This window comes from Barbus barbus, assembly GCF_936440315.1.
Source record: "Barbus barbus genome assembly, chromosome: 40".
NCBI classification, from domain to species: domain Eukaryota; kingdom Metazoa; phylum Chordata; class Actinopteri; order Cypriniformes; family Cyprinidae; genus Barbus; species Barbus barbus.
The window spans coordinates 22334387-22406475 of record NC_136718.1 but is presented as its reverse complement, the minus strand read 5'-3'; the positions used below and the strand labels follow the sequence as shown (position 1 = coordinate 22406475).

The 72089-nt window shown below is 37.5% G+C and overlaps 3 protein-coding genes across 4 annotated transcripts; all 3 read left to right on the top strand.

Annotated features, from left to right (window-relative positions):
- The first annotated feature begins 38144 nt into the window (after positions 1–38144).
- Positions 38145–48380, top strand: LOC306859299 (very long chain fatty acid elongase 4-like). Its single transcript, XM_079400272.1, has 7 exons — positions 38145–38399; positions 41377–41467; positions 41559–41746; positions 42735–42815; positions 43566–43737; positions 45178–45305; positions 46366–48380. The coding sequence occupies exons 2-7, from the start codon at positions 41401–41403 to the stop codon at positions 46630–46632; spliced, it is 903 nt and encodes a 300-aa protein (XP_079256398.1). The 5' UTR covers positions 38145–38399; positions 41377–41400; the 3' UTR covers positions 46633–48380.
- A 3878-nt stretch (positions 48381–52258) lies between these two features.
- LOC306859293 (microtubule cross-linking factor 3-like) lies at positions 52259–58622 on the top strand (the record flags this gene model as incomplete). Its single annotated transcript, XM_079400260.1, has 6 exons — positions 52259–52927; positions 54018–54242; positions 54506–54664; positions 54760–54825; positions 56252–57484; positions 58512–58622. 6 exons carry the CDS (start codon positions 52259–52261, stop codon positions 58620–58622), a joined length of 2463 nt encoding a protein of 820 aa, XP_079256386.1.
- LOC306859296 (uncharacterized protein) lies at positions 58094–65995 on the top strand. 2 transcript variants are annotated; one of them, XM_079400268.1, is made up of 6 exons: positions 58094–59119; positions 61910–62145; positions 62869–63279; positions 63370–63434; positions 63559–64426; positions 64896–65995. In XM_079400268.1, exons 2-6 carry the CDS (start codon positions 62002–62004, stop codon positions 65097–65099), a joined length of 1692 nt encoding a protein of 563 aa, XP_079256394.1. In that variant the 5' UTR covers positions 58094–59119; positions 61910–62001; the 3' UTR covers positions 65100–65995. The 2 variants fall into 2 exon arrangements, with proteins under 2 accessions (XP_079256394.1, XP_079256395.1); XM_079400269.1 differs by lacking the exon at positions 58094–59119 and adding an exon at positions 60316–60779.
- The last annotated feature ends 6094 nt before the right edge of the window (positions 65996–72089 follow it).

The window sequence follows — 72089 nt, the reverse complement described above, 5'->3', positions numbered from 1 at the left end:
ATTACTTTTATTTTGATCAAATACAGTCTTGATGAGCAGAAAATACTTATAAAAAAAAAAAAAAGTGAATATATAAAAATACAGGGTTTCCATGTAAGTATTTCCAGTACATTTCTACATCATTAAACATGTACTTATTAGAGTATTCTATTGCACATTACTGATTACACCCCCTCCCAGATTTTCTAATTTTATATTTTTCAACAGGTTTAAAATAAAATAAATGTAACAATAATTAAATAAAAAATTAAATAGAAAAAGAATACTTGACAAGTAGGTATAGGCACATAAAAAGGTTATTTTTCAATGGCAAATTTTCAGTTTTGTGGCATGTATGTTTATGCAAGGATGATGAATGCTATGGCCCATGGTTAGCACATTTGTTCAAGACACCATGAGTTGTATCTCTCATGTGCGTTTGAGTTCAGTCCCTCTTGGATGCCTTTGCTCATCCTTTATCTGCGGAGCCTGTAACTCATCAAGGTGATTCACAGTTTGTCCTTTCATCACGGACCAACAGTCTGTCATGCTGTAATGTCTTTTTTGAGCCAAATAGCATTGTACTTTGTTTTATTGTTTAGGTTTCCCAATAGGTTATATAATCATGATTCATTTGTGAGGAAATCTGGTTTAATATAATTAAAGTTGAGAATGTCAGTCTGTGGAGTGTTAATGAACAAAATTTGAACATCCATAAACCAAAATATGTCGTTTATGTATACTTTTTAGATGATAGTATGCCGCACACTTTTGTAAGATATTCGAGGGAAAAATCACATAGGAATTTGTTGTTTCAGGTCAAAAACACTGAAATGGTTTGAAACTCTGCCCATCTGTTTTTTTTTTAAAGAATTTACACAGTGCTGACAGATGTTTCAAGAGCATGTGTCGTCATAGCAACTTTTGCACTGTAAAAGTGGTTTTTAATGACCCAGCTAGCCTGGACAGTAACATCATAAACAGTCCTTTGTGAACCTTTATTCCAGAGATATACCATCTTCATATGAACTGCTATTACATTTCCCCAATGATATAAGAGCTCACACAGGAAGTGTTGCACAGACCTCAGATATGTCCTGTTTTCCACATAAAATACGTGCAAAAGTTGGAACGAGAGGGAGGGGATTCACAAAGAGCAGAGTGCATCATTTATTTTCACATGTTATCTGTGTTGTTTTAGCACAAACATCCTGTTTAAATCAGCCAAATTCTTCTGCGAAATCAACCTGCGAATGGTTGAAATCAAGTTGTTGCTTACACATTAAGCTGGCGTAAGAGAAAGTACTCTAAGATCACATTTTAATACTTATTGTGCACTGCTGAGTTCCCATCATGCTTTGTGGTTGGGGGTCAAATCATGGGGCAACCTAATCCCCCCCACCCCCATCAAACATTTTTACATTTATAATAGACTTTTGACCACAGTTTCATGTCATATAAAGTCTTTATTCGTAGCTATGGTAGCTAACATTTTTTTATGTTAGCATATTTATCAGAAAATTACGGGGCTCCTAAAGGGACATTAGCAAAAATAAAAAATACACAGACTATTGCATGCTCATGAGAAACTTTTCACATGCGCACACATTACACTTTCTGATTTAGGTCTATGTAAACTATAATCTATTTCCTTTGTCCGTCACTGCAGTTTATACAGTGAAGAAAAGGAGAGTATGGATGCTTGTGACTTAAAGGGATAGTTCACCCAAAAATGAAAATTCTGTCATTAATTACTCACCCTCATGTTGTTCAAAACTCATAAGACCTCCGTTCGTCTTCAGAACACAAATTAAGATATTTTTGATGGAATCTGAGAGCTCTCAGACTCTCCATAAACAGCAAGTGTCCTTACATGATCAAGGTCCAGAAACGTAGCTAGGAGATTGGTAAAATAATCCATGTGACATCATGGGTTCAATCATAATTTTACGAAGCTATGAGAATACTTTTTGTGCACAAATGAAAAAAAAAACAACAAAAAATGACTTTATTCAAATGTGTCTCCTCCACGTCACCCTAGTGGCATTTTGGAGAATATGAACGCAAACAGCGTATACTCTTCTGTGTCAGCTGCGCCACATGGATACGTTGTTTTAGCTCAAATCGAAATGTACAGAAAACATATCCGTGTATTCATTTGTCATTTACTGAAGCGCCTTTATGTAATGAGACACTTTGTGCATATGTAAAGCTGCTCGCAATAAGCGCTGTTAGAACTCAATGAAGAAACTTAGCATTTCTCCGCAATCTGCAAAGTGATTTAATAAAGGGTATTTTAATCTTGTGAAGTAAGAAATTTTAACACATTTACCGTACGTGCAGTATAGTCAAGTCCGGAAATATTCGGACACTGACTGAGTTTTTGTGCCTTTGTCTTTATACACCACTAATGGATTTGAAATAAAACAGTCAATATGTGATTGAAGTGCAGACTTTTAGCTTTATTTTAAGTATGACATTTACCATTTAGGCCATTCTAAGCAAAGTACCTCCATTTTCAGGCGTTCTGTAGTATTTGGACAGTTGAATGTGGTTAATTGACCAGGTGCTGTCCATTCCCTCGTTACTTCAAGACAAATTCAGCAGATAAAAGATTTGAAATATAAAATAAAGTAAACCACGCACCATGTTTACAATAGTCAAACCATGGTAACCACAAATTAACCATGGTTTTTGATACAATAACTATAGATTAAACATAGTATTTGTAGAAAACTGTGGTGATACAAATGGTAATCAATACGCCAAAAAACATGGTTTATACACTTAATAAAAAATCGTGCTTAATTTTCACAAGGCATCTGTGTATATTTTATTTCTTTATTTAGTTTTTAGAACCATCCTGCCTCAATGTTTTGATGTTTTGCGCTGTTTAATTAAAAAAAAAAAAGATTTGCGATACACGCTCCAAAGTCCCAATCTGAATCAAATGATTTGCGCTACAAGCTCTGAAGTTCCGATCTAAATCAAATGATTCACGATATGCTCTCCGAAAGTCCCGATCTGAAAAATGATTCATGAACCTGCTCCAAACTTCTGATCTAAATCAAGTGATTCGCGAACTCACTCCAAAGCCCCAATTTGAATCAAATGATTCGTGATATGCACTTCGAAGTCAAGATCTGGATAATGATTCACAAACCCGCTCCGAAGTTCCGATCTAGGTTCCGATCTAGCTCAAATGACTCATGATCCTCGATCTGAAGTCCCAATTTGAATCAAATGATTCACAAATCCACTCTGAAATCCCAATCTAGCCCAATGATTTGCAATACGCGCTCTGAAGTCCCAATCTGAATCTACTGATTCACGAACCCGCTCCAAAGTTCCGATCTAAATCAAATAATTTGTGATTCGTGATTCATGACCCGCAGTCCAAAGTCCCAATCTGAATAATTATTCATGAACCAACATTTCAGATCAGCAAAAATTCATTTATTTCTTGGCAAAAACATGTTTGCATGTAAAGAGCATGAATCTTTCAAAGTGACAAAACTACAATTTTTTGTAGCACGTGCTTATTATATTATAAGACCAGGCAGATAGAGGAGTAAAAATCAATATAAAATAACATATAAAATAATATAAGTATTAGTATAATACTAATATTAGTAATAAAAAAATACTAAAATGGTAGTATTAATAAAAAATACATTATTGAAAATGTTTTTTAGTATAATGCACTATATATAGCACTTTCTAAGCATGATTCCTTATAAAAAAAGGTTATATTAGCACCAAAAAGGGTTTTGTTATTGTTACAATAAAAAATAAAAATTAATTTGGTACAGTTTAGAACCCTTTTCTTAAGAGTGTAGGATGCTTAGCAGCAAATTCACAATATAGTTTGCATAATTTTGCATGCTTCAGGGTAAAGTCTGCATTGCATTTAGTGACCTGGATTCTAAAACAAAACAGACTGAATCTGCAATAAATGTCTTTTTCATTAATCTGATATACTATATAAAAACAGAACTAGATGTGTGAGGGAATGAGAAAGAAAACCAGCCAATTATGCTCTGCTGGACCAGGTTTTGGACCAACTCTCAAAGCACCAGAGATGAGGACTGGAGATTGTTTGTCATCCAACGGACTCCTGTTTCTTGATGATGTGGGAAGGGAGAGAGCAAAAGCCGTTGTTCTGCAGTCTAAAATGAGTGTGACGTTCAGCAAGGACTGTAATGAGCTCTTTGGGCTGTTCGTCATCCCCTGAGCCAGATTCGGTTCTGTCTGCAGGGTGAGGTAGACGGGAACATCAGAACCAGATGTGAGATCCAACTTGCTCTGGCTAGGACAGCATCAGGAACCACACTCTGCTGTTAGCTGATGACTCACCAGCTGCTATTGGAGAGTGGCCACCATCGACCAGCCAAAGCCTGAAGAAACAAGCCAACCAGGAGACTTCAAATGGGTTAGTTATAAATATAATACTAAAGGAAAGAGGCCATTGTCAACAGGCGCCTGCAGCTCATGTAAACATGCTTATGTTTGTCAAGCTTTAGCAGATCAGCGCTGTAACCTAAGAGCTTGTTTGTTTTGTTTAAGTTGCAGCTTTTGTTCGGAAAAACTGAAACTTTGGAGGGGAACAAAATCTTGTTTAATTAATACTAGAAAAGCTTTCCCTCATCCATTTTAAATGGTCTCATACGAGTTATAATCAGGTTAAATTGCCCTGAAAAGACCATTACGGTTGATCACCAGCATATGTTGTGTTTTGGATGCTGATGTGCTCACATTCCCTTTTTAACTAGCTTAACTATCGAGACACCAGCTGTTCACTACCAGCAAAAAAAAAGAAAAATAAATAAACAAAAAATACTTTTCCAGTACAAATATCTTATGTATGTATATATAGCATTTTTAAATCAAGATACAAAATCAAGATTATTTTTCTTACCCTATTGGCTGATTTGTTTTTTTCTTGATTTAAGCCCTAAACTCGCTTCAGAATTCAAATTTGTTTTCAGGAAAAAAGTATGAATATATATCATTTTGATTCTAAAGTAAATGTTTCTTGATTCATGAATGTTTAGATATTTGTGCTGAATAAAATCAAGACAAAAATCTTTTTTTTTTTTTTTTTGCTGTTAATAGTTTTTGCTCTTTTTTTGCAGTCTATCAGTTTTCCCATATTGCCATTTTTAAATGTTCCCTTAATCTTTATAATATGTACATTAAAGCCACAGACACGCATGTGCAGATGTGAGATTTCACATGTATTTCTTGTAATCTTGTCACTTGTCACAATTGCTTGTAGAACAATCTTTACTGCTCCACTAATCTGGGTGGTCAAATAAAAAACTGACCAAAAAAAAGTATTTGGCATGCTATGCATTTCATTTTGTAAACTTGGATACTTTATTTCACTATCCAAATGAGTATCAATGTCTGCAGCGAATACAAACAATTCAGTGACAAGTTTACAAAAAATGCATGTGAAATCTCACGTGCATGTGCATTTCTGAACAATTAGTTCAACAATTTTTATAAATAATTAGTATAAAAGATTTTAGTCAAAAAAGTGCATCAACAAATTATAGCTTCCAGCATGCAGAACTTCTTTCTTCCCACAGAATAAAACAGGCTGAATGACAATGTTTTGGGGTAAATCGCTTCAATATTCCTCAAGTAAACATCTAAATTAAATAAATACATAATATTCATCTCTTTTAGTTTGCATGCCAATTTTTGCCAACCTGCCATACAGTCATACTGAGAGTTATCAACCGTGAGCACAAAATTTATTTTTCTCACAGAATATGCAAAAAAAAGCAAGCTCTCTGAAACAGTGCCAAAACCCAAATATGAATTTTCTAAAATGAAATTTGAGGGCAAAAACAGAAGAGACAGAAACTTTACTGAATTTTGAACCTTAATTTGTGTGGGTTGGCAATAATAGCATAATAACCAACATAAAACTTACGTAATACTTCATGCTTGCCTTGACTTATATACTGTTGAAAAGTTTGGGGTCAGTAAGATTTTTTTTAAAATGAAATAAATACTTTTATTCAGCAAGGATGCTTTAAATTGATCAAAAATGACAATAAAGACATTTACAATTTTACAGAAGATTTCAAATAAATGCTGTTCTTTTGAACTTCTGTTCATCAAAGAATAAAAAAAGAAAAAAGTATTATAGTTTCCACAAAAAATAAGCTGTTTTCACATTTACATTACATTTTACATATAGTTATTTAGCAGACACTTTTATCCAAAGTGACTTACAAATGAGGACAATGGAAGCAATCAACTAGCTTAATGCAGTACATGTAGCAAGGTGTTTTTTTATTTTTTATTATATAATAAATAAAATGAAAACAGATAGAATAGAAAAAGAATAGAGCAAGCTAGTGTTAGAGGCCTTTTTTTTGTTAATTGTATAATAAATAAAAGAAACAGATAGAATACAAAAGGATTAGAAAATCTAGTGTTATTTTTTTTTTTTAAGAGAACAAGCAGTAAATTAATAAACACACACACACACACACACACACACACACACACACACACACACACACAAATATTCATTGGATGAACTCAATTTAATTGAGGGCAGGAGTTCCATCCAATAAATATGTGTAGCCCCAACTCATAAAAAAACTAATTCATGCGATTAAATGTAATTGAGTTGAGCCAACTCAGTTTGATCAAAACATAGTTTAAATGACATTGATACATTGATGAAGTGATTTTTTTTGCTTGTTGAACTCAAACTATAACATTTAACTGGAAACTAAATTATTAGACATCCTTCTATACTCAAATAAAATATATGCTGGATATACATATCTTTAGGCATCAGCTGATTTGTTAAGCATAGCTTAAGATGGTGTTGTTACATCCATGGTATGCTAATAGTTGTTTAAAATTATTAAAATAATTTTGCTTCATGTTAGCATATCCTCAACCCAAGCATATACTCTACACTTTACCACAATGGTAACCCCCCAAAACACTAACATACCAGAAACTCTTTTAAATACAAACATAAAAGAGCATTAAACATTAACAAGTCTCCCAATTTTATCATCTAGAAATAATATTTTATTTCAAGATTTACTGTCCTTATCCAGCCCTGTGCAAAGCATGATGGGAAGAGGAAATCAACTTCCTAGTTACACAAATAAAATAATTTGTTCTTTCAAAATGAAAATATTGAGTTGAGCCAAAAACGCAACTGTTTCAAGTCAGTTTAACACAATGCAATTGTATAAATGAGAAACCTAGCATAATGGTGTTAAATTTTATTTTTTATTTTTTTTTAAATAAACTGTGTTGGAGAATCATTTTTTTGAGTGTAGAGTGCAAGTCTAAAAGGGACAAGTTTTCTTTTTTTAAGAATAGAATTAGAATAGATAGTGCTAGAGTTAAAGGGTCAAATAAAGATGGAAGAGGTGTGTTTTTAGCCGATTCTTACACTATTTCATCTAATAGTAATCATGAATATTTCTTAAGCAGCAAATCAGGATATGAGAATGATTTCTGAAAGATCATGTGACACCGAAGCCTGGAGTAATGATGCTGAAAATTCAGCTTTGATCACAGGAATAAAAGGAATACATTTTATATATATTCAAATAGAAAAAAAGTATGAATATTTCACAATATTATTGTTTTGATTGCCAAGTAAATGCAACCATAATCAGACCTCTTAGAAAAACACTGACCCCAAACCATTAAATGTTAATGTATACTGATTTATTCAGTGCCTTTGGCACTAAAAGTCAGAAAAACAGTCATAAACGTGACTGCAGGTGAAACGAGGTTAACCGTTGTTGTTTTGGGTGCATGCTGGGGTGTATCAAAACCTCTGACACCAGTAAACATCTAACTATTGCCTCATCATCCAGCTGTCCCAACACACGTGATTCATTTACTGCACAAAACTGTGTGTTTGTGTGTGCAGGGTGGCCGCAGGGGGTCACTGGAGTTTATCGAAGCAACTGATTACATATTTCCAGCTGTGCAGATGTGAATGGGACATGTATAGGGCCGGAAAAGGAGACAGGTTATGTTATGGTTTTGATTAGTGGCTAAAACATCAATGAAGACCTGCAGTTGTGAATGTGTCCTTGGGTGCCCCATAAAAGTGGACGGATGGGGTGACCTGTATTTGCCTCTTTACGACAGCTGTTATTTAGCCCAGTCTTGTTATGCAGAACGATGCAGATCTCCTGCTTTCATCCTAATGTTACTGTAGGACACTCTAAATGCAGCTGTGGTGGTGCTGTCACAGTGACCACACTGCACTTGCTGTCATAAGTTTCATTCAGGCCGACTCCTGGTTCTGGTTTAGTGTTGCTGGACTTTTAAACTCAATACACTCAGCACTGAACACAAATTGACTTTTAATGCAACAAAGAGGTTTTTATTTTTCTTGGGCAAGCCACAAATAACAGACAGCAACACATCCCTGCTAAGAAGTCAAAAATGATGGATGGCTTGGATGCTAGTTTTGATTTATTTTGGCCTGTAGTTATAACAATCCGATATTGATTAACACAGGTTATAGAGGCTTCTATATGAGGATGTTCTTATTTTTACTCACAAAGGATAGCTGGACTTCCCATTTAGATCATCAATGCTGTCAGTTTTGTTAGCGTCTCTATGCCGCTACGCCAAGAATAATGGCTGTTATGGCAAACAGAAATGGTCTTATACCTCTTTTTTTGACAATTCCAGTAGGTAAAGATAACTTCTACAATTAATCTTTATATTTGACAGCTCAAAGACTTATTTTAAAAATCATGTTTGTTTGTTTTTTGACCATAATGAGAAACAGGCTGAGTTTTATTCACAAGTCTGATATTTTATCTTGTCTATATTCAGTTTGAACGTGTTTGCTTCAGTAATCTCTATTGATTTAATAGACTTTGCATGGATTTTGCATGTTGCTAAGCTAATGATGCTTGACGATGCACTAAGCATAATAGAGCTACTTGCATTGATGCATTGTTGTTTGTATTGATGCTGCTTTCACTGAAAATGTTATAATTTTACACTAAAAATATCTAAAAACAAAACCCTTAAAACAAGACAAATTTACTTGAGAACCACCAATGCATGAGAGATATTAAAACTTGAGAAATATGCATTTTGTCTTATTGCACATACAGTAGTCTTTTTCGTTCCCCTGAGAAACTTTGCATGAGCTCAAAACACATTTGAGACAGAAATAATATGAGTTGTAAGGACAAGCTATAAAGCTATATTTCAGTGCTTTTGTGTGTGAAGTTTGTGTTCTGTAGTTTCAGAAGAGAGCACATATGTATTGCAAGAGAATGCATAGCTTGTTGGGGGAACAACAGACAATGTGAGAGAAAGTAAATATTTTGTGAGACAATGCAAAGTTTGTAAGGCGAATGCAATAATTTGATTTTAATGCAATATTTGCAATATTGTGTGCAATAACGCCAATAAAACCCCAAAAATCTCATATGCATGGTTCAAGATCTGATCTGTGGCAGATATTGGTGAAAGAATAGTGATTTTTTGCCAGTGGAGATGCAGTCATAGACTTGAGACATGCCAGAGTCCCTCTTGCTTCATACAACAACACTTTGTTTTCTAAAACTATCAATCTCAATCCAATCATTACATAAACACTGAATGATGAACTACATTTATGACATCTGAAGTGTGTTTGTTAGTGACTGCGTCCATGTGTTTGTATGTTCATCAGTGTTTGTGTGATCGTGTTTATTTGTGTTTCTCTTATTAGAGTAAGTGAAAGTGCTGATTAAAGACAAAATCAGCTCTTTGTTCAGCTAGGGTTATCTGGTTGTTTTCATCCAGAGTTCACATCATACCATCACACCCGGATGTGTTTGGCGGTTTTGGATTCAAAGGATTTGCAAGATGGTTCACACTGAAAAGACAAAACAACAGAGCAGAACAGATCCAGAAGATGTTGATCGAATCGGACTGAGTGCGAGTGAAGATAAAATTCAGCTTGTGGGAAAATGCTCTGCCGAACTTGAAGTGCTTTAAAATCAAATTGGGAATAAAACAAAACTTTAGAACCAGGGCTATTATTAACTATAAATAATAATAATAATAAACAAGCATAATGGAAAGGCGCAGTTTTTTTGAAAAACAACAGTAAAATACCCTGAATATAAGAAAAAAGACACATGCCTGACACCTGGAAGAGTAGGATTCAAGATTCTTATTTGTCACATACACAAATATACAGAATATAACCAGCAGTGAAATGTAAGTAAATGTAAGGAGTCGTGCATCCTTTTAACGCCAGCAAAAAAAAAACTGAGCAATAGAATGTTTTACAATTCAATTTCATGGTGAGAAACGAATGGAACATTTTTAGGAGATTTTCACTGACTAATAGAACAAATTGGAGGCCTGATACAAGCACTACCAAGTCCAAATCCCAAAGCATGAATATAATGCAACACAACTTTTATAAACTTCAGTGTTTTGTTGCTGTGCATTAGTTTGCTGACAAAGGTTTCTGACTATCAATGGGGACTTGTTAAGAGTGGAAAATCTGGTACAAATCAAAAACACAAGTTCTTGTTGTCATAACCTCTCTCTTAAATCACAGAGACAGCAAAGGACAGGTCATTTTGGTCTTAATTGAATCAAGCTCAGATTTTCCCCATAATTGCTTCCCATAGCAGCTGCCAGTGAACTTCAGTCCAAGGAGCATCAAAACATCGAGGCCATCTGAAACTAAATCCAACATGCAGTCAGTGAGAAGCAGTTTACTTCACTCAGTTTAAAGCATTGTTGTCTTAAATATTTTATTCTCTTAGGGACAACTGACAGTAAGACATACGTAGGTTGGTTTCCTGGAAGAGTGTAAACACTGCAGCACTGTGGCACTCTCAGCATTGCTCTGTTTGTTTGGGTGGTGCAACCAAGGAGGTCTATAATGCCTGTCATTCCCATTCATCAGTAGCTGTTGCTCATCTGGGTGGCAGACACAGAAAACTGCATTTCATTCTGTTCACTGGTCTACTGTAATATAATGAAGTATTAGCGATCTATCCATCGATCGATTGATCCATCCATCTGTTTCATCCATCCACCCACCTGTCCATCCATTTGTCCATAAACAATCGACCATCCATCCATACACCCACCCACCCACCCATCTGTCCATCCACTCATCCATCCATCCATCCATCCCTCCCTTCTAATCCATTCATCCATCTGTCTATCTGATTATCAACTGGCATCCTAAACTCAAAAAAGCTGGAAACAATGACTTGAATTGGCTTTTATGACGGGAGCATAACCTTCGGTTTAGTTGAGTGCTTTGTATGAGTCTGATGTGAGGAGAAGAGATAAATTAGGAGCAGAATATATTTTTATGAAATCTCTAGTGAATCTCATTTTGCAGGCACATGCCAGCTGCTAGTGACCACAATCTGGCCTCAAAGAACTACAGACGGGGAGGAACAAAATGTGAACACATCGACCAAGAAACAAAAAAAGGAGAATGAAATGAGAGAAGAAGTGGGAAAATACACATTCTAATTGTGCTATTAATAATCATAAATGAGATATTTAATATTGTAGCTGTTTCTCAAAGCAAATTCACAGAGCTTTCCTGAGGAACATTTCCTGTATTCCCGCATGGGTCTAGAGTTTCAAAGTAAATCTGAACTTTCTCAAACTGTGCTCAGATTTGCCAAGATCCTGAAGTCTGCGATCAAAAGTCATAGATTTCACTTGAACTCAAACATTTCTCCTCAGATTCATCCAAGAGCATATGATCTGAGCTGTTATGCACATTAATTTTTTACTGTATGTCAACAATTGTCTCCATTTGTGTCCTAAGGGCTCCTTTTAAGAGAAACATCTGAGACATATTTGATGCTACATGTCTAAGAAGCCCATCACGTCTTAAAGAGGAACGTCTGAGCCATAAAATTGTTACACAGGTATATTCAGAGCTGCAGAGACCAAGACTCCATTAGACATATGGTCTTCATTGAAGTTTGACTGACTGCTCTAATTCTTCTGTTCCTGGTTCTTCCTTCAGTTATTCTTGGCCCTATGAAACAACACATTAAAAATATTCCAATAAAAGTACAAATAAAAAGTGTCCAGCTTTTTGATACCTTCAGAAAATCAGCGCCCGTCCATCAAACCTGCAGACTGTCCCTCACAGACTGCGCCAGTGCCGACCAGTGTATTAATGTTGGGTAACCGAAAAGTAGCTTCATTCACAGCTGTGCCATATTTAAGCATGGCAACTTCGTGCATACTGCGCATTTTGAGCTCTAACCACAACCTTGGCCTTCAAAAGCTCAGACACAAGTTTAGCTGCTTAGATGGCATTACTAACATGGGAATTTCGACCTTTAAACACTTTGCATTCATCTGATCTTTGTTTATTCCGTTCATGCACTGAGGATATGCTATAAAGGGGTAGACAGAATGTTTTTGATTTTACTGGATTTAATGGCTTGTCCCATAATTCGTAGGTTTCTCGTACGATGCAGGATGTGTTGAGTGTTTTACCAAAGCAGATCCATATGCAGTGATGAAAAGTCCATGAATGTCCACATGAATGAGAATCCAGACGTTTCTAAAAGAGATGAAACAAGAATGTGATCTCATGGATGTTATGCTACAAGTGCAGGCTGTTTAAAGTCAAACAAGGACAGAGGAATCATGCACTTCATGTTTTTGTAGTGGGTAACAAGTGAGACAGAATTGCCACTGGTGCTACAGAAAATATAAACCTACATACTGTATAAAATATTTCTTTTTTTTAATGTCTAATCCACTTGGCTCAGGAGGCTGAAGGGCATGTGCAGGCAAGCGGTGGACAATGGGCTGTAGCTGTTGTACTGTAGGAAGGAATCTTTCTCTGCTGTGGGAAACACATTAAAGGATTCACATTAAGGAGTATGTTCAACAAAAGATTAAGATTAACAATCGCCTGCTTTGTTTCATACAAAAAAAAGACTTTCATCAAAGCTTATGAGATGTTACAGTGTTGAATCCATTACCACAGAGCCAACGGGCAAATTACATCCAAATTAAACAATCTGGACACAGACAACGATCGCTGCAGTGAGGAGAACAATGGGAGGATGAGAAGTGAAGTGAAGTGACATACTGCCAAGTATGATGACCCATACTCGGAATTCGTGCTCTGCATTTAACCCATCCATAGTGCACACACACAGCAGTGAACACACACACCGTGAACACACACCCGGAGCAGTGGGCAGCCATTTATGCTGCGGCGCCCGGGGAGCAGTTGGGGGTTCGGTGCCTTGCTCAAGGGCACCTCAGTCGTGGTATTGAGGGTGGAGAGAGCGCTGGACATTCACTCCCCCCACCTACAATCCCTGACGGCCCGAGACTCGAATCCGCAACCTTTGGATTACGAGTCCGACTCTCTAACCATTAGGCCACGACTTCCCCACGGAGAGATTGAAAAGAGAGAGATTGAGGGAAGGATAAGAAACAGGAAAGAGAAAGGAAAATATGGGAGATTTTTGTCAGAGACAGACAAAACAAAATCCATGTTCCCTGCTGCCATCATTGTCTTTTAACCGAGAAAAGGTATTTATAAAGTTGAAGGGTCTGATCAAATCAAGCCAAAATAGTTCCCAAGATTCACATAGAGCTGGCACAGTCCTGGGAATTCAGCCAAGATAAGAACAACAGTTTTTCATTGAGCAACTATACTGTTTTTTTTTCTCTTCTCTCTAAGCAGTAACTAAAGATTACTGTAGTATGTTTTACAGGAAAATACTATTTCAGTTTTTTTACTTCACAATTTCATGTTCAATTCACTGTTTCCTTATAGTTATTTGTGAAATTTACTAGCAATTTCTGAGTGAAAATTGTTTCTATGTCAAATTTATCTCAGTGGAGCATGCAAAATGTGTGCAAACAGATGCAAATAATGTGTAGTTGATTTCAAACTGTTTTAATTCTATCTAACTGTCCTAGCTTTAAGCACAAGTGGACCGCGAAGCAAAGGCTTTAGGATTATGAGCTGGATTGACTGGAACCACGATGACTTAAATATTTACATATCAGAAAATACTCACATTTAAATGATGAAGCATCAAATGAAAGTAAATGGGTCCCCTTCTCCAGAGGACCCATTTACTGGAGCCATGTCATTTAAGAATGTCAGAAGTCTGAATATAATCCATCTGGTAAATTTGCTCTTTGGCAACAACAGGGCTGGACTGCTGTTTTGTAAAACCAAGTTTGAACCGACTGAAAGGTTATTGAAATAAAACAGCCAGGCTTAATATAATGAGTTTTTGAGTCATATTGAGCCATCTGTAGCTGTAAACTGTATGATTTGTTATATCCAGTCTTGAACAGATTCAATATGTAGTTAATTTGAGCACCAGCATCTCTGGTCTTATGTAGCCTGACTTATTTACTACTGACATAACATAAGGCCCACATTGCATCTTATTCTTTCAACCAGTGTTGCTCACTAAAACTGAAATAATTCAAATAAAGCTGAAATAAAATAAAATAAAAATATTAAATGAAAAACAAAAGTGAGAAATGTAGCCTTAAAAATTTGTTTAAACACTGAAATGATTACAACTAAAACTGATTCAACAACAACTATAAAGAAAATAATAAAAAAATATATATAATATTTTAAATATATAAATATATAAAAAAGACATACAAAATTACTACAAAGTAACTACAAGTAAAATTAACACTATAAATATAAAAAAAGCTAATCCAAAATAAAGATTAAAATATAATAATATATAAAAAATTCTAAATAACACCAAAAGGAACAGAAATTCAAAATAGTAATTTTACATTTATTATCTCTTTTTTTCAAGCAACAGATAAATACAACATAAATATAACATATTTCATTATATTAGATGTTTTGCCACTGATGTATTTTGACAATTTTCCTGCACCTACAGAGTTATTATCATATGACATTTATGTCTCAGATGACTGCCTCAAAAGTTCAACTGCTCAGATCTGATCTTCCATAAGCAAAGACGTCGGATTTCAGTAATTACATAAAAACTGATAACTTTACTTATTTTAGTATCACTAAGATATTAGTTAAGTAAATTTTAAATAAAAGTTTTACAATTTTCCAATTTATTTAGTTAAAGGTTTCGTAATTTTATTGTGTGTTATTTTATTGTAATTTGGTACTGTTTTCTCTCAATATATTTGTATAGTGTTTATTATTTTGTTCAGTTTTAGTTGAGTTATTTTAGTGCATCATGTTAAATTAAATGAAAATGAGAAATGTGGCCCATCGCTGAAATAAAACAAGGTTATACTTAAAAAAATAAAATTACTTATATACTTTACTTTAGTTAATGTGTATTTTATTTCAAGTAACGAAAATGTTTATTATGGTTTTAGCTTTATTTTAATAACCCTGAATATTCTTTCTTTTTTGCAGAATTTAGAGATGAGTAAATCCAATATTATATTCAATATCTTCTAAATGTGTATTGCTTGTGTGCTTCTATTGTATTTTTTTTTTTTATTAAAATCATCTGCTAAATGCATAAATTCACATTTTAACAAGTGTTTAAAACCAAACCTTTAAAGGGACAATCCACCCCAAAAATGAATATCTTGTGTTTGGTGTTTAGCACAAGAAATAAATTCATGCAGATATTCAACGACATGATGGTGGGAAATTACAGAATTTTCATTTTTGAGTGGAGCAGCCTTTTAAACATCATCCAAAGATTCCATTACAATTACAAAAACCTCCAGTGACTAAGTCCTTCCTCGAAAGTGATGAAAACAGTCTGGGAATTAGAAAACACGGCTTTGTTTACCAGTGAACCAACAAAAATCTGTGCATCGTAAATCCAAAAATTGCACTATGGACCTTAAATGATCGGAGACCATGCAGACAATGTCAGGAACAAAACACCCGAGACGTGTGCTTACAGCAAATACACAGACATAAGCCTTTACTGGTTTCTCAAAGCAAAATCTCCATTCCAAAGCATCTCAGAAGTCTGCATAAAAGATCAAACTAGTCTCTGTTCATCAGCGAGACACGCTTACACCAAAGAGTGAAGCGGAGTGAAAGAGTTGAGTGCTGATGCACCACATGAGAGAAGCTAGTGACTCATGGTGGAGGCGATGGGGACGGCACACAGGGGCCTTGTTAGTGGCTGGAGTGACTGAGCAAGAGACACCTTTATGTCCTTGAACATATTTTAGGGGCCCATTAGCAGAACCTCCAGTGGTCGCTCCACCGTGTCTCAGTCCTTCTTATTTTGCAAAGAAATAATTTTCATACTTACCCATTTTCCTATTACCAGATTAGATTAGACTAGCAATTCTAGCAAATATATATATATATATATATATATATATATATATATATATATATATATATATATATATATATATATATATATATAATATTACAAATGACATGAGCACATACAATTACTAAAACTTAAACTAGAATTAAAACAGAAAAAAAATATATATACAGTATATATAGATATATTTTTATTTTTATTTTTTATTTTATTTATTTATTCAGGATTTTATCCGACAGGAATTGTTAGATTATCAGAAGATAGTTTGAAAATATAAAATATAAGAAAAACACTTTGGCTAGCACAATTATTAATGACCTTTTAACATTTTAACCAGAGCGTAAGCACAAACAATAATAAGCCACATTGTCTTCCAGCTGGTCTTATAACATCAAAGAAAAACATCAGATCTGTGCAGGTTTTTCAACATCCAGGTCATACTTAAACATCTAGTAGAGCTTAATCAGTGGCTCCTCTTCAGGAACTCAAGCTTTGTCCATTAAGACGCTTTGGGGAACATCTCCAGCGTGAGCGGCTCTGAATATCATGTGTAATCAGTCCAAATGATGGGCAAGACATCAAGGGCGGGGTGACTTAATGACCAGCTGGTATAAAAGCACGTGCGATGCAGCCGGCATCAGCTTTTTGTCAGTCAGCAAAGGTGCTCTGTATGTGTTGTCCATACTTTCTGTTTTGTGAGTCTTATTTATGCTTTTCCACTGCGTCTTATGACTCAGCTCGGTTCAGCACGGCACGGCTCAGTTCGGCTCGGTTTGCGTTTCCACTGCAGTTTAGTACCGCTTTTAGAGTGGGCGGGATTATTGACGTGTCGTTAGTTGCACCGCCTCTACTGCCGTGACTCCTGAAAAACTTTTTAATTCCGCGTCGCTCCATCAAGCTCTAGCTGGATCCGCTCCTCGGCTATCAAAGAGAGGGACGTCTGTACTTCCTCAACAGACAACGACATTGTTAAAAAAGGTGTGCCCATTCAAAACAGTTGCGTTTGAACCTTCGCTGGCTGTGCTGATTTAAATCTAGCGGGTCTGTTGTGTCTCGTGCCGCAAGTTCGATGACAGAGACGATTCTCTCCGGCCAATCAGTGATCAGCAGAGTTTACACGTAACGTTTTGGTAACAATACGGCTCGCTTGGAACCTCGGCTGAGGTGGTACTAAAAAAAGTACCAGGTACCAGGTACTGTAACCAGTGGAAAACCCCCCCAAAAGTGTGCTGTACTGGGCGGCGTCGGCACTCGTGGGGATCACAATTGGATCTGATGGAAGGAATGGAAACGGGCGAGTCCCTATCGCCTTCCCCACCCATCAGATTCGGTGGCTGTTCTCCGCGATCGGAAGCCGCTTGGTGGTTACTTCTCCCCGAGGAACGGACTCTGCGCATCTCTTATCTTCCTCTGAGGAGGTTGATGTAGAGAGTGCCGAGGGTCCGCCCCCTCAGTCACCCCAGTATGAGGAGTTGTTGGAGATGATGACTCGTGCTAAGGTCCCAAATTAAAGATCGACTGGCCGGCCGAGGAGCAAGCTGAGCCGCAGACAAGCAGACTGGATGAACACTTTCTTCGAGTGAAGCGATCACCTCCAACACGGAGCCTGCCGTTCTTCCCCGATCTCCACACCGAGGTGTCGAAGTCGTGGGCAAGACCTGCATTTTCATCCACTCTTCAGATTACTATGGTAATGTGGGGGGATTGAATGATTGCAGTTATAGAGCGATGCCTCGGGTGGAACAGACGCTTGCGAGCTATTTGTCCCCTGACGTTGTGTCATCTCTAAAGGCTCCATCCTTGCCTTCCAAGCCGTTGCGAACAACCTCAACGCTGGCAAGCACACTATGTCAGTGTTGCAGGCATATCAGGCTGACCTGCTGAAAGAAATGGATGAGCGTGAGGCCATGAGCTCCAATGACATCACGGAGCTCTGGAGAACTGCTGATTTGGTTCTCCGCGCCACCAAGGAGACCTCCCGTGCTATTGGGCGGTCTATGGCAGCCATGGTGGCTGCAGAGATGCATCTCTGGTTGACCCTGTCTGACATTAAAGATAAAGACAGGGTCTTCCTATTGGACGCCCCGTTTGCGCCTCTGGGTCTGTTCGGCGATGCCGTCGAGTCTGTCATCGACAGACACCGGGAGGCTCGTAGACAAGCGGGGGCATTCTAGCGGTTCTTGCCTCATGGCTCTCCATCTCAGGCAGCTGCTGAACGGGAGCAGCCCCGACCACATGCCAGCTCCTCGTACAAGGAGGCACAGAGACAGACCGTCACCACTCAAGGTCAAGGTGGCAAGCGGCGCTCTGCCCTGGGGCCTTCTAAGCCAAAGACAGACCTGCGGGCCGTGCTTCAGGCTAAGAAGGTTTCGAAGAAGCCCTGACGCCCATGGCCCAGGACGTATGAGGGTAGCCCCCACTGTAGGAGAAAGGTTAACAATGCGGTTCCCGGTGCCTGTTCCTCGCCAGTGCCCTCTGGAAGTCGGTCTGCCAACCCTGATGCTCCAGGGCGCAGCGATCTCCAGCGAGCATACATCTCAGTTTCTTCCGCCCGGAAGCGCGGGACTGAGATGCTCGCCACCCATTCAGGGGTCTCTAGAGCAGCCAGTTCAATTACATTGACGCAGCCAGTTCAATTACATCGACGATTGGTTGATTCTCGCTCAATCAGAGCAGATGGCGGTTCAACATCGAGTTGTCTTTCTCGCTCATATGGAAGTGCTGGGGATAAGACTGAATGCCGAGAGTGCACCGGGCGAGGTCAATCTACTTCCGGTAGCACCGTTCTGGCCGGGCCGCGTATGGCTCTCAGACATGATTTCTCTCCTCAATGGCTCTCCATGGGAGATTCCCGTCAGGAGGGATCTCCTCTCACAGGCAGGGGTCTTTCATCCCCGCCCGGAGTTATGGAAGCTGTGGGTGTGGCCTCTGAGGGGGCGCAGCTCATAGTTTCCGGTCTCTCAACCGAGATTGTTGAGACCATACTCCAATCCAGAGCTCCCTCAACGAGGAAACTGTACTCCCTGAAGTGGAAACTTTTCACTTCATGGTGCGGAGACCGCCAGCTCGCCCCAGTCAATTGCCCGATTGGTACAGTTCTGGAGTTCAAACTCATTGCAAGTTATCGCAAACGCTTGATTGCAGTTGTTGCTGCTAAGGGTGGCCCAACCAGTTATTAGGTGTAGGGGGCAAGCACTTTTTCACACAGGGCCATGTGGGTTTGGATTTTGTTTTCCCTTCATAATAAAAAACTTAATTCAAAAACTGCATGTTGTGTTTACGTGTGTTATCTTTGATTAATTTTTAAATTTGTTTGATGATCTAAAATATTAAAGTGTGTCAAACATGCAAAAAAATAAAAAATCAGGAAGGGGGCCAACACTGTTTCACACCACTGTATATGTCCTGCTGCATTAATTCTTCAGATATTAAAAGCAGGGAATGTGTCATATGAATTATATCCATTACTTCTGCATTCTGAATGTTGCATTCGATGATGACACACACAAACCAGGATGAAAATGAGGGAGCTGACTTTGAGAGAAAAGCAAGCAATTTGGATGCTAAAAGAAAAGGAAGCCAATTAGAGCTATAGCAAAAACAAAGGGCATGGAGAAATCAAGAGTTTGGAAACCAGCAGCAACCAACAACAACCTGATCGACTGAGAAAACAACAGTAGTTGATGACAGACAAATCATAAAAGCTGTGAAAATGCACCCTAAAAAAGCGTGTCTGTAAAATCACCAACAACATCCAGAAAGCTGGGGTGATGCTCTGACAATCTACTGTCCTTAGGAGACTTTGACACAGAATTAAAGATGCTACACAGCAAGATGCAAACCTCTGACCAGCACCAAAAATAGAAAGGCAAGATTAGAGTTTGCAAAAAAGCAGGTGAGCCAGAAGAGTTTTGGAACTGTGTTTATGGACCAATGAGACAAAGATGAACCTTTATCTAAGTGATGGGAAATCAAAACTGGGAAAGGGAACTGCAATGATCCCAAGCATACAGCTCATCATGCTCATCTGTAAAGCATGGTGGAGGTGGTGTCATGGCATGGGCATGTATGGCTGCCTCTGGAACAGGCCCTCTTGACTTTACTGATGACTTAATGTATGATGACAGTAGAAGAATGAATTTGGAAGGGTACAAAACCATCTTGCCTCCCAATATTCAAGAAAATGCCACCAGATTCATTGGGAAGTGCTTCATATTGCATCAGGACAATGGCCCAAAACACCCTGCAAGTTCAGTCAAGGAATTTATAAGGGCAAAGAAATGGGAAGTCTTAAATTGCCCAAGCCAATCTCCAGATTTAAATCCGATTGAACATGAATTTCACCAGCTGGAGAGGAGAGAAAAGGAAGAAACTCCCCAAAACAAACAACAATTGTAATTGGCTGCATTAAAGGCTGGGAAAAGTATTTCAAATGATGAGACCAAGAGTCTGGTGATGTCTATGGGTCACAAACTCACTGCTGTGATTGTGCGCAAGGGATCTGCAACTAAATAATAGCTTTTACTCTTTTATATCTGCCTTATGTGCAACTGTCCCAATTCTTATGCTCACATCAATGAGTGGGATGAACTCTAAAAGTGCTGTTCTTTTTATTTGGTAAAACATGTATGTGTTGAAACGGCTAATAATAAAATGTGACATTCTGTAGTTTTGTCTCATATTCATCTTTTAATCATATTTGCAAATGTCTTGACTCCACAGCCAACAGAGCAGTTTTGTCTTAACTGTTCCAATACTTATGGAGGGCACTGTATGTATATATGTATGTATGTATGTATGTATATATATACACATACATATACATTTTTATAAATTCAATATATATATGTATATATATAATTTCGTTTCCATTTAGTTTGTTGAAGTATTAAAATAACTCAAATTAAATAAAACTAAAACTTAAAAGACCTATACAGACATAATTTAACTAAAATGAAAATAAATAACAAATGCAAATCAAATGACAGTAGTTTATCAGTAATCTTTAAAAATAACACTGCCAAACACACATGCTAATAAACTTAATTACACATGGTTATAAAAAACTGAAGTGAAACAAGTAGTAGGAAAGAGGAGAAATAAAATGCGATACTATATCCTTTGCCGGTGTCCCTGCCCGGTGGAGTCGCACGGTATAGTCGATGGTCTTTGTCTTTTAAGTATTTGTCTCTTAAGCTCACCAAGGCTGCATTTATTTGATTAAAATAAAATAAACAGGAATATGGTCAAATATTATTACAATTTAAAATAAAAACAAAGCTGAATTTTCAGCAGCCATTACTCCAGTCTTCAGCATAAAATGAATAACGTTCAGTTTTTGCTGCTTAATATTTCTGTGGCTAAATTAAGTCAATTTAATGTTTGCTTGGCTGCTGAATAACAGTGGGGGAAAAAAAAAAATCAAAAAAAAAAAATCAAAGAACAGGTAAAACACCTGTTAAAAATCATTATGGAAAACTCCATTTTAATACAGTACAGTACTTCATGGCCTATTTTCATGGATTTATTTAGAGTGTATATTTCATATGTTAAATTCTGGTAAATAATATAATATTATATTTTAAAAAAACTTACATTATATGTAAACAGGGACACCTGTACATATCCTAGCATGTAACGTTATGGGATTCTGCAGGTGCCGACATCCTCAACCACTGCAGTGGAAACAGAAAATAGAAGGAAATGTCAAAGGGAATTGAGTGGAGCTCAATGTCTGTATTAAATTCACTGTATTTTCTTAATCACTTTAGAAACGGAGGCATGAAACTTTCTTTGGGCCAACAGTGTAACATTAAACCAGCCTTCAATGGGCCTTCAGAGGACTCAAACACACGATACACCTCTGAAACCAGTAGAAAACAAAGTGAACTTGCACCAAGACACGCACTGTGGTCTCTTAGCAGTAATGGAGCTGGCTGTTGCAATGACATACTGACAGCTTCTGCAGGGAGGTAGTGATTGCTTAATGTGATTCTGAAACCACATGGTTCAAAAATGGTTCAATGATTTAGTCTTTTAAATGTCTTCGGTCACAGCTCCCATACTTGCAGTATAAAAGCACACAGATGCATTTGAGTCACATATCAGATTGCACTGGGTGTTTTCCTCCCTGTATTTGATTGTAAGTATAAGTGACTGCTGCAAACCTGAAATCAGGAAAACTAAAGAACACAATGATCCCTCACAACAGCTGTAAATCAAAAACCATAATCAAAACTGCTGAGTGCAAACGGACAGCAGCGCTCCCTCCCACTGACCCCAGCCCCGTCCCAAACAACCACAAGGAATTGTGTGTTTATAAAGTGGGACACAACTGCTCTGCAGACCAAAGGCGTTACTCACGTACAGGATGGGCAGAAGGAGCAGATTACAGAGAGGAAAAGAGCTGGAGAGCAGAGTGGGAATCATTGGCTCCGGTCTGGAAAAGCCCAGGAGAAAAAGGCTTAAGCTCAGAGCAGGTGGTCAAGGTTTGGCTGGTTAGCTGCAGAAGTTAGCCTCTGCTGGCAGATACTGTAACTACATCACTATGTTGGTAAAAACGACATTTTGGCAAAAATTATGTTTGTTCTTTGATAACCATTTCGCATTAATTTAAAAAAAATTATATTGCTTCATAAGTGCCTGATTTGTTTCTTTTCCTATTTTTTATACAAATTGTACAAAACAAGCCATATGGTGGTCAAACTTTTACATACACTTTGCATTATCTGCAAAATGTTGATTATTTTACCAAAATAAGAGGGATCATACAAATTGTGTGTTACTTGTTATCAGTACTAACCTGAATAAGATACATAACATGAATAACATACAGTCCACAAGAGAAAATAATAGCTGAATTTATAAAAATGACCCCGTTCAAAAGTTTACATACGCTTGATTTTTAATACTGTGTTTCTACCTGGATGATACACAGATGTTTTGTTGTTGTTGTTGTTTTGTTTAGTGATAGTTGTTCATGAGTCCCTTGTTTGTCCTGAACAGCTAAACTGCCTGCTCTTCTTCAGAAAAATCCTTCAGTTCCCACAAATTATTTCATTTTCAAGCATCTTTTGTGTATTTGAAACCTTTCCAACAATGACCATATGATTTTGAGATCCATCTGTTCACACTGAGGACAACTGAGGGACTCATACGCAGCTATTACAAAAGGTTCAAATGACGATGCTCCAGATGGAAAAACCATGCATTCATTTTTATTTTTATTTAGTACTGCCCTTCAGAAGCCACAGAAGATACTTACATGTTTCCCAGAAGAGAAAATAAGTTCAATTTACCCTGATCTTCAAATTCAAAGTTTTCACCTCCAGCTTCACAAAGGAATAGTTCACCTCATGTTGTTCTAAACCTGTATGAGTTTCTTTCTTATGTTGAACATAAAATAAAGAATATATACACTCACCTAAAGGATTATTAGGAACACCTGTTCAATTTCTAATTAATGCAATTATCTAATCAACCAATCACATGGCAGTTGCTTCAATGCATTTAGGGGTGTGGTCCTGGTCAAGACAATCTCCTGAACTCCAAACTGAATGTCAGAATGGGAAAGAAAGGTGATTTAAGCAATTTTGAGCGTGGCATGGTTGTTGGTGCCAGACGGGCCGGTCTGAGCATTTCACAATCTGCTCAGTTACTGGGATTTTCACGCACAACCATTTCTAGGGTTTACAAAGAATGGTGTGAAAAGGGAAAAACATCCAGTATGCGGCAGTCCTGTGGGCGAAAATGCCTTGTTGATGCTAGAGGTCAGAGGAGAATGGGCCGACTGATTCAAGCTGATAGAAGAGCAACTTTGACTGAAATAACCACTCGTTACAACCGAGGTATGCAGCAAAGCATTTGTGAAGCCACAACACGCACAACCTTGAGACAGATGGGCTACAACAGCAGAAGACCCCACCGGGTACCACTCATCTCCACTACAAATAGGAAAAAGCGGCTACAATTTGCACGAGCTGAAGACTGGAAAAATGTGGCCTGGTCTGATGAGTCTCGATTTCTGTTGAGACATTCAGATGGTAGAGTCAGAATTTGGCGTAAACAGAAAGAGAACATGGATCCATCATGCCTTGTTACCACTGTGCAGGCTGGTGGTGGTGGTGTAATGGTGTGGGGGATGTTTTCTTGGCACACTTTAGGCCCCTTAGTGCCAATTGGGCATCGTTTAAATGCCACGACCTACCAAAGCATTGTTTCTGACCATGTCCATCCCTTTATGACCACCATGTACCCATCCTCTGATGGCTACTTCCAGCAGGATAATGCACCATGTCACAAAGCTCGAATCATTTCAAATTGGTTTCTTGAACATGACAATGAGTTCACTGTACTAAAATGGCCCCCACAGTCACCAGATCTCAACCCAATAGAGCATCTTTGGGATGTGGTGGAACGGGAGCTTCGTGCCCCGGATGTGCATCCCACAAATCTCCATCAACTGCAAGATGCTATCCTATCAATATGGGCCAACATTTCTAAAGAATGCTTTCAGCACCTTGTTGAATCAATGCCACGTAGAATTAAGGCAGTTCTGAAGGCGAAAGGGGGTCAAACACAGTATTAGTATGGTGTTCCTAATAATCCTTTAGGTGAGTGTATATATATGTGTGTGTGTGTGTGTGCGCGCGCACAGTGTACATATATATAATACACTGTGGGCTTGTTAAGCTAATTAAAGCAAAGGCTGTAGAAAATATAAAGATAAAACAATCTAGAATTATTTTGACCCATGCTCTAGGCCAGGGGGGCCCAACCCTGTTCCTGGCAATCGACTGTCCTGCAAAGTTTAGCTCCAACTCTAATAAAACACACCTGCCTTTAATTTTCACGTGATCCTGAAGACCTTAATTAGTTGCTTCAGGTGTGTGTGTTTGATTAGAGTTGGAGCTAAACTTTGCAGGACAGTCGATCGCCAGGGACAGGGTTGGGCCTCACTTTCCTGTCTACACTCTACAGTCCTATAAAAATGGCTACAAAATAAAAAAACAAATAAATAAATACTGGGCCAATTAACATCACTGTCAGTCCATCTTTATTTTATAAAGTTTATTTTGTCAAACTGGATTGTGTCAAGAGTAGAACTCCGTCCAGACAAAACCATGGAAATGTAGAAGGATGAGTCAAAACCATTCTATTTACCGTCAATCTGTCCGTGCTGTAGAGTGTGTTTGTGCTTCAAAGAATGATTGGTGCTCTGTTTTCATGCAGACATGTGAGTTACTGAGTCATAATTTATGAGAGGAATCTATTACAGGTTCTGGCCTTGACTGTTCATCGAGTCTCACCAAACTGAACTTCAGTGAAGGAAATTATGGATGTAACCTGCTACAATAGATATACTATTAAACAATATCACATTAAATACAAACTGTAACTGAAAATACAGAGCGTGAACTCAAAGCCCTTCCTGTTAGGCAGGTCAGATGAATTACACGCTGAATAAAATGATACAGCGAGACCTGAAAACTCAAATCCAGCCAAAGTGGATGTTATGCAAGTGTGTACAAGTGTTTATTTTGAATTAAATGCATACTTTTATCATTTTTTTTAATGAATTTTAATTTAAACTGATCAAAAGTGACTGGAAAGACATTTGTAATGTTACAAAAGATTTCGATTTCAAATAAATGCTGTTGTTTTGAACTAGTTATTCATCAAAGAATCCTAAAAATAAAACTACCACAGTGTCCACAAAAATATTAAGCACCCCACCGATATTGTTTTTAACATATCATGTCATGTTATTGATATTGTTTTATTACATAACATGTAATAATAATGTTTTTTGAGCAGCAAATCAACATATTAGAATCATGTGACACTGAAGTCTGGAGTACTGATGCAGAAAAATCAGCTTGGCATCACAGGAATAATATACATTTTAAAATATATTCATATAGAAAAAAGTTATTTTAAATTGTAATAATATTTTATCATTTTAATGTTCTTACCGTATTTTTGCTCAAATAAATGCAGCCTTGGTGAGCATAAAAGACTTATTTAAAAAAAAAATTAAAAATAAAAGACACCAAACTTTTTAAATGTAGCATTTATTAAACATCTAACCATGTGATAGTGTCTGAAGATAATCAATGCTTTACTCCTTAATAAAGCCAAATAAAGCCACAGAGAGACATTTTGGTGGTGCATGTGGAAAACACTGAAAAAGCTATATTTCCATCTGTGTTTCATATATATACTTGCATGCACAAACACACTCAAAATCCTGTCTGGTGTCACATTATTTGTGCTTTCATGCTTTACTATATTTTATTCAGCGTGTAATTTAGTTGGCCAGTCTAACAAGAAGTGTTCATGTGTTTGCATTTGCAGCGAGTGTATTGTGTAAACCCAGAATCAAATCATGTTCACCTAATTGCAGAAACCAAGAATATGACGTGATATGATTTAGAAGGATGTGTGTTTTAAGTTTGATGAGTCTGAGTTTGTTGGGATACCACATTGAACAGAAAAATCCAGATTCCTCTCATAAAATATGACTCACTAACTTGCATGCTCACATTCAAATACATGTAAATATACCGACCAGCAATTGTTATCAAACTTCTAATTGTTTCTAACCAGAGCAAAGAGACAGAATGGTGTCAAAATCCACAAAAGAGTCAAGCCAAGTACCTGTTTCTGTGTGCTGCACACAATCTGTCGATACACACAGGAGATAATCATTATATTAGGAACTAGTTACTAAAAAATACTGACATGCATATTTAGTCTCGGTGCGTAAAGCAAAATAAAGACCTACGAGAGATGGAAAAGTGCTCCACCATCATTACTTAATGCTTCATGATTTGGTAGTTTTACAGAAACTTCAGATGTTGATATGACAATTATATAATTTTGACTGGTGATTACTGTACTTCCCAAGCAAATAATTAACCATTTACACACCTCGTCACTTCAAGTTCAATACATTAAAATCCACACGTCTTGAACTTTAGACTGTAATTTAGAGTCCAGTTCAACTTTTGGTTGACTTTGTGACATCTTTGTGTCAAATAAGCTTTATATTTACTGTAATATTCTTCTACGGGTTTGTGTGCCGCTCCACATCTCTGCATCAGAAGAATCTCCTTCTTTAACTGTGTGTACAATTCAGCTCGCATGACAGTCCATTTTCAGCATCAAGACCAAACAGTCCTCACAAAATGAGTTTTGCTGTTTTATTTCCAGTTTAGTGTCGGAATATTGAGGCCATATATATTGTTTAGCGTGGCTTTTTACTCTGTGGCTGTAAGAAATATATTTTCTTTTCCCTTCCGTACAACTGTTTTGGCTGAAGCGCTGCTTGCACAGGCTTTGAATTTGTGGAAAATGTGCTACAAATCACAAAAAGGGCAGAAACCTTTAATTCCAGGAGCTTCTACTACAATCAGTGTAAGGAATGGAATAATTGTGAAGCATTTTAATGAAGATGTAATTAGTCTTTATGCTTACTGTGTAAGTTGTATGACAGAAAGTAAAGAGCAATTAACAGCTATTAATTAATTTTCTTAAATGCTGCTCGGTTATTATATCCGAATTAATTTAAGCGAGTTTATAAACAAATTTGTGAGTGATTCAATTTGACATAAACATCCGCTGCCATAATGGATTTGTTGGCTTGTGTCAGAGAGACAAACCATCTCTCAGAACGGTTTATCTTTGCAATGCACAGACACATTTTCTTGTGTTATTTGACAAAGTCGAGAGTTATTTTTTTTGCCTTTCTTTGCTTGTTACCATGGCAATAAAAACCCTCCCGCATTGCCCCATCATTAGAAGCACCTGTTGGCACTGCCATGGCGATGAGTGGGCGCTAATGTGATCCGCACTGACGTGGACATTGACCCTGGATGTGAGGGGAGCTATGGGCGAGTGCACAGGGTTACTGGCGCATGGCTTGGTGAGGCTTACCTCTAACACAGAATGCCGGAGTTCAGTGGATTACAGCCGCTAGAATACTAGATGAACCGATCAGCTGGCCCGTCTGTCAGCCAATATGTCATAATACATGACTCCGCCCCCTACGAAACTATGACTATCTATCTATCTATCTATGACTGTTTTAGACTTTACGTGTTTGCAAAATATACTTTTACCAGTATGTTTTTACCACATTTTTTCTTTCTCTTTTCAACTGAGGAAGAGTTTGAACTTCTAAACTTGTACTAACCAAAAAAAAAAAAAAAACCTCAGTGGAAATATTGAGTCCCAGCAGTCTTTGAGGTTTGCAGGTGGAAATATCAGTATTCCTCATTAAGCCTTTGAGGATACAGACTTTATGCCCAAAGACACTAAAGAGCAGAGGAGTATTGTTGGAGTTTTCGGGGTCATTTGTGCAGAAGTAAGAAAACGCACCATTCCAGTACAACCACCTCAGGTGAAATACACCAAAATTACTTGGCAGCTAGTTTGTTTGTGTAAAACTAAGGCAGTTTTTTGAACTTCAGGCTGGTTTCAGGTTGGGTTTTTGTTGTCATCACTCTCTTTAAATCATCTGGACTCAATGTACCATTGTTTTTGCTTTTTGTAACCATACACAGAAGAGAAACTCACCAAATTTCCAAAAGAGACCCTCCAGCTGCGACAGTCCACAAGGCTTGAGTAGCAGGAAACTTTCCCAGCACAATATTAGTCTCTGGGCGAAGGATGCTGGCATGTCTGATTGGCTCCAGTTTTACCCTGGAAGTCCGCTAGCCGTTGGAGTACATTATGGGAAAAAGGACACACCATCTGAGCGCTTGAGAGAAAAGCACCTAACTTCTTCCAGAGTTTTTTACACACAATGCAGAATTAATTTTACTGTTCGATCTGGCTTGACAAAACTCAGTTTGAGAGCATCTACCACATACACAAAACATTATGTCCAGAACAGAACAATAAATTTATTACAAGCAACCATAAACAGATTTTACAAGGTGCCCTTTACATAAAGCTCTTTTCAGCTCTGTTTTTACCATGCAGGCCACCATTACATTAGGATTTATTTTTCTGCGTCAAGATAAAAAATAGGTCAATATAACTGATGCCAAAAAGGCATTGCTTCCCGTATGTGTATTATAAGATTGCACTGCACCATTTTTTAATGCACGATGCAACCTAGTAGTAAGCTTAAGAAAAGACAAGATTATCAGCGAATAATACCATCATTTTTTTCCATTTTTGTATTTTTTTAATTGCATCTATGGTTCTCCCACCCCCTCCTACTCAGACTCAATTGTCACACAGGGTTGCGAGATGCAAGGAACGAGGGCAACCGAGGGCAAAGAGTCTTGATTAGCTGATTTATCTGCATTTTAATATTCATCTAACCATAGAGCTTTTTAAATGGATGCCGAGGCTTTTTAGGTCAGCTTGAATCTACAATCTCAGACCCAGATTGTTTGCTGGCTTCCATGGCTGCAATATGCTGTGTTTGCGCCAACTGGCAATCTGAGGTGTCAAAATAGGCCTACTATTGGGTAAACTGTATCAAATATTAAATATTTAGCTACCGTTAAACAACTGAAGCATCGCACTGGAATTTACAGTCGGTTTCTGTGCACAGCAAAGCCCCGCCTTCTTTGATTTGATTGGCCACCTCAATCATTTTGACTTTGATGAGCGCAGTTAGTCTGGTTATGGCTCTGACTAAAAAAAAAAAAAAACAATACAATCAAGTACATCGTGGCAAATCCTAGAGGAACAACTGACCAAGCGCATTGCGTTTTAAAAGACCGTTTGCTTATTTTGACAGAAGCGGATTCACGGAAGGATCAGGAGGCTGCGGTATGATTTACCGGTCCATACGGTGTCGGGACGGACGGTTCGTGTCTGTTTGTTCCATAACAACATGAGTCTGACTCTCCCTCAGGACGCATTAAACTGATTGACCAGACGTTTAATAAACTGGGCCATGATCGAAAGATAACTCAATACACGCTGGATGGCAGTGCTTATTCCATGCTGGATCACTTTACACGAAACAAAAAGGTCAACACGCCTCTTCTAGATTATGCAGCCTCGCCTGTCGACACTAACGACCTTTACAGCTAGGTCTTATTTTCATGAATACAATAATTAGTTTCTGAGAATGAGTTACAAAGATGAGGGCGAAGTTGAGTTGTCTGCCAGGCAACATCTGACCACCACAGACTGGAATACAGGAAGAACAACATATTTAGAACAAAATCAAATAATAGAGAGAAAGAGACGCTTCAATTCAATGAGAAGGATTATGTTAAAATGAATTATTACTTTCTTAGTGTATTAGATTATTTTATATTGCATCATCTTTTTTTTTTTTTTGGCTAATACTACTTGTTTACTGATTTGTAGCCTATTATTTTATTTTATTAGTTTACTCCATTTGCACATTGCTATTTAATTTGATGTGTTATTTCATTTATTTGAATTTATTTAACTTCTGTTCCTTTCCTTATATTCAAATGTATATTTTTTTCATTTTTACTGCATTTAGACTTTTTCTTATTTTAACATATTTATGAATTTACTTCACCCATTTACACCATTGTTATTTTTTATTTTTTTTCTGTTTAATTTCTTATGGTAAAATTGTTTTTAAGAAATGTATTTTTAATATTGCTGTACTTGTTTGCTGCATTTGGACTATTGCTTATTTTAATATGTGAGTATTTTTTATTATTTAATGATGACTTTCTTAGTGCATTAGCTTATTTTAATTTGTATATTTTTTATGTTCACTGCATTTCTACTTTGCATAAACTCATTTGTACATCTATTTACTTAAATTGTTACATTTCTCTTGCTGAATTGTAATATATATATATATTTTTATACTATAATAATGTATATGTAATGCATTTGGACTTGTTTTAATACACTTATGATTGTTTTTAATGATTACGTTCTTAGTGTATTAGGTTATTTTATTTTATTTTATTTTGTTTGCTTATATTACTGGGTTATTGCATTTGTACTGTTTTTATTTCACTTTGTTTTCAAATTTTATACTTGTTATTTCACTTTATTCAACCTTTTCTGTTTATTTCTGTTTCATTCTTTTTCAATATATTTATGTTTTAATGTAACTGTACATGCTTGCTGTGTTTGGACTAGTACTTTTTTTAACTATTTATTTTCATTTTTATTTTGCACCATTTCTCATTGTACACAGCTAAGCTGTAAACACTCTTTGGCAACACAAATGCTTTTTTTTTTCTCATGCTAATAAAGCAACTGCAATAGTAACTGAGTTTAGTGATAGAAAGAAAACGAGAAAAGAAAACGAGAGAGACACAGACTGGATAAACAGAGTGTCTCTCGTCCACATGTTCCAGCCTGTGTCTGAGGGTGTGTCCTTTTCTGAGTTCATTTAAGGACTCGAGCGGTTTTGCTGCATATGTGCGACACCGGTTGCACCCTTCTTCTGACCCATGTTTAGCACATTAGCTCTCTTACACACACTAATGTGCTTTTACAGCCGATAAAAACCTCTGGAAAAAAAGCTCTCGTTCCAGCTGAAATAACAATGTGCTGTAAGCCACAATGTCTTTGTCCAGTCAGAACGCTGCTCTGGACATAAACACACATGCATGCATTCACACTAACATTCACTTGCAAATTTTTGATCTAGGTACATTGGTTAAAAATACACAATGCGCAGTAGAAACTATATTGGCCAAGTACCTTTTTATCAAAACTTCATGTTAATGTGAAATCTCTCTCTCTTTCTCTCTCTCTCTCTCTCTCAAGACACTCACAGTTTCACACTTAACCAGTTAAAACAAAGCATGAGATAACCAGTGATACATGCTGTCACGTGTGAGCGTCTCTTAGCGTGCTGTGCTTTCCTAACAGTGTGAAAATGAGAACCATTCACATCTTGACTGAGTTAAACTTCACATGGACACATGGCTTCGTCACTTTTGTAGGCACAACAAACATTCAATCCAAACCTCACTGCACAGATTTAGTCACACACACACACACACACACACACACACACACATCTGGGATTACTATTATGTAGTACATTTTCATGTCTTCATACTGTATATTTAATAAAAAAAAAAATTAGATTGTTCACCCAGAAATGAAAATGACTCACCCTCAGGTCATCCAAGATGTAGATGAGTTTGTTTGTTCATGGGAATAGATTTGGAGAAATGTATCATTGCATCACTTGCAAAAAAACCCAGACAGCTGATAAAAACATCAAAATATTACGCGAGTAATCCACATGAATCCAGTCCATCAATTAATGTCTTGTGAATTGAAAAGTTGTTTTTAAAATAAGAAATTAATGCATTAAGACATTTTGAAGTTCATATGAGTTCATAATCCATAACTTTGCTTTCTCCAGTCAAAAAGCTGTCTCTTCTGAATCAGGAGAGAAATATGCACAGGTCAAGTATTGTTAACAAACAAAAACAGTAAAAATAAAAAATATGTTGGTGGATTTTGATGTCAGAGGACAAAAAAAGGATGGACGTTTTTTACTTGAGGAAGCGTTACTATGCATTATTTATTATGATTATCTTGCCAATCTGTAAAAAAAAAAAAAAAGGCCTAATTAATAGGTTAAATAGGATAGATGATGCATTTATATAGCGCTTTATTGTGTATTGCTGTACACCCAAAGTGCTTTACAATTATGTGGGGGGGGGGGGGGGGGGGGGTCTCTCCTCAACCACCACCAGTGTGCAGCATCCACTTGGATGATGCGACGGCAGCCACACTACAACGGCGCCAGTGCGCTCACCACACACCAGCTACAGGTGGAGAGGAGAGAGAGTCATAGAGCCAATCAAGTGTATGGGGATTATTAGGAGGCCATGATAGACAAGGGCCAGCAGAGAGAATTTGGCCAGGACACCAGGGTTACACCCCTACTCTTTACGAGAAGTGCCATGGGATTTTTTAATGACCAGAGAGAGTCAGGACCTCGGTTTAAAATACATCAACTTGGTCATTTTGTAATTTAAGGAAGTATTTTTTTACATATATACACATGTTTTTGGGTCGACCTGAAACAGAGCCAGGGTCTACTGCGCTACATCACCAGACTGTTCTCTCATACAATGAAACTCACATTATCGCTCACTCTGTGTTCCTTCTCCTCCCTTGTGCTATCCAGGGGTTCTTTCCATTTCCATGTGTCAGTCGTGACCCACAGCCCTTGAGGGTTTGATTCTGGAGCAGGACACAAACAGAACACTTTTTAATGGAGTGCACATACTAAACAAATCAACATTGCTTTCAGGAGACTCAGGAGACTGGATGAAGTTACAAAATAGGAATTTTTCAAATGTAATAGTCACTTCAAAATAACTTGCACGTGTGTGTTTTTGTATGCATGTGTATCCAGGTCATTCTGAGGAAATTATTTGTAATGGCTGCTAAAAAAATTCAGCTTTGCAATCACAGGAATAAATTACATTTTAAACTTATTCAAACATGAAAACAATTTTAAATTCTCAAAATATTAAAAAATGTTACTATTTTTGCAAAAAAAAAAAATATATATATATATGTGTATATATACTCAGAAAGCACAGATGTTGAATTTGTGCTAGAAATCTCAACACAGACATGAAGTGAGAAACAGCTTCATTGACATAACTGAACTAATCTGAGAAAGAAAGAAAGAAAGAAAGAAAGAAAGAAAGAAAGAAAGAAAGAAAGAAAGAAAGAAAGAAAGAAAGAAAGGAGGATGTTTTATAAATGTATTTATGCTAACCAAGGTTGCATTTATTTGATCAAAAATACAGTAAAAACAGCAATATTGTGAAGTATTATTACAACTTCAAATAACTGTTTTCTAGTTAAAATATATTTAAAAATGTAACTTAGTAATGCTTTTACGATCACCGGCTGGAGTGCCCATGAGCTCCTCCAGAGGGTACTCCACCTTACACTGTTGTCAATCCCTCAAAACTACTTTCCCCATAATCCTTTGCCTGGACTCTTGATCATTGAATCCATTCACCTGTGTCTTGTTACCTCATCAGTCTCACCCTATTTAAAGTCTGTTTTTTTTTTTTTTTTTGGGGGGGGGGTTCTTTTAATGGCATATTTAGTCATATTTGCGTTGTTTTAGTTTTGTAAAATCGATTATTTTCTCATCCAATTTTGAGGAGAGGAGACACTGCCTCCTCGGAGGAAACGCCCCTGGTCAATCTATTTGAAATATAGGCCTAATGAATTGAGCTACAAACTCGATCATAATGCACAATGATTCCATCTAACATGTATTCTGAGTCATGTTAATGGAGTGTTTCACTAGTTAACAGTAAACCGGTTACCTTTTTCGCTTATTTCAGTTAATGTCATAAAACTAGCGAGCTAAGCCAGTAGTAGCCTACTACTGCCGGTGGGGAAGTCGTGACCTAATGGTTAGAGAGTCGGACTCGTAATCGAAAGGTTGCGAGTTCGAGCCCCCGGCCGGCAGGAATTGTAGGTGGGGGGAGGGAATGTCCAGCGCTCTCTCCACCCTCAATACCACGACTGAGGTGCCCTTGAGCAAGGCACCGAACCCCCAACTGCTCCCCGGGCGCCGCAGCATGGCTGCCCACTGCTCCGGGTGTGTGTTCACGGTGTGTGTGTGTGTGTGTGTGTGTGTGTGTGCATTTGTTCACTACTCACTGCTGTGTGTGTGCACTTGGATGGGTTAAACGCAGAGCACCAATTTCGAGTATGGGTCACCATACTTGACAACACGTCACGACTTTGATAAAGGCAAAAATCGGAAAAACAGACAAACCAAGTGAGTCAAATGATTTACTGTTTCAAAACGCTCAAATCGGATCTCATATCGCCTATCCAATCTGAAATGATAGTTTGTGAATTCAGATCGAGACTTCGGAGCGTGTATCGCAAATCTTTTGAATCAGATCTAAACTTCTGAGCATGTCGCAAATCATTTGATTTAGATTGAAACTTTGGAGCGCATATCTCGAATCATCATTTGATTTGGAACTATTTTGTAATTATTGTCTAATGACTATACTAACATAAAACTCCTCATAATTTGTATGTTAGCTAGCAGATAAATAATTTTTTTTTGGGGGGGGGGGGTCTTAGACCAATGTCTAAATCAAACCTACACCCTAACTTTGTCATATTTAATCAATTGAATGCATCCTTGCAGAATAAAAGTATTAATATCTTTCAAAAAGACCCCAGATGTCGGACCAATATTGTAATTAAAATGTACAAAAATATAAAAGCGTGAAAGCAAGAAAAATGTGGAGAATTGAAAATTTACTGTGGAAAAATGAAGGACAAATGTACTGTGCATGAAAGAAAGCAAACCTGTGGAGTGTTTTGTACAGTACAGTGTGGTGTTGTTGCACTGCTGTTGTTCAGCTGTCAGCGTGACAGACAGGTGAGATGATGTGTGAGATGATGTGTGTCCTTCATCACCTCCTGCTGCTCCTGCTTCTCTCAAGCACTGCACATCTGCTCTGCAGCCCGCTGTGAATGATAACAGACCAACCGCTGCTAACCGAACACCTGTGAGCTGCTAAAACACACAATCACAGAGCTGAGCCGTCATGCAATTAGCCCTTGCCCTGCTGGCTCCTCACCTCAACGTCTGCACATACAGATTTTCATTTCACAACTCGGTCGTAACTGTGCCTTTAAAAGGCGTCATGAATTGAGAAATCAAAATACTCTTGATCTTTTTATAAATAAGCGGTCTTTGTGCTATAAAAAACATTCTTTAAGTTTCAGACCTCAAAACTTTCTTGTTAGTCTAAAAACAGCTTATATTGAAGCCAATCTGCCAAAACGACAGCTTGTGGAATGTCCCACTTTATGATGGAATAGTGTGGCTAAATACCACCTCTGCAGAAGAAGATCAACGCCTGCTTCTATATCGCTGCCTATTTAACCCTGCCCACCAATTCGTATAAACACATAGCAAAATGATGAGAGACAAACGCAGGTCTGCAGAAATCAAACGATTAATTTTATTTGATTAACTTTATCCAGACTGCGTCAGTAAGAACTTGGTCCAATGTTCACTTCATTTTACCACAGATTCTTTTACAAACAAGGCACAATTCGATTCAGAATTTTCAGAAAGATTGAAACTGAAGGATGATGATTTGACAGTAATATCGCACCACACAAGTGTGAGTAACTATTTTTATTATGTTATCACTATTGCTTTGTCTGTTATTACAGATCGTTTGATATGAACTGAGTATTAATGTGTTTTTTGGGGCACTAGTGAGATCTAAAAGGATGCTCACCTTGTCGCTCACGAGGAATTTCTTGACCCATTATTTGATTGGACAGTAAAAATAGGCTCATAAGTGAAAAAGAACCTTTTAATTTCTGAGATAATTGGACTCTACAGCTGAAATAAACATGCAACATGATGAGGTCATGTGACTACAAAAAATAAAAAAAGAACATAGCCTATATGAAACCTATACTGTTGCATAATGCACAGTATTTAACAGTTCTTGTTTTTGATGTTTTCATACAATAATGATTCACGTGTCTGCATAAAAACATATATTTTGATGTTTTTGATTGATGTTAAGATTAGTTACACTGTAAAATAAGGTCAATAAAAAATATTATTGGAGTAGGCTATGTTTTACAAGAAAATACTATTTCAGTCTACTGAAAACCTACACCTTTTTTCCCCATCTGTGAAATTGTTTTCTAGGGTTTGTTGCCACCTTGTGTCTGCATTGTGTTCTTGCAGTGGGATAAAATATTCTCAGCAACAGGTTATCCCAGTATGTATGGATTTGGAGATTTAATTGAGAGAGCCTATCAGTGCAAAAAAATACAGTTACATTACATTATACAATATAACATTAATGCAAATCATTGTATGCCAATGTGTGATGTATACAATATTATGTAGAGCATGATATAGTACTATAATGTAAATGTATTAATTATATATGACGTATTAAATATGGAAACAATTACATTTATAACAACTGAATACAGAATATTCCTGTCAGAGAAAAAAAAATCATTGCATTAAATTATATAACAATAAAATGACTACTTGCCTATATAAAATATGATGCAGAACTAAATAATATTATATTATATTTTATCATATTATAATTATTAGATATTAAAATATTAAATATAAAAATTGGTTACAAATATAACGTAATGATTAAACCTGGATAAAACATGTTTTTTTTTTCTAAACTTTGCACTACAATGATGTCGAAAAATATGTATTCAAAATAATAATTAGATAATAATATATTATAGCTCAATATAAAGATTAGATAATAAATTATTCAATATTATCCAACTAAAGTAAAAAATTATAAATCAAACCTGGATGAAACATGTATTTTATTAAAAGAAAAAATAACAGAAAGGTACAATGATGTTAAAAATATGTATAAAATAATATATAATAATATCATACTTATTAGATATTAAATTATTAAATAGGAAAATAATTATGTTTATACAAACTGAGTACAAATAATATAACAATGATGTGAATAAAACATGTAATTTATTAAAATGTTGCATTAAACGTTACACTATAATGATGTTGAAAAATATGATAGGCTATCCGTTTATATCGACAATAATAATAATAATAATAAATTAAATTATGCTAATAAAATGTTTGAAAAAAATAGAATAGGCTACAAAAATAATATAGTGATCAAACAAAAATATGTATTCGATTAAAACGTGTGTGTTTCTATTGGAAATATTTTTGCCGAGTCCCCAAACGGATAAAACGTTTGCTAAGATAAGTGCTGCTCACGCGTCTGTTGACACCCGCCGGATATGATTTGGGTTTTAACGCCTAAACAAAGGAGTTATCCGAGCGCACCGGCGCCCAAGCCCCACATGGCGCGACTGCGCATGCTCAGTGCCGGACAGACCGGTGTCCAGTCAGTGTCAGACACTCTGATCAGATGCGCTTTCCTCATATGCTCCAGCCCCGTTAGTTACATTCAGTTTGCCTTCGCGTTATTATTGCCAAACCGGCGGGGTTGATGTGTTTAAACGCACACTGTAGATTTAAATCCAGGCATTTATTCACTCTCATATTTTACCTGGGTTGCACCGCATCTGATGTCGGCATAGGCACGCGCTCGCAAGGTAAGACTGTGTGTGTCAAGAGTGTGTTTTTCTGCATCGGTACCAGACTTCAATCTACACCTATTTGGCTCGGAAATGTGCGTGCATTTCAATGCAAATGACAGTTTACTGCAAAATGTCAGATCCAGTTAAATCGCTTTAATGGAGATTAGTCATGTTCCCTACTGGAATAATTCAGTAGCACTTGTTGAACGCGTTTAAGTTTGTCTGCAGGTTTAAAATAAAGGTCTTTTTAAAAAGATGCACAAATAGCTTTTTATTAGTTCTTTAGTAAACCATCTTGTACTAATGTTTTAAAGAACCCAGAACCCAATGTAGCTACTGATCTGAGGAACCTGTAAAGAAACAATCTCAAAAGTAACATGGAAACTCATTGTTGGCAGAAATAGTTGGTTTAACCTAATGCATTCAGATTGATAAACAATATATAATTTATTAATAATATAAATTATAAACGGTAGAGCACAAAAATCATGGATAATAACTGATTAAATGTTAATGTGTTGCATAAATGCAAATAAAAAAATGACTTATTTATTTGACAGTGACCAGTTGATTTTCCATAGTAGGTTATTTGGTGAATTCAAGATACTGTAAAGAACCATTAAAGAACCTTGATTTGATTCTGTGCGTATTCCTTTTATTCTTGCTCATGTTTGTTTCATTTCATACATGCTTAGTTTGTTTGCATCTTATGGTTTTCTTAGTTTCATGGAAATATTTAGACCTCAGTCGCTTGTAGTTGGAGCATCTGGTGGTGATAACCTTCATGGCGATCATCCCTCTGAGAGCTGCGGCCTCAGATGTGGGTCGATGGGCATTTGTACTTACACTTTAAGCTCGTAGATCAAAAGGAATTACAGCCTGACTGACAAATGCTGGTGAAACCTGCTGACACACGCGCACGGAGGCTTTTGTCTTCAGCGGGGATGCACAGGAACTTTGCACTGCACTCCGACATGTTTATTTTAACAGCTACATCTGTTCCGTTTTATAGTGAAGAAGCATTTATGCCATCCTTGCATGTTAAGTGGCCTCAAAATATAGTTGGAGACTTGATTTAAACTTCAAATTATCTGAATGTCATTGCTTTAGATACAAAATATCAAACTAAGTTAGGTATTAATATTAAAGAAAACAAGTAGTACGTATTAACAAAGTAGTTTGTTAGGGTTTAAATAAAAGCAGCATACCCTCTTACCTTGCAAAAGCGGTCACCGGGACAGAAAGGTACAAATATGTACTGTTAAGGTACCTTTAAGGGCAAATAAGGTACAAATGTGTACCTTTTAAAAGGTGACAGCTTTTGTACCTTTTTTCTGAAAGTGCATTGAGTAAACCAGGGCTAGAGATATTTTTCTATGTTAGGTTTATTTTTGTCAAATTCTGTATTCACAGACCTTAGTCTTAGGATAAAAAATAAATCTATTCATCATTTCCAATGTTACTGTCCAGAAAAACAATACACAATAGTGGGGCATGTTGTCACACTATATGGGGTACAAACCGCCATTAAACAGCCAATTATTAATCTTTTAGCTGTGAAACAAGTAGGAAATGCAAAAACGTGAATATACCAAACCAACGTTTTGGTCAACAGAAATTGCAATTAATAAATTGTATAAAAAACAACAGCAGCAACATAAAACACGTGACAACTTGCCTCAATGTAAATGTGCTGACCTGAATCAACCTGAAATATACTCTTGTCCTGAGAACACAGTTCAATCTTCAGTTAAAATCTGCCTTCATTATAGTGAACTCTTATCGGAATGCATTTTAGTGCTTTTTTATTATGTACACCTATGATTTAACAAAATGATGATGTTGGAATTTTCGTTTGGAAGACAGACTCATTTACAAAAAAATGAGTTTTTCTCAAAACTCAAACACTGAGTGGACTCAAAAGCTTATAGTTATTGAGACAAAAACTTTGTGACAACTAGCGCCGGTCTCCCTTATACTGAAAATGAAGACATAAGTATCGTGTGACTGTGTTTGTTTGTGTTTAGTGCCTCCTATAGTCCATTTGTGATGAACACATAACATCTGTGGTTACTCTGCTAGGACACAAGTCTGAATTTGAGGAAAACTGACCTTAAAGATCCACTTAAAAATCACCAAAATACCAGTAGATTCCAAGATATTGAGCAAAAATGATGGAAAAACCTGAAGAGCATTCCAGCACAGACAAAGACGCTTGATTTGATATGTTTTATCTAATGCAATGATATACTGAGACATTTTGAAGTGTGCAAATATTTGTTTTTTGAACACTACATACATGCATAAGCATACTTTGCTTCATTTGGATGATTATTTTCTTCCACACAGCCCTTAAAGATTTCAATCAAGTTTAACCTGATGTAACCCCAAGTATTTTTAGTAAAGCTTATTCTCTCCCAGCTTTGCTTGTGAATTTTACACTTTTGCTTGTGTGTTAAATTTGCGACTGTATACAACTGTCCTGTTTTCCTTCCATTTGTCTCAGTGCAAAACGATAGGCTCACTAAATAATGCACGGGCGTCAGCAGGTCTGTGGAAGACGAGCTGATTATGTAATGACACTGGTGGACTGTGACTTATATTAATTCTGCTTACCTGGCACTCAGGTGTGGAAGTGGTTTAGTTGCTGATTTAAAATAGTTACACTCAGTAATACAAGTACACATCTGTCACAGTGTTTCTGGGTTCGTCTTTTGGCGCAATAAATCTGGAAAACAACACGAAATGACTCATGTTTTGCATGTTGTTACCTATATCCTACATTTTAGCTCAGTTATTGTGTAACAGAATCTCATTACAGCACATTTATGTGGCACAATGTGATGAGCAATCAAAATCTAATACTTGCAGTCTTGTGAAATAATCATTGTATTGTCAGACCGACTGTCCTAAAGGAATTGTTTTCATATTGTGCAAGGGAAAGACTATAGACGAGCACTTTAAAAATGCTTCTATTCTGTTTCCTTCACAGGATAATCATCTTAGAACTAGAGCCATGGAGACAGTCGTTCACTTTATGAATGACTCTGTAGAGTTTTATAAATGGAGCCTTACCATAGCAGGTGAGAATCTTTTTGCATTTTTATATTTTTAAGAAAATCAAAAAAGCTAAATATTCTGAATGAAATTGGGTTTTGTGTGTTTAAATCTCAGATAAGCGCGTAGAGGAATGGCCGATGATGTCATCTCCGCTCCCCACCCTGGGGATCAGCGTTCTCTACCTGCTCTTCCTCTGGGTCGGACCCCTTTACATGCAGACCCGGGAGCCTTTTCAGCTCAGGAAAACCCTCATTGTGTACAACTTCAGCATGGTGCTGCTTAACTTCTACATCTGCAAAGAGGTCTGCTGATCTCCTTGTCAATCCATTTGAATCTAGTAGGACCAATCGCATTTATAGTGGCCTCAACAAGAGTTGTTGCATGGAAGTTTCATGGTACATGTGTATGTATGTGTAAATATATACTGCAAAAAAAAAAAATCCCAAATTGTTTTGCTATTGGCAAATTGTTGTCTTGTTTTAAGAATAAGATTTTTAGATTTCAGTTTAAAAATGGCAATAATATATAGTGATATATATATATATATATATATATATATATATATATATAATTGACAAATATTTCAAATTATTTGTGTTAAAAATGAATTATAAAATACTGCTCAAAATATAACAATATAAAATAATAAATATAAAAATATAACAGTATAAGATTTTGCATGAAAAATGTATGTATATATATATATATATATATATACACACACACACTCAAATATTTAAAATAATATTTATTGGATAAAAAAATAGTGTTCAAAATATAATATAAAATAATAATAATTAACTGGAGGACTTATCAACTTATGCAGCAATCCTGCCTGATATTCATATTATGCTATATTATTTTAGCAGTATCAGGTTTTTATTTACTCATGCTTGAAGTGCTCACTGTGTGAAAAAAAAATATGTAAAATAGCAGTGATTTCAGCCCAATATGTGCAATATTTTACTACAGACAGACCAAAGACAGGTCACAGACGTTTGGCACAAGATCACTGGTTCAATTAAAAATTGTGACATATTTGACTTCTTACACAGACGTCTTACACAATGTTACTTTGTGTTTTTTTCTTACACAAAAAAACTTGCTTGTTTTGCAAGTCGAACTCTTGCATGCATAAAAAAAAATGCTACGAAGGGACATAAATGTGCAGATTATGTTTTCCCAAAGCTTAAGGAATAAACTGTGGCATATTAACCTTTTGTGACCATTAACCTTTCAGTGAGCACTTAATCATAATAATAATAATGAACAATGTGTTTTTGCCTTTAGCTGCTCCTGGGCTCCAGAGCGGCCGGATACAGCTACCTCTGCCAGCCCGTAAACTACTCCAATGATGTTAATGAAGTCAGGGTAAGAAATACACCATTGTCCCTTAAACATGTTTACTTAAAAGACATACCATAGACTGCTATTGGTTTTATGTAAAGCGAATTATACACAGACTAACCCAATCAAAAACTCCAGACTGAAGCCATGATCTTGTAGCACTCAGAGGGTATTTTACAGCTGTAAGGAACAGGGAGAAAGTTGAGAGCTCTGTGAGAGCGAGGCTTAACTGTAATCAGGAGGCCAGATTCGCTTTCACTGACGTCGGTTAGAGTTTCCTCATGCTGTTGTCTTGGCATGCATCATCACCTTCATTGCCAAGCTTGGTTTCCCTGGTGACGTGAGGACAGAGATGAAGTCAGGAGTCTCCCCACCAGTAGGCCACGCCTCCATTCTGATGGCTCTTGCTGCAAATATACCTAAATGGCACATTAACTGCAATGAATAATTGTATGGCTTTATCTAAAGTGACTTCAGCAAAGCTTAGATTATCAAGGCTTCAGTGGTTATGGGAGTTGACAGATCACAGTTATTTTTTATACTTACAACAATTTGGTTACAATCCAGCACTGTGAGAGAAAGAGAGAAAGAAACAAACAGGACAGCCAAAACGACAGAAACAATATATAAAACTACAAGAACAAACAATAGATCGAATTGGATGGATGAATGGAATGAAAGAAAAACAGAGAGACAAAACAAAATAAATAATAGATAAAATGACAGAACAAATAGAAATGTGTATCGTCACTGATACCGGTGGTGTTTCTGCAGATAGCGTCAGCGCTATGGTGGTACTACATCTCTAAGGGGGTGGAGTTTCTGGACACAGTGTTCTTCATCATGAGGAAGAAGTTTAATCAGGTCAGCTTCCTGCATGTCTATCACCACTGCACAATGTTCATCTTGTGGTGGATCGGCATCAAGTGGGTTCCTGGTGGACAGTGTGAGTACACACACACACACACACACACACACACACCATTTATCATTTGGACGTCATGTTTTCATGCTTTTATCCAAAGCTATTTAAAGGGGTAATTCACCCAAAAATGACAATTCTGTCATCATTTGAAAGTGGGTTTCTGGTCCCTTTACATGTTTTGTCAAGTCAATGGGAACCAGCAACTGTTTGGTTACCAACATTTTTCAAAATATCTTCTTTTGTGTTTAACAGAAGAAAGAAACGCGTACAGGTTTGGAACAATTTAAGTGTGAGAAAATTATGACAGTTTTCATGTCATTTGCAATCAAGGTATACATTTGTGACCCTGGACCACAAAACCAGTCATAAGGGTCAATTTTTCAAAATTGAGATTCATACATAATCTGAAACTGAATAAATAATCTTTCCATTGATGTATGGTTTGTTAGGATGGGGCAATATTTGGCTGAGATACAACTATTTGAAAATCTCTAATCTGAGGGTGCAAAAAAATCTAAATACTGAGAAAATCGCCTTTAAAGCAGCCAAATGAAGTTCTTAGCAATGCTTATTACTAATCGAAAGTTATGTAAGTTTTAGTATTTATACATGAGAGGAAATTTACAAAATATCTTCATGGAACATGATCTTTACTTAATGTCCTAATGATTTTTGGCATGAAAGAAAAATTGATAATTTTGACCCATACAATGTAATTTTGGCTATTGCTACAAATATCCCCCAGCGACTTAAGACTGCTTTTGTGGTCCAGGGTCACATTTTATGAATTGCATGTGCATTTCTCGTTTTGCTCATACCGTATGTTGCAGTGTGAGGAAATTAAGTTGTAGACCAGCAAGGTGGATCCTCTGAAATGATAAAGGTTGTGAACCATTGTCAAGACCTTCTCCACTTTATAATTGTTGTACATTTTGAGGCTTGAACAAGAAAAGACCCAAAAACAGAAGGAGGATGGGGAGATTTGAGGAAAGGGGAGGAAAAGTTAGGAGAGCTTAGGGGGACGTGGAATGGGTTTGGAAGGGTGTACAGATGGTCAGAAGGTTAATAATGAGGAAAGGGTGAACAAAGGATAATGATTTGAAATGGGTGAAGGACAGCTTTGAGATGACTGGATGTTGTAATCTTGTGTCTCAACAAATGTTGGTGAGGCATTTCATATTCAGTGCTTGATGTTTAATGGCGTTCACTTAAGCAATAAAGCTTGAACCGAATGGCATGTTGAAGCAATTTGCTTCATTCATGAACCTCGAGCGAAAGGGATTCCTGTGTCTTTTGAAAAATTCCCACATGTATGTGACTGTTTATACAAGAAAATTAATTTCCATGAAACAGTGCCATTGATCATATCATTCCTTAACAATCCTAGACCTGAATCGATATTTTGTTGGACCAACATATTTTTTGATGTACATCCAATTAAATCTCCTTCCCTCTTCACAGCTTTTTTTGGCGCTACGATTAATTCAGGCATTCATGTGCTGATGTACGGCTACTACGGCTTGGCAGCATTCGGACCAAAGATCCAGAAGTACCTGTGGTGGAAGAAATACCTCACTATTATTCAGATGGTAAAAAAAAAACCACTCCTCATCTCTCTTAAAAATCTACCAAACTGATTTGGGTTGCTTATTTGTTCACTTAGCTCAAGGTACACAATTGTATGGAAGCCTGATTCAGTCATGGAAATTCTGAGTTTATATCTCACAATTTGGATTTGTTTCTTGCAATTCTGCTTTTTTTGTTGTTGTTTCCACCATGGAATAAAAACAAAATATAAAAAGGTAATTGCGACTTTTTATGTCAAGATATAAACTGAATGCTAAAATTAATTTGCACTTTTTTCTCGCAATTCAAAATTGACTTTTCACAATTCTAAGTTTGTCGCTATTCTAACTTTTTTTTGCAAAATTCTGAGTTTAGATCTTTTTTTTTTCTGATATCAGTTTGTTTTTCAACATTGGATAAAAAATGAAAAGGTAATTGCGACTTTTATCACAACTTTTGTCTTGCAATTGTGAGGTTATATTTCAGAATTGCTAGTTTATATCTCGCATTTGAGTTTAGCAATTCTTTGAAAACAAATCAGAATTATATGAATAGAGTCACAATTACCTTTACTTTTTTTTTTTTAAATCTCATGGCGGAAACACAATTTCATAGAAAAATTATTACATTTTCAATAAAAGTAAATCTAGTTTTGAAATTTGAAACTTTGAAATTTCCATGTAATGATCAAAGAATGTAATAATCAGTTATAATTACTATTATTTATTCATTATTATTACTATTATTTATAATAACACAATTAATCATTCATGTGCAATCTGGTGTATATTTGTCAAAAGTCCACTACAGTATTTATAGTACATCCAGCTACAGTTGCATCTTTAGCATATTTCTGAAAATGATTAAGAATCAATATGTTGATTTAAAGCAGATCTTGCAGAATCTTGGCCAAATCATGAAGCAAATAATTACAATCGGCTGAACACAGTGAATGATTGCATTTAAACTATTGAGGTATAACAGCATCAAACAAAAATTGCCATTTTGTGACAATATCTGATCTTTAAATTCTTCTAGACTACTTTAAGCAATCAAAGAAGTTGTGGATTTGCTTGTGTTTAGATCCAGTTCCACGTCACCATTGGCCACGCCACTCATTCTCTCTACACGGGCTGCCCGTTCCCGGCCTGGATGCAGTGGGCTCTGATTGGCTACGCCGTCACGTTTATCATCCTGTTTGCCAATTTCTACTACCAGACATACCGCCGGCAGCCACGCCTCAAATCGGCTAAACCTGCTGTGAACGGCATCTCCAATGGCACCAGCAAGACATCGGAGGTCACGGAAAATGGAAAGAAACAGAAGAAAGGAAAAGGAAAGCATGATTGAAAAGAAACAAGACAGGAAGTGAAACACTGGGTCTCATGGGCTTCAAAAATACCCATGTCTCAACTGCTACAGACTGTTTGGTAATTGTGAAAAGAAATTGGTCTTTTTTTGTTAACTTTGCTGATTGTATTTCAAACTAGGGACATTTCCAACGCAACCAGTCCTGTGGGACATCACTTCCTCAATCATCTCCTTTGAGTTGTTTAGGCTACTTGTGACAGTTTTATAATACAACATGTCCTATTTGGTTTATTGAATCAAAATAGCAAACTACATTTGGGGGGAATAGTCGGTTATGAACTTTTTTTCCCCACAAAATCACATGCTTTTTCACATAAACAGAAAGCTAATTCTCTTGAATGTTTTTATTTAGTATAAACAGCTGATGGATGATTCTTACGTAAATGGTTCAGCTGGACGCTTCACTTGTCCTTCCTCTGGTCTCGATGGCAGCCAGCTTTCTTCACACTGTTGAGTCCTGAAAGACTGAGCCCTTTAACAACAAACGATATGGAGAAAGAGTCATTCGAGATGCGAGTCTGAATCACTTCCGTAAAACATGAGGATAATCCCTCTTTCTATTTTTATAGCTATTATTATTGTCTGTTTGATTTGTAGTGAAACAGTGGTGGTTAAGGGCTCAGGTGAACATTATTACAAATAGGCGATTACGAAAATGGCAACACCGTTCTACCAAAGAAAATCACTGTACATTTGGTGGGTTTATACTCTTGCATTAGATAATGTCTTTATTTTAATTTAATTTCCTGTGCTAAACAAGTTCCTGAGATTTGCGTGCAGTAATGATGGTGTCATGGCTATATACTCAGGTAGTTTCACATGTTTTTGTTCCATGTGTAAAATTAGACACATACACTGCATACAAACACACACACACACACACACACAATTGTGTCCTTAATGTCTGTTCAGGTATGTGTACTCCTCTCTATTGCTTTGTGCATGTAGCTTTTTATTAAGTTTTTGCAAGTTATATTAAATTACTAATTTGAAAAAGTTCCCTGTGTTAATAGAATCCCACGATTGGAAAAAAAAAGAAGGTAGGCAAAAGATGTTTGAAAACGGCTATATATTTTCTGTATGACACTCTTTAAATTCACACAGGAAGCTGTGTTTGTGATCTGTACATTGTGTATAACAGATTATTACAAATGTCAACGTTCCTCTTATAGTTAACAACTATATCAGTTTATACAGAACTGAATGAAATAAACAGCGTCAACCTCATTTTATCTCTTCTCTCACTCTTTCATGTGTGAATTTGCTACAAATGACTATTTGTTACAAATGACTCTCTCTCTCTTTTTTGTTTTGCATTGCTAATTCAAGCATTACTGTGGAAGCCTGTTTCTGCCATGGAATAAAACTATTTAAAAATGTAAATTCTGAGAAAAATATGTCAATTGTGATACAACTCAGAATTAGACTTTTTCACAGTTCATTATTTTTTTTTTTATTCCAAGTTTACATCACAACAAATCAAAATTTTTTCCTGAATTCTGAGTTTACATCTCACACTTGTTTTTTTTGTTTGTTTGTTTTGTTTTGTTTCTGCCATGACTTTTTAATTATGTTTTTTCTTCTTCTTGCAATTGCAGTTTTGAATCTCACAATTCTGAGCTCATATCTCACAATTGTACCCCCCCCCCCCACACACACACACCCCCAATGACATTTCAGAATGAATTTTTTTTTCCAGCTGATGACCAATAAAAACATCGACAGCCAATCAGAATCAGTCCACTATTAATGAGCTGGAGTATTTTGAAGAACAGGCGACAAAACTGCAGCGAATGCTCATGATCAACAGATGTTATTGTGAGTTGGTGTGGATGACATCAGTGACACCTCAAATCAAGCAGTTTTTAGGAAAGATGTTCTGTCCTCTTTCTAAGTGATTAGAATTACTTCAGCCAATAAGAAACCACCCAGAACACCTAGAAACCACATAGCGACACCCTAAACACCACAGCTCTTCTCTTGCAACCATCCATGACATAGTTCATAATGGATTTTAATATGAGAAGAGGATGACAGTCCTATGTCTGACCACCTATTGTATCAGTCCACAGACCCTCTGCCTCCATCTCTCTCCTTCCTGGACCTATAATTAAGTGTCCTCTGTCTGCAATGGAGCTCCCAGGCCAGAGCTTTGAGGGGTTGGGCAGACAGATCTGGACTAATCAGGCTGTAAATTGGCTTTCAATGTAAAAGAGCTTATATCCACGTCAGAGTTTGTAGCGTTATTCAGGTCACAGTGGGGGAAACTTACACTGGTATCAAACTAAAACTATTAAATAAGACCACATGGATGCAATAAATGACCGTAGCAATATCCAAAATAAGCCAGAAATGTTGTATATAGTATGCCAAATAAGAAAATAAATGTCCATTATGCAAGAAAAAACTTAGTTTATAAATTTGTTTTTGTTTTTTTTGGAATTTTATATTTGACTGTAGTAAATTCAAAAACTAGCTCTCTTAATTACATTTCCAAAGACAAACCATCATACCTTTTACTCTTTAAAATGTCTCATTTGTATAAAGTGCTAAAGCCTTTGTGGCCTATATCCTTAAAATGATATTTTTTGTCCAGCTGCAAACAAACCAATCAAACTATTTTACACATTTTTTTAATTACCTATGCAATTTAACATTTAAATAAAAAATGTAAATGGCCACATCTGTGGTCATAAATATTTCTCATATGTTAGCACAATGTACAGTCTTTGATCAAAAGCAGTTTCTTTGAATAATGCATTATTGCTTTATTATTTTAACTGTTAACTTTAATAGGACAGTCTAAACTGTTTGATCTCGAAGCTTATAAAAAACTTAAATGAAGAGGAAAAAATGTGTAAGTTCTGGTAAGATACTGTGAGCAAGTGATTATTATTTTGACATGGTATAGCCAAACTGAAACTATGTTACTGAGACTAACTGTAATCTAGTACCTTATAGAAAATAGTTTCCTCATACTAGCTACCATTTTCAAATTCTTGCTCTCAAAACCCAATCTACAATTTCTCTCTCACTCCCTGTGTCTGGTCAAGGATGTTCGTCAGTAAGAGGATTGCAAACAGGCCAGAGATTTCCACTGGCCCGATTAACAGGAAGTGGTTTCACCTTTCTCTCAACCTGTTCCTCTGATAATATACTCGATAAACACTCCCTGAGATAATTAGCTCTTCTCTGTATCCACACAAAAAGCCACCTATCATGGGCTGTGTTTGTACACAATAATGCAAATTCAACGCTAATGCACTTCTAAATGGTGCACTAAATCTGAATCCTCTAGGAGAAACTTCTGAGTTGCAGGAAATATCATGCAGTATGCAGAAGGATGGATAGATACTGGACTAATTTACATTTAAATCTAGAACTCATCTGAAACCTCCATATCTTATTTTGATGTAATATGATAAGTAATTTCTTCTATTTATCAGATTAGTTCCAGTTGAAGTACACAGACAGACAGACAGAGCACTCTAGTGTTCACAGGCAGTATTACAGACTGATATCAGTGCCAATGACCTGAGATTATGGCAAGCCGTTTTGACTTTTATTAATTCGCAGGAAAGGAATTCTTGATATCAACAATGAAATTTTCTCTAGTTAAATTGCTGATATCTGTAATTGTATTTTCACTAGTTAAATGTCACCATATAGGCTGCCATTCAAAATCAATTGTTGATATCAAGAATTCATTTCTTACTAGTTGAAATTCCAATTTCACATCAGAAATACAATTATTACTAGTAAAAACCTTTATTTTTGATATCAGCAATCACGTGGTTACTAGTAAAGACGTCTATTCTTGATATCAACTATTTAATTGTCACTAGTGACAATGTTCATTTCTGATATCCTGAATGTGATTGTTAGTAAGAAAGCCAAAAAATCAAAAAATTGCAATTGTTACTAGTAGAAATCCAATTCCTGATATCAAGAATTAGCATTTGAACTAGTGAAAACTGAATTGTTGATATCAAGAATTCATATCCTGAGAATGAATAAAAGTCAAAACGGCTTGCCATACTGAGATACACTTTCTGATTCAACATCTACAGTTAATTCTGTATAATTTAGTTTAATTGAAATACTAGTTTTTAATATAATTTATATATAAAAACATCTAATTTTATATTTTTGAACATGAACATTATATTTTATATTTTTTAAATGTTTAAATGTGCTTTGTATTCATTTTTAGTTATTTTAATACATCATGTTATAAACTAAATGAAAATGTTGCCCAGCTGAAATAAACTGAGTTTAAGTTTTATTCAAATTTTATTTTATTTTACACAAATTTCATTTCAAGTAACAACATTTGTTTTTTTGGTTTTAGTTCTCTGATAGCCATTAAGACCCTGGCTCTAGTTAACTAAACTAGCCCTGAGAAATTGAGAAAGCACAAAACTAAGTTTAAAAAAAAAAAATCAGTACATGATCTAAATGTATTTGTAGTGTCCTAAAATTATAGTGTAATTACATTTGCAGAAACAACAAACAAACAATCACAGGATTATCTGCAGAGGTACATAAAATATGTTCTAGTGTAGCCATACTGGCCTGTTGGGAGCACAAACTGCAGACTGACCTTTCCAATCTATTCATGCATAACAGTGTGGGGGGAATGACTCTGCATTTCCACCAGCTTATCTGTGAAGCAGCAAACTTCAGCAGCATTCAGTCTTCCTCCCTCTCAGGTTTTAAAGGGAACAAGACTGTATACACAGACTTCTAAAAAAGAAATAAAAAAATCTAACAATTAACAAAAATTAAAATTGAATGATGATGGTAATGTTGCAAATGTTAAATTAAATGTATATTTAAAACAATTTTTTAATAAAATGTTTATATATAGCACTTTAAGAACATTGTTATGATGCTTAAACAGCGTGGTACTCACACGTTGTTGCGTCACCTCATGAATATTAAACGTCCGTGTCTCGCGTGCCTAAGCAGTGCCTGGTACCAAATGAGCACAGTTCATAAACAGGTAAGAAAATATCGCGATATTTAATGTTCTTGAAGAATAACTCAAATTAGGACTGCACCAAGAGGCATTCATTATAATATATGTTAATTTGGACAGGCTATAGCAAAAACAGGAAAATGCTCAAAACATTTTAGTAGCTACAGTGAAGGAAGCCTGTCAATACACTTTACTGACGAACACATGTAGAAGTCTCAAATCAATGTCCCATACTCATCATCATTCTTTAAACGATACGATTTTTTTATATATATTTTTAATAAATGCATAAATTGTATATTATATATAGAACTGAAGAGTTCAGATGCAAAAGCCTTTAAGTACCGTGTGAAATTTTCTTCTAAAATTAGCATTTTTATCAGGTTCTGTAATTTCACTTTAATGGCAATGAATAGGTTCTTTTCATGGCCATTTATTTGTTCAATAACTGAACAAATTCCAAACGGCACTAAAAAGGCTTTTGCATCTGAACCATTTAATTACATTTAATTGGCTGTACTTATACTCTGCACAATAGCAATAGAGTTGAATCTAATATTCCCTTTTGCCCCTCATAAAATGCATACAATTCGTTGAAGTGTTGTTGGATGTCTGTTACATGCCATGATGAGTTCTGCCGCGAGTGGCGCTGCGGATTTTCCACCATCAGCGGACACTACCGAAGGGAGGAGGCGACCATCTCCCGGACAAACCCCCGACAAACCGGCCTCAAAACCCTGCGGCAGCCGCTCCTCATCATCCGCCGCGTCGAAGCTCGGAGGAAAAGGCATTAAAGGACGCGAGGGAGAGCAGGCGGCCCAAGGAGCGCGTGTCGTGAAGGTGAGAGGTGCGGCAGCTGTTCATGGTGCTGAAGCTGAGGCGGTTTGGGAAACCGAGGAGCGGACTGATCGCGCTCCATCACCGGACACGAGCAGCGCGCTGCGTTTACCGTGCGTCCACAGAGACTCGTGCTCGGAGCAGGCCGACGGCTCCTCCGGTGGAGGTGTGAGGGGGAAAGAGAGGCAGAGTGAGGCCGCCGCGAGAGGAGAGTACGTGGGCTGCGGGCCGGCCTTCTGGGGTGGGGGCTGTCTGCATTCAGAACTCATCCAGTATCACATCAACAAGCGCTTGAAGAAAACAGGCAGGATGCAGCGCAAAGCATCAGGCGAGACGCAACCGGGACCGGTACCGGCCGCACAGGCCGCGTGCGGGGCCGACGAGCCCGTGACACAGCAGAATGAAGCCCTGCAGGACGAGATCCAGAGACTGGAGGATGAAAACGAAGACCTTAGGGTTTGTTTGCTATGCTTGAGAAATTATGATGATGAAATATATCATGCTAAAAAAAAGATGGATGAATGGAATTGCTGGGAGGGTGGATGGATGAAAAGATAGATGATAGATAGATAGATAGATAGATAGATAGATAGATAGATAGATAGATAGATAGATAGATAGATAGATAGATAGATATCAAGTTTAATAGCTGAGGATGGATAGAGAGAGATAAAGACGTCTCTTTAGACAGATTGTTTGCATTAATTGTTTCAGAGGTGCCAGACACAACACATACATGACAAGTACATACATTGGAAAAAGAATGTGAACAATACAAAATTATTGGACTGTGCATGCAAAAGCATAATTGCACAAATGTAGTTTTCCATATTAAATTGATAAGCAATACATATGTTGATAACCATTAGCAATATTGCTAAATAATGCATAAGATATTAATGAGTATACCTAAATTCTGTGAGTCAGCACTCCAAATCATAATCAAAACACATCTCTTCCTCTAAAAATGCCTTTAATGACTCCTCTACTCAGCAAGTGTATGGCAATATCCAAACACAATCTTGGTTCCCACTCAACCTGATCAATTAAAATACTGGTGATTAACAACAACAACAAAAAAGTCACAATAAGCCTGCAGAGATGTTGGTCATCCATCTTGAAATAATATTGATCATGAACCTTGAACATAAACAGCACATATACATTATGACCAATGAGGGGTCCATTTGCTCAAGTGACTTGTATTAACAAATTCTGAACTATTTTAAAAATGTTGCCTTTTGAAAGTGAACAGAACCATGAGAGAACCGCAAAACTGTAACAGTTTAGCCCCAGTTTCAGAATAAAGCAAACTACAGTTATGAAAACGGCCTTGGTATATGCAAAATACACCATCACTCATTAGCATGTTCAAGCAACGGTTTCCCAAGGACTCATTAAGCATGTAATTTGTGCAGTTAATTCAAATAATGTAAATGCAGAGATCTAATTAGCATATATCTGCAATATAATTGCAGAGTAGAAGGATGGAAAATAAAGGTTTCTCTCAATTTCTTTATTAATGTGCAAACTCTGGTTTTCACAGAATGAGATTGAGGAGATGCAAACAGAGATGGAGGAGATGCGTGACACCTTTTATGAGGAGGACACCTGTCAGTTACAAGATATGCGGCGCGAACTCGAGCGCGCAAATAAGAACTGTCGCATCCTTCAATATAGACTCCGCAAGGCTGAACGCAAACGACTTCGCTATGCACAAACCGGAGAAATTGACGAGGACCTCCTGAGGATCTTAGAGCAAGATTTGAAGGCAAGTACCAATGTTTTTATCTTTAAAGGAAAGCAGAGAAGGTCTATGATTAATTACCCATCCCCAAGTACTTACTTGCACCATTTTTATCTAATTACTAACTTGTCACTTAGCTAATGCGTCTATCCAAAGCAACATTGCACTTATTACCAAGACAGTGTCCTTGGTGCAACCTAATGTTAAGTGTTTTTCTCAAGAGCATAATGATTCTTTGTGAATCAGCTGATCTTTAACTACTAAGCCACACCACCACATTCTGACAGGTTGCCAAGGATGTGTCTGTAAGACTCCATCATGAGCTGGAGAAGGTGGAGGAGAAAAGAACAAAGACAGAAGAAGAAAATGAGCGATTAAGACAGAAACTTATTGAGGTGGAAGTCACAAAACAGGCTCTCCAAAATGAGCTGGACAAAGCCAAAGAGGTATGAATACAAACACAAATCACTACAGAATCAAAATAGTTCTGAATACTATACATATTCATAGCGTAGCGTTCATGTAAATTTGTTGTGTCCAGTCTCAGAAACGAAGAGGAAGCAAAGATGCACAAAAGCTTGAGAGGAAGACTCAGACTCCTACAGAGGTAACCATAAAACATTTACATCAACTGGTCAAATGAAGGCTGTTAAGGGCCCGATGTACTTCAAACAAAATCGAAGAACGAACTGATATGATGTCATTTCGAACAAAATCAGGCTGAAATGAAGTTCGTTTCGGCAGTTCGAAACAGCTCACCAAAGCGAACTTTCTAGGGGAGTTTGTTTTGTCTCCTAAACACCTTTGAGCTACCATTGGTCCGTGGCGAATACGCAATCGGTGGGTGTGTTCTGGAACTCCACCTCCTTCGACGTGCAATTTTTTTTCAGGCAGGAGAACATCATCTCATCAATATCATCAATAATAATTTTATTCCGGTCCTCACAAACAAATTTTCACAAAATAAATAAAATACATTGTTACCGAAAAAGTAGTAGGCAGAAGCCTTGCTTATTATGCCTACCCTTTATACATAATTAACTCAATGGGTGACACTTTTCGCTAAGTTAAATAACACAACATAAACGATATAAAAATATTCCCCAAAATGTACAAACATAATCCAAAACAAACATAAAAATAAACACTCTTTTAAAGAATACAACCACAATTTATTCATACTGAGTCATATAATTATTTTTCACCTTGTTTTATACATTTTCTTAAATTGGCAAAGTGAATTACATACTTTTAGTTCCTTATCACATTTATTCCACAGATTTACCCCTTTTAACAGATAAGCACCTACTTTTTGCATTAGTTCTTCCCCTTACTTTTTTGAACATATACAATCCTCTTAAATTATACAGACTTTCTCTTATTTTGAACAAGTCTTAAATCTTAAATCTCCAAGTCACTAGCATCATAAATACACTGTGTCAAATAGCTAAGCTTCCACAAATATATCCGCACCTGTGTTATCGCTCGCGGGGAGGAGACTTTAAAGATTCAGAGAAAGCATTTAATTGCTAGAAACAAATTACAACAAAGCTTTGTTGTTGGAATGTTCGAAAACAGTATACCGTCGCTCAGCCTTTTCGAACTTCTTTTTGCCCCCAAACAAGGAATGAAAACGAACTTTGTTTGAAGTATATTGGGGCCTTTAGTGTACATGATAAGTTACAACCAGTAATGCATTTTTTTTTGCAAAGATATGAAGTGCACTACATTGCAAACAATACAGAGAATGAAAGTTGGCATGCAAACAAACTAAAATTGTATTACACCATAAAATGTTGTGCTGCGGTCATATTTACTGTTGAACTACATGCAGAAATACATGCAAGTTTTTCATGTGAATGTGCCAAAATTTGCTCATGCTCAAGTTGGTCACACAAATAAGTCTTGTGACTTGTAAATGAGGTGTCATTCATACATTTCAAAACCACTTAGAATGGGTCTTTTTCTCCACGAAAACCTGCCAAAATTCTTGCTAATGTGCCAGCACCTTAATGCAATACTTTTGTCCACAGGAGGACAATGAGGACCTGAAATGCCAGCTGGCCTTCATTAAAGAGGAGGCTACCCTAATGAGAAAGAAAATGGCCAAGATTGACAAGGAAAAGGACCGTTTGGAACAAGAGCTTCAGAAGTATCGTTCCTTCTATGGGGATCTGGATAGCTCTCATCCAAAGGGTGAAGCTGGTGGCCCTCCCACTACAAGGGAATCCGAACTTAAACTCCGCTTGCGTTTGGTGGAAGAAGAGGCCAACATCCTGGGACGTAAAATAGTTGAATTAGAGGTGGAGAACCGTGGCTTGAGGGCAGAGTTGGATGATCTTCGAGGGGAAGAGTCATCTAATGGGGGCTTATCCGGAGCGGAAGGAGGAATGGGGCGGGAACAGGGGTCGGAGCTGTCAGAGCTTAGGCAACAATTGCAGCTGGTGGAGGACGAGGCAGAACTTCTAAGGAGGAATCTGGCGGATGTAGAGGAACAGAATAAGAGGGTGACATGTGAGCTGAACAAACTGCGTTTTAAAGAGGGTACAAGGCACACCTCGGGTGGTAATGCAATGGCTGCTGCCAATGGAGCGGCAGACAGCTCCAAAGCCGAGGCCTTGCAGGAGGAGCTGAAGGCAGCGAGGAAACAGATCAATGAACTGAGTGGGAAAGTGATGCAGCTGCAGTATGAGAACCGTGTGCTGCTTTCCAACATGCAACGGTATGATCTATCATCTCACCTAGCCATCACGCCACGGGACAGTGATGCAGAGAGCGACAGTGGTCCTGTAATCGGAGGCCGTAGAGGTAGTGATGATGACTCATCTTCCTCTCGCCTCCCTCCCCATCGCAAACGTGAAGGTCCTGTTGGAGGTGAAAGCGACTCAGAGGAAGTTCGCAATGCTCGATGCCTCACGCCAACTCGTTCTCTTTATTCTCCTGAATCCGCCCGGCTCCTCTCACGCTCCATACGGGACAGGCAACAGATGATTGACATCCGAGCCGAAGCGGAGCGATTGGGGCGAACCATTGACCGCCTCATAGCTGACACCAGTACCATCATTGCAGAGGCACGGGTGTTCGTAGCTAACGGGGATCTTTTCGGCCGTATGGAAGATGATGACAATGGTGGGCGGATCAGGGAGCATGAGCTACTCTACCGGATCAACGCTCAAATGAAAGCCTTCAGGAAGGAGCTTCAGGGGTTTATAGACCGACTTGAAGTCACAAAACCTGAGGAAAGAGATGCAGAAGAGCCATTATCTGTGAGTCCGGCAAGAGTCTGTGTGTCTATGAAGCACAACAAGAATGTTTGACACACCGTAAAGGAATAGTTCACCCAAAAATCTAATTTATGTTATTTACTCACCCTTGATTCTCTTTCTTTTCTGTGGAACAGTGACCAGTGGCTTTCAAGTTCCTAAAAAGCGGGGTGGACCAGCGGGGTGGTGATGGCGCAGTGGATAAGACACATGCCTTTGGTGTGAGAGACCTGGGTTCGAATCCACTGTGAGACACCAATGTGTCCCTGAGCAAGACACTTAACCCCCTAGTTGCTCCAGAGGCGTGCGACCTCTGACATATATAGCAATTGTAAGTCGCTTTGGATAAAAGCGTCAGCTAAATGAATAAATGTAAATGTAAAAGAGCAAAACAGCACCATATTATTAGTCCATACAATGGACTCTATTCTAAGTCTTCTAAATCCTCTTAGCCACACCTAAACTAATAAACATGATAGTAGCACATCAAATTAAATAGCACATTAATTAAAATGAATATTGAAAATATAAAAATAAAAGCTAATTAAATTTTTTTATAAATACTATATAATAGTGTATAACTAATTCTATAATACTACTGCAGAAGAATGGGTACAATTCAGTGAATAATAATTTATATTTTGGTCTCTATCAAGCAAAGGTATTGTGTGGTTACAGAAGCCGAATAGTGCAAAGTCATACCTTTATTTAAATTCCACGTAAAGAAAGAGAATCACAGGGAATTATGAAAATGTTCTTTCTGAGGTGAACTATTCCTTTAAAGGGAGTGAGTTTAATAGGGAAGAACAAGAAAGCACTACATAATTCAGAGAGTTCATCTCCTGACTGCTTTTAACATTTAACAAAATATAGCATATTTTTTTTATTTGCCAAGATTTTTAAACTATGCAAACAGAAAATGTCAATGGCTATAATATCTTAACCTTTCTCTCTTTCTCTCTGATCCTGTCTTCCCACGCACCCCTGTTTTTTAATGCATGTTCGTTAATCTTGTCGGTTATTCACCCAGATGTTTCAGCCCATAATTTTATTCATCCTCATTCTAGTGTTGTTCTCCTCACTCTCTTATGCCACCATTTTTAAACTTGTATTTCTTTTTACCCTCTTTTTTGTCCTGTGATCACCATCCGTCCATTCATTAGCATAGTTTCGCCCTTTGTTTTATTTGTTTGTCAATATTGTCTATGTTCACCATGGTTGAAGAATCACAGGACGGTCACTTTCCAAGCACAGACAGCACGCTTAAGCACAGAAGTCTGCAAAACCTTAATTTCCGAAAAGCTGGAGAATGTTTTATATAAATCGCACATATATGGCTGCCATTGGAAGGTACACCAAGTCAAGAGTTTTTTTTTTTTTTTGCAAATAAAGACTATTATACATCATAGAAAAACACTGAGCCACTTGAAACTATATTATCCAGAAGACATTTCTTTCATTGAAGACTATGGCGATCAGGCACACTGGCGCTTGCTTTGCCACCAAAGGCTTGCAATGAAATATGGAACTGCAGTTTACTACCAAGGGACACGTTACAACATTACCCAGAATGCCTACCCCTGCACTCTAAGATACTGTACATCAGCTGGAATGATTTCCTATCAGAAGCATGCAATGGTGAGTAAGAATATAGTATGTAACTGTATACTCATAGAGGCCAAAAAGAATATACATGCATGTGTATGGATGGAGAATAGCTAACAGGCTTTATATTTGACTGGAGGTGTCAGGAATCATCCATAATTGTGTGACAAGAACAACTGTTCCGCATAGATTGATTGATTGCACAATAATCTGAAGAAATTGCACAAAAAGATTTGTGATATGCTAAAGAACAGCTGTGGCTTTGATGGGGTGGGTGAATGGGGGTCCAAGTTCACATAACGTGCCTGTGTACATGATGACAGTATGCACAAATTACCTTCTGCTGCACACTCTGTTGCACCAGAGCAGGATCGGTCTACTGCTGAACGTGCTTCTCATTCCAGCAAGCATGTCATGGATCAGCAATTTGGAAATCAGAGCTTGCTTTCTATATGAGTTTATTTAGCTTGTTGGCATCTCCAGTTTTAGTCTCAGTTGAAGCACCTGAGTCGTCAAGTTGTCAGCAGTAATTCCCGAGTAAAATAATTAAAGCGGTAAATAGAGTAAAGATCTGTGGAAGTCACAATTTATTTGGAGCACAAATACATTTGTTTTGTTTTGGTTTAGTTGGGTCTAGGTGATTGACAAGAACATTACACTTGAAAAACAACACCACATCTGTTTTTCTAGAGTAAGTCTCTTTTTGGGAATTGGAAGTCATTTCTTCTCAATTTCCTGCCAGTTGAAAGTAAACTCATTAGAAAAAACCATCAAAGATACAACTCTGTATTCAAATTTGCCAGTTTTACTGTGTCTCAATTCTCAGAGACTTTTGCTTTGTTGTTTTCCTTGTTCTCCATTATTGTGCCTGGAAACTATTTAAGTCAGTGGCCAATATTAGGGCTGAACTGTCGGCTGGCTGTTTATTGCGCAACAGCCACATGTGTCAAATAAATACAAGCTTGAGGCACCCATTAAGAACTGTGGACAGCACACTTAGTATCTGCTAATTCTGTCCAATGGTATCTCAAAAATAAAATGGACAGAGTGTTTTGAGAGTCACAAATAGCCCAGTTGCCTGTGGGCATTAGTAGAAGTCGAAACAACTGGAATAGGAGTCACAAGACCACAATCTGCCAAGTCCTAAAAGCAGACTAGCAACAAGACAGTTTCACAGAGGTGGGGTAGAACTGAGCATTTTAAAATAGCCATGTAAACACTCTCCCTCTGCCTTTGTAATTTTAACCTAGAATGTCGGTGACGACAGTCTCTTGCATGGAGACCACAAATGCCGGAATAAATCTGACATTATGACACCAGACACCTGGCAGGTCTGACGTCGCAGGGGTAAATACTTAGAGTCGCTATAAAGCCCCGGGGCCCCCTCAGGACTACAGTTGTTTACCCCTGAGCTTCGGACAAGACCGTAGTACCGGACAGAGGAAACATTTAAGATCCAATACGCAGGACTTTTACGTCACGCCGTTGGAAGCGAGCCTTCAAGGTCTTTGCACAGTTGCATCCCGTTTGAGTACAGGAGCTGTCAAAGGGGTGGCGGTACTGAAACAAGCGTGATCTTTTAAGCAACAAACCTGTACTTGAACAGGTTACTCATATTCTGGAGCATCTGTTTCAATTCATCAAAAACTCATGAGAGGGAGTTACTGGAGGAGCCAATAATAAGATTTAACTGGTAAGGATTAAGAAAGCTTGTAGACAAGTACAGAACATAAACCTCCGTTTTTAAACCTTTTTAACGTATTAAATTGTTACTACTTACAACTGTTTTCTGTGATATTTCACTTGGGGCTGAAAATGTTGGATATATAATTTTAAGAACCTTTATAGCCTCACTGGTCACATTTTACACTAAAAGAAATGTAATATAAAAGTAAAGTACTGTATTTACATATGTAAGGAGATTTACTCGCTTAAGGAATACTAACAAACAGTTTGTACTTAATATGTCAATCATTTACGGAACTGTCGGTTTTACGAAACTTAAATTTACTACTATTGTGATCATCTACTTTTACCTATAGAGAGTAAGTGTATCAATTATTAAAAGGTGCTCTTACTATATCTTTTTTGTTTTATAACACATAAATTACAGAGGGTACAAATATCCTTCCATTGTAATGTTCTGGAAATTTCGCGAGTTAAACTGGGTGTCATGTTCCTTGACGGAAGAAAATTCCATCCCTAATACCCGCCGTAAATCAAAGCTTCGTTACAGAAAAACTTAGTGACGTTACCACGGAAAGGATGCAACTATTCTGAGCTCATGCAAGCGGGTAAAAGGTTCTACACTTGCTTGGAACTTTGACCTCATCCCTAACCCGAAAGAAGCAGTGTAACCTTGTAGTCAAATATCTAGACTGGTTGTAGGCGTAGCTTTTGCAAGGGGCGACCAGTTACTTTTTACTATTGTGCCTTTGATCAGGAGAGATCAGTTTACTCCAGGGACACTGTCTATGTTATAAAACTGACTTCAGAATCCCTGAAGTCCCTTTAGGTAACTTGAGCATGTCTAATGAAGTTGGTGTTTAAAGAACGTGCTGACAATTTTGACAGTTAAGGGCTGGTTTGAAGGACAGGGAATGCATATAGAAATGAGTCAAGCTTTAAAGCAGGTGTCCAGAGCAAATAGCTGGGATTTTGTTCCCTTCCTTACGTCTCCTTGAATGCAGTACAATCAAGAAGACTTCACTTATGTTCACTGTAAAGCAAGCCAACTACTACAAGATACTCTAACTACTTAAGAGTACTGTAAAGAATGAATAGGCTATTTCTCAATAATGAATATCTCTTTTGTCTTCATAGAGGTATTGGTGGACTTGCCAATGTGGTCACTCCAGTGACCTTTCAGGAATTGCAGCATAGGTTTCTGAGCACAAACACTCATACGCAGAAGAATGGCTGCATTGGAATTGCACTGTGGGCCGGAGCCTGGGAGTTGTGTGTGGGGTGGAGACAGAGCTGATCTGCTTGACAGTTTTGACTCCGAGATGCAGGAATGGGAAGATCAACTACAGGACATGCAGAGGAAGATCGAAGAGGTGAGACAAATTTTCAACTGAGGTGACGCCAGTCAGTGTGACAGAATCCATATCCATCCAACCGTCTCCATATCGAGAGAGAGAGAGAGAGAGATTCTTATTCAAAAATGTAAATGAACTTCAAAAATATAGTGCTTGGATTTGACTACAAACCATGCCAAAAGATCCACTGGCACTGCTATCCTGCCTGTACTAGGAGTCATGTAGTTGTTGATGTTTTGATAGTGGGCACTAACAAGAATTGTGATTGGCTAAAAGGATCTTGACCCCCTGTTGCCTACGTTGGCTGCATCTCTTGGATTTAATAATAGGTGCTTCACCCCCCAACACCATGACTGTGACAGATGTTAACAAGCTTATTAAACCCAAAGGGATAGGGGTTACAGGCTACTTATGAACATTCACAAACAGTCTCTCTCGTACCAAAACACAGGAAGTTAATGCATTCATGCTGAAACTGGCCAACCAAACATGCTGTTATTGGTAGATTAATTAACCTTTGAGCATGCAAGCCTTCCCCTCTCATTGACTTCCCTCTCATTCTAAAGAAGAAACCCCATGCTGTTTACTTATGCACAGATTGCATAACTAGTATATGCGGTACATTATGCCAGTTGTATTCGCTGACTTGTGGATTTAAAACATTTGCTTTCCTGTCGATGGGCAAAAAATTATACTTTATGAATGCTGAACTTTGTTTCTAATATTGTGATTGTATTTCAGTTGTATAATGAGGTCAAAGCAAGAAGAGAAGCCAGCGAGAGCAGCTCAAACAACAACACAACCAACAAAAACCTGGACATTACTTTGCTTCCTGTCAACACTCAGTATAGCCACCAGGCCAATGGTTATCATGAACCCCGTGGTCACCCCAACAACAGCCTCCCAATTCGTCAATGCAGTAAAATAAGAGCAGATCCTTCAGTTATGCAAAGCTTTGGGTTTCACCACCCCAGTGAATACTGTAATGGCTCCAACAATTACATGCTTAATTCCCTGAGCAATGGCAGCCATTACCCTGCCAGTTGTCATGATCTTGAAAGGCAAGATGCCACCCTAGACATACTCAATGGATACGTTCAACAGGGCCCGCATTTTAGAAGGAACACAGGGAATTTCGGAGTTCCAAACAGAGTGAGTACCTCTTTCACTATTGATAAATCTCTCCTTAAACTGGACTTTTACACCTCAAGGATTTGTCTTTACACTTTATCCCTTTTTTAGATTCAGAACTCTAAGGTTACACACAGTTATCAAGACAGCACGAAGACCAGCCCTGTAACAAACAGGTAAAACCTTTTCGATCTCAACCTATCAGACTCATTCCTATAGTTGTCCTATTATCATGCATGATTCTTGTTGGTCATAGACCAATGCTTGGGACTACTTGGTTGATTTGTTTTTTCACATTAGGGCTGCCTCGTATGTGGTTCTGGAAGAGATTGAGGCTGAGAACAAAAAGAACAAGAAATCAAATTGGGATGACTCCCAAGACCGCCACGTTAGCTGGAAAGACCCGGTTTCATCAAATGACCTTCCCCCTAAAAATTCAGCTTCCAAACTGGCAATCAGACAGAGAGATGCTTCTCCTGTAACCTCTCGCTCCACTTACCATGAGTCATCACAACAACCTGACAGGAAATGCCTCTTGCTCGACAGGAAATCTGGCAGCCCATCAGTATTGCGTAAGTTTGGTGCCATGTTGCAGGAGAACGAGGGGAAAACCCTGACAGAGGATGGTCTTGTGACCACCGTTGCCTCCACTGAACCTCCGAGGCACACCAGCACTCCCATTTGCCAGAGCAAGTTTGATGCCAGACGGGCATCCCAACGTGTGCCCGTCCAGAAATACCTTGCAGACTGTGACGCAATGGTAGCAGATCATGAGCCCAGGCTGGAGCCTTGGGCAGCTGGTCCTTCTAGACAGCTCTTCAATGGAGACAAAGACAGTGGGAAGGGTGGTTGTGTTCTTGAACAGCATGGCTTGGCCTATAACTTAACCCCGAAACAGTCTCACCTTAACTCTGGGTATCACAAGGTGGCTTCACTGTCTAAATCCCACAAAGAGGACTTCCAGAGTGAGGACCTATTTTCTGACTACCAGATGGTGGAAAGGATTCTGGGAGCAGGATCTCAAAACTTCAGTAAGGTACACAGAGAACTTGGTGTCAACATGACGAGACTGGAAAATGACAACTTGGAGCAACTTCTGGAAATTATGGAAATGGAGAACAACAGAAGCCAGAGGGCCACATTCACCCAGCGACTGGACAACAAGCAGGTGAAGAGGGTACAAATTTGATCAACACACACACTAAATTTCAATGTAGTATTTATTTTTGTCTGAATCGTTGTGCCCATGCTCTTGGCAAGTATTCCACATTCCTGATTCTGGAAAGCCACTTTCATGAAGAGTTTATTTCCAAGTGTGCTCTAACTCGTCTGGTTTTCAGGTAAACCCAAAGACCTTTATTAGTTCATTCAAGCACATTTAATTAAAATTAAATCTAAATTTAGCAGGAAAGTGCTTCTCCAGGACCAAGAATTAGGAATCTTTCTTTTGATGCATAGGAGCTGTGGTGTTCCCGATCCCATTCTCCCATCTCTCCCTTAACACTACTTTGCTTTCTGTTTCTGCTAACCTGTAAAATAAAGTCTTAACATGTTGGAACATAAAATACAAGAAAATTAATGCAAGTATTGATTATTTATCCAAAAAGATACTTACATTAAAACTGTTTCCTCTCCAGGTTAAGCGTGAGTCATCTCCTGCACCCAGCAGTAGCCATTTTTCTCGTCCTGCTCGACCAGCCAATCAACGTCGTCCATCCAGATGGGCTAAAAATACTCACCCAAGCAAAATCGCCCACACATCCTGCCCATCAAGCCCTGGCCTGAAAGCCAAAAAATTCTTGAATTCATATTCCCGGCACACAGAAACTGTCATCATGTGACCAGGATACAACCTTCAAAGGACATTTTCACCCAATGGCAAAGACGAAACTTTGACCTTTTGTAGAACACAATCTACTTTTTTTGTATATATAACCAACACCAGTACATCAAAGTATCTTATTGTAGCCCACTAGGATGGCCTTTGTTATTTTCCTTAAATAACTTCAAAAGGATACTGCTTTCATTTAAATCTGCACTGTTTGAAGTGCTTTGGAAAGAAACTTCAGTGGACATTTTTTGACCTGGTGAACTTCTGTGCCTATATGAACCCTTCATTGCCTTTTCTCTTTATTTCTTTTTGTCATTCTCATTCAATTTTGTATTCTTTTATTCTGTTTTCTATTTTCCCGAGTGCTTTGTGTACAGTGCAGTTCTTTCGGTGCCATGTAGGGCATATTTTGTAACCATATAAGCATGTATGCAACAGGCATAACATGTATTTAAACATACATGGCAATGAGTTATTAAGCCTTATATATTATGCATAATCTGTAAAGGTGTGTGCAAACATTTTGATGTTCTGTCATAAAGTCCATTTCAGTACTGCATTAGTGCTTCATAATATTGACATGAAGAGGTCATAACAGGCTCATAATATTGTTTTATAAGTCTTATTTGACTGCACCTGACGTGGGCTGTAACTACTCGGTGCATGGCACCTTTTTGCAGGAACATGTCTGCATTCTCCAGCCTTGTAAAAAAATGCCAAATGAAGTGAATTATTCTTTAAGTTCAACATCTGTGAAAAGGAAAGTATATCTTTTGACCATATTATAATGAAGAAATGCTTTTGGAATGTTTATTTATTGTTGTGACATGACCCTTACAAAAACGTGATGCTTTTTGTGTGTTTTTTTCCCCCTCTGGATAATAAACGCAAGTGCTTTGACGAGTTAGTTTATTGTTTTTAATGGTGATTGCTAATGTTAGCACTAATACTTCTGCTCACTGTGCTGTTACTTTACAATCTGACAAGCTAATTTTCACCTGGTGGACAAACAAAACAGACAACAAACCTATTGACTTATGGAGCAACCGGAACCGTGCCCCTTCAACTGTTAGTTTGCTAACGGTTCAATATTCCTCTATTCAATATTCTGTTTCAGTTGGAAATACGTCACCATACTAAAAATCGGAAGCAACTTCTGGTTCATGCAGATTTTAAGAGTGGGTTCTTTTGACTTTGGCCAGTAAGCAACTAAATACCAATGTGCTGCTAACTTTATTAACCACATAGCAACAACCTAGCAACCACCTATAATATCCTAGTACCATATTTAAAACTTCTCCAAGGTCATGCACCACTCAAATGTTCTATACAAAAATTATAGTTTAGTAGTTTAGTATATTATAGTTTCCTGAAAATGTGACAACAGTGCGGGGTAAAACATTTTCTTACATCACTTCTCCTTTCACTAAAAAAACAAAAGAAAAAAACAAAAGCAAATGTATAAGATGCTTCATGCCAACATAGTAAAAAGGCCTCTCTTTTATTAGCTCCTTGTTAAGCAGTATTAACATTGCTCTTGCCCTACGTTACTAAAAGCTATCAGGAAGCATCCTATTCCTCATTCAGAGTCCTAATGTAACCTGCTCTTACCATGCCTTACTATCTCTCAGTCCTGCTCTCACAGTTACTCGACCCGCTGCTGAAATGCTGCACCTGTGCCTGAAATAGGAAGCGTGACGTTGTTTTGGTGCCAGAAATCTTAGACGTGTCAGTGGAGGACTGAGGGGGGAGGCATGTGATGTTCAGGGGGTATCTCTGAATCTGTAAATGAGTAATAAAGGCTTTCCTGCACTATAACACCTCGCTGGAAGCACGGAACAGCATCTTAATGAGGTCTTTAGATATAGATAGATGTTCACAACTTTCATGTGAGGTCTTCATAGCACGCCACGTGGATTTATTATTATTGGAGTAACCTGGGGTTAAATGCCTATACGGAGTGCTCATTGTGCTCACTTGTGGGATTTGAACCAGCATCCTTCTGGTTACCCTGAGCCATAACCCCTTAACCACCACCCTTGGGTCCTTGAAAACCTGAAGTTTGTGTGAGTGGTGCTTACCCAAACAAAACTCCCGGATACAGTGTTTGCAAGGTGGACCAAAGTACTTGCAGACCAAAGAGTCGTACAATATTCCGGGGCAATCTGTGTACTGAAGTAATAGCAATAGTGATGCTTTAGCATTGATGACTTGAATGATAAATGCCTAAAGGGTTAAATGGGCAGCTGGGCATTCTCCATGACGTCATGAAGACGTCTCTCTGGAATTGCTGAATTACTGAAGTCTAATCCTGGACAGCAGAACACCGACAACTTGTCTATATACAGCTCACTAAGTGAACACTGATCTTGGATCATCTCAGCCAGTGTCACCTGCTGTTGTAGAAGTGTACGGGGAAACGTTTGAACGTGTAAGAGTTGCCCAGTAACACACCTGTGATGTCAGAGAGGAAAGACAACCAGTAAGGAGCCCTTCAGATGTCTTGCCATGTGTCTCCTGCTGCAGCATATTACATAAGAGAAAGAGAGTTATTATACTTTCATAAGTTAATAATGATTAGATACAAGAGAGGCCCAAAACATAATCTTCCCAAGTTAGCAAACTCAAATGTTTCTAGCTATGCAAGTTTGAGTTCCCGTTGTTGCATCCTGAAAAACAAATTATATATTGCATTCTCACTGTTGTCATGAGGGGCATAAGCATCCATCTATCAATTCTCCAAATTGATCCAATTGATCTTCCATCATGATGGAGCTAGCATGTTTTGATGTGAGAATTTGATGAACATTTACAACTCCTCACCTCCACTGGTTTTGAAACAAACAGCGACTTATATTTTAAGGTGGCTCTATTGCCTCATAAAATTGCCCCCCATTGAATGCATTTAAGTTTGTATAATTGGGACATGCACATGCAGTGACCAATAATCTACATCTGCATTTACTGTACATACTTGCATGTAGATATATCTGTGGTCTTAAAGTAATTCAAACAAGTCAAATCAACCTAAATGCTGTTTTCAGAGTTCAAAACTGGACATGTTACAAAGGTATTTCCTGGTAAGCAAAATGATTCACCCACATGTTATAGAGGTGCAATATAACTGTATATCCACTGCTTTTTGAAAAAAAGCAACGTGAGCCTCTTGGGATCTGTGGTTGAATAACCGAGTTTGTGAATATCACCCATATACTTGCAGTACAGTCGTCATTCAGTCCATGTATAATGACTTGTGTAAGTCTGTGAACATTAAGACAGTAATGCACTCTACATAAATATGCAGATTAATGCAGAAGTGAATGGAAAGATGTTTCCAGGCTATGCTATTAATATTCTGAGTTACCTATAATATACTTACTCAGCAAACGGTTCACCATGACAAAATTTTAACTGAAAAAGAAAACTGATTATAGAAGGTGGTTCACACAGTACTCTTAGTGACAACTATTAGGATGCAACAAGTTCTTGTAATTTATGAATTGTGTTCTGCTAGAAGTCTTGGTGTTCAAGTATGGACTGTATTTCATGCTAAACTCATTTTTTGAATAAACACCCTTTAAAGTCATTAGCATTAGAATTAAGACTGTTCATACTCTTAAACAGCACTCATAAAACTTAAAAGCAAACTACATATTACGTTACCTGGGAATTACAGGCACTTTCCTTTACCCACAAAATCAATAATTTGGTCCAGGGTTAAATATTATATGCTTCCATGAAAGAGCTCTGTTATGTAACAAAACCCCAAGACTGAATGTCAAGAGCACATAGTAGAGCACCAAAAACACCCCGAGTCAATTATGTCCCCATCCATGTCTCAGATTACTGACCTGACACTTTTACACCTCTGTTCAATCCAGTGTGGAGTGAAAACTCTTGAGAAGGGAAAAATACCTGGGAGAAGTCAGTCATGTGCATGATTACAATTAAACAAATATATTTCAAATACTGCATTAAACCCAGTGAAATTTAGTATGCATTCATTCTGTAGGCATGGAACATGTAGTATATATAAGAATAGAAATAACGCTCTGAGATCAAAATATTTTACTTTAACTGATCTGAGAGCTGCTGGTTGTAATTCCCAATCCGAAAACACATGATAGTCACAGCTGCTGCTGGCAAATGCCAATTAGAGCCACAAGGCTCCAGAGGGTAATTAATTGCTATAATGGTTGATAATAACATGTCCAGGGCTTTATGTGTGTGGGCTAAATGACAGAATGAAGTGAATAGCTAGTGCAGGCTGGACATAGCATGACTGTGGCGTGGGCACGTGTGCACCTCACGTTGATACCAGGCCCCCCTCTGACCTGCGGTTTAAGGTCACACACATACTGTATGCTCACACTTACACTCACACAGCAGGCATATATCCCTCCTCAGTACTGAAATAGACATCCAATAAAATAGAGAGACACAACAGAGAGTGAAAAAGAAAGTTTTTCTGTGTTATAGAGAGAGATGATGTTAATGTTAAGGAAAATGGAAGATAATTTTTACTGAATGGGAACATTTAATAAGTCAATAATTCTTTATTTTTTTATGTGATCATCAAGATCAATTGAATCCTGTTTTCTGAATTCTTTATTATTGTGACATGAGAACAAGACTTTCAACATTTACTCATCAACACTGCACACCACAACTTGGTCTGCCTATTCAGGGCTGATTAATGCTCCGGGTGTGTGTTCACGGTGTGTGTGTGTGTGTGTGTGTGTGTGTGTGTGCATTTGTTCACTACTCACTGCTGTGTGTGTGCACTTGGATGGGTTAAACGCAGAGCACCAATTTCGAGTATGGGTAACCATACTTGACAATACGTCACGACTTTACTTTACTTTTTTTAATACGCAGGAGGTACAACAGACACTATAAGAAGAAGCTGTTCGATGTGGGAATATGCTCACCAAATTGGTGTACTGTTCTTGCTTTTGTAGTAAGAGAAACTGCATAAAAGTCTTACATGGACAGTAGCAATTATCACCCATTTAATTCTAAGATTCAGAGAGAGGGTGGAAAAAGATCAAGTGACAACACTGATTACGACTTACTTGCAATGATAAGCACCATGGACACCTCATGACCTTTGAGCCTTCCACGCACTTAGGATAAGGTGTTGGTATTGACAACTGCTTGTGACTGATATACCAGGTCTTGAGGGATCATGGGAATATCTGTCCTGTTTTCTAAAATAGAGAAAGGTCACAAAACATCCCTTTGAAATGAGATACTTGTTTAAACAGTGGAAAGGAAAGACCAATGGACCACATACAAGATGGATCAAACACAGCAGGCAAGTTCAAAAGAGTATATGAAGAGCAAACTTTTTTTTTTTTTGAAAGTTTGTGTTTGACTGACAGCTGTGGATAGACAGTCCATGTTGAGACCTCCACATGAGGTCTGTGGGACACAAGAGGATGACAGGCCGGAATGGGAGCGTTTGGGAGACTAACGAGAGACGGACAGTTAGCTGGCTAATTATGCATGACTTGGCATTGGGTTAGGAAATTAATCTTGTAGGCCATTATCTCCATTACTATCTGACAATGTTCTGCACATTCCTTGCATATTGGGCCAAACTAGAACCATGAGATCTAGGATCAGACCATTTTCACATCCACATTTGAGCCATGCCATTTGAAGTCATTCATGACCATTACATCTTAATAAAGTTAGGTTCAAAACAAGCTTTTATGACAGCATCTGTTGCATGTAGGATGCTACTACAGTAGATAACCACATGTGAAATTTTGTAAATTACAGTTAAATTGGTGCCATTTCAATCAATACTTTCTGCTATCGACACGTAGTGGCTTTCCATCTTTTATGCAAATCACTGCTACCATTTACATCAACATCAGCACCAAATTGCAGGTAAATGTCATCATTTGCCTTTGATCCGGTTTAAAACTCATTATTTTGGAAGAGAATTAAGAGAAAGAAAATGCACTGACTTTGAATGAAAAACAGAGGACAAGAAATTAGTGGTCTGTCAAATTTGACTCATGTTACCAAATATTTTCCTTTAAAATAAATGCTGCACAGTAATTGAATGATTTCTGAAGGATCATGTGACACTGAAAACTGGAGTAATTATGCTGAAAATTCAGCTTTCATCACAGGAATGAATTGCATTTTAAAATATATTCAAATAGAAAGCAGTCATTTTAAACTTAAATACAGTTTTATTGTATTTTTGACCAAATAAATAAAAATGTCATGCTGTTTATATAAATTGTGGGATGGCCAGAAATGAGTTTCACATGCTATCGATAGAGCTTGACTTGTTTTGAACCATATAACATTTCGTTTCACAATAAAAGAGTCATGTGAACTCCGCTTTAGAAGGTAAACAAGGGTTGCATGCATTGCACATAAATAAAAAAACACAGCTCGGCCTTGAATGTCGAGAGAGACAGCTGTCAGTTAAAAAAACCCTCTCCACCTCTAATGACAGGCGTTCCAGACACTTCCATTTAGTGCTACACCGCAGACAGGTTAAAAGAGGTTGCTGATTGCATGGTTATATCCAGAAAACTGTCCTCACATCAGATATAGCTCAGTGCCGTTTACAATACAGATCTGACAGTCACTCCTGATGGCCGTCCGTGCTGACATCTGGATTATTAGATCGACAGTCAGCCTCTGATAGGTTTAGACTGTCAGCTGTTGCTATGGTGGTTCAGATTAAGCATGCATCATATTTTATGTGCAATTGATTCTAGGGAGAATGTTATTAACTTCTTGTTCCAAATCTGTAATCATTTATTTCTTCTGATGAACACAAAATAAGATGTCAGATACAAAATCTGTTTGGCTACCCACATTCTTCAAAATATCTTCTCTAGTGCTCAAGAGAAGAAAGAAAATCATATAGGCTTGGACCAATTTGAGGGTGAGTAAATAATGGCCAAATTTTTATTTTAAGGTGAATTATCCGTTTACAGTAGATATAGTAGTAATGATTTTTTTTACA

What these genes read in the sequence shown, in the direction of transcription:
- LOC306859299 (XM_079400272.1), top strand. Translation starts at nt 41,401, where the DNA reads ATGGAGACAGTCGTTCACTTTATGAATGACTCTGTAGAGTTTTATAAA. An exon ending in ATGGAGCCTTACCATAGCAG is followed by an intron (nt 41,468 to 41,558) that starts GTGAGAATCTTT and finishes TTTAAATCTCAG; the next exon opens with ATAAGCGCGTAGAGGAATGG. An exon ending in ACTTCTACATCTGCAAAGAG is followed by an intron (nt 41,747 to 42,734) that starts GTCTGCTGATCT and finishes TTTTGCCTTTAG; the next exon opens with CTGCTCCTGGGCTCCAGAGC.
- LOC306859296 (XM_079400268.1), top strand. Translation starts at nt 62,002, where the DNA reads ATGGCTGCATTGGAATTGCACTGTGGGCCGGAGCCTGGGAGTTGTGTG. An exon ending in ATTTCGGAGTTCCAAACAGA is followed by an intron (nt 63,280 to 63,369) that starts GTGAGTACCTCT and finishes TCCCTTTTTTAG; the next exon opens with ATTCAGAACTCTAAGGTTAC. An exon ending in ACCAGCCCTGTAACAAACAG is followed by an intron (nt 63,435 to 63,558) that starts GTAAAACCTTTT and finishes TTTTCACATTAG; the next exon opens with GGCTGCCTCGTATGTGGTTC.